Raw genomic sequence first — 72,089 nt, 5'->3', positions numbered from 1 at the left:
AGGACAGCAGGCATGCTGGATTACAGCCAAGCCTTTCTGTAATTTCACTCTAATCTTGAGCCCAGCATCTCTAATAGAAGTGAAGAGTCATATTGCCTACTTTTATCCTCAGCCCGTAAATACACAGCTACTAAAATTGCACTAACAGCAAACTGTATAGAACACAAGGAAATCAAGCATAACGTTGTGTGTCTGATTGAGGAACAACGTGATGATGTGGCTTAAAAAAATATGTTCAGGACTCATATAAAAGCAAAAAAAAAACCACAACCAACAACAAAACAAATGTTGCTATGGACACTATTCCAAAAAGCACTAAAGTAACTCATTACAGTTTATAGCAAGTACAGCCAAAGGTTTACAACTCAAAATCCCTTAGAGTTAACAAGATTATTTTAATGAACTGTAATGGACTCTCAGTAATTATTTATTTTACCATGGAAGTAGAAAGAAAAAGAGCTTCATCTCTGAGAGATATCTTTTCATAACTGCACACAGGCATGGAAATTTCTAAGTTTCTTATCAAAGTGACCATCTAGTGTCCTGTGCTCTGAAGCAGTATGAAGAAAAGGCAATGACTTCTTCCTACATCTTGCAAGCCAGATTTTTATCATTTGTGTTTCCACTCAAAGGTCTTACTGACCAGAAGAGTCCCTATAGACTTACTCATTCTACAGGGATGTGAGAAAACCCTGATCACAGGATACAAAGTGTCTTCTACACACCCAGCACACATTATGACTGAGAATTTTAATGTAAATTATGTACTTTGCAAAGTATAAATAATTTCATAACATGTAAAAATTGATGTAAGTGTAGGGATATAGCCATATAATAACTTCCCAAGGTAAGGCAAGAAGTGTGATTCACCCTTGCTCTGCTTCTTAGCCTAGACAGGACTTTACTGTAGCTTGTGAACAATATGATTTGGCATGAAGGAGCTTTCAAAAGTCCTTTTAAGGTTTGCCCTTGTGTGTAGGCAAATCTTATATACAAAAAACTTCTTCAAAATATCTCCTGAAGAGGCAAATAAAAAATATTAAAAATGACAAAAAAATTTTCCCTGTGTTTGTTACTCAAGCACAAGGATAATGCTCACACTCCAAATGTGACACCAAAACTGCACAAGACAATGCTGTTATCCAAAATGAAAATGCATTAAGGACTAATTTTCTTTTCCATTCTTATTCCCTTCTCAGAAACTTTCATGGTCCTTAAATGGTGCTGCCCAGCTGTGCCAAAAAACAGAGACTAACTTTCAAATACCTTGATAGTAATGGTTTGCACACTGCTCATCCTGGCAGGGCCGGAGACATGCTGTTCCACTGCTTTCCTGGATTCTTTCACAGTTACCAGAATAAGAGAGTAGGAAGTCACAATTACTCCGCAAGGGAGAACAAAACAGAAAACAAAGAGGACTAATGTGTAAGACATGGCCATGGCATTTACATTGGTGGAACGCCAGTCAATGCAGCAGGCTGTGCCATATGGCTCTGCTCCATATTCTCCCCAGTGAGCTAAGGGAGAACAAGCAAAAACTGCTGCATAAGTCCAAGCACAGGCTATCAAGATTTGTCCATGTTCTTTCTTGAACCTGTTCCCTAGAAGACACAAAATAATCAGTGAAGAACATTGCTGATGTGTCTGAATGGAGTTTCCCATATGCAGGCAACTGAGCACTGTAAGTAAGTAGGTTAGCTTTACTAGATGTTCAAAATATTATACCATATGGAAGGTTTGTAAGAAAAGGGAATGGTTTGCCACAATCTGCAAAAACATCAAGTAACTGAATTTGCTGATACATCTAGAATACTTAGCACAACATAAATCCTTATAAATAAATCTCAAAATATACCAATAAATGCTGAAAAACTTATTTTATTCAGGCTAGCTTTGGTTTCAGATCAGAACTCTTATTCCATGTTTCCAAATTATCAACCTGACTTAAAAGAGCTTATAAGTAACATCCTGCATACACCTAGGCCTACAGTTAATTTTCAGTGATCGTAGAAATAAGAATTGTTTGACTGGATGTAAAAAGTCTCTTCTATAAAAATACTCTCTAGGATCTACAACCCAAAAATAACAGTCTATATATGTGTGAAAAAATTGAGTAACATAAGACATAAATATTAGCTTACCATAATGTGGAAAACAAATTTTGAGGCAGCAAACAGTGCTCAGTAATGTCAGTGTTGAGAGACTACAGATCCCAAACAGCACCCCACAAAATGCATAGAACAAGCAAATCTGTTTCCCATACAGCCACCTAGCAAACAGCCAAGAAAGTTAATTATTGTATGCAATGCTTCTTTCTTAAATGCAATATTAAATGGTAGAAATAGAGTTGTAGCCTTAAAAATTCAATAAAACTGCATTATAAAGTTATATTTTGGTCAATGATCAACAACAAAGGATATTCTCATTTGAAAAACAGCCACTAAAGTAATCATGATCTGCTTTATTTTTATGATTCACATTTAAGCTATTTTTATAAAACAAATCCTATCTTAATAAGAATAATTCTGAAATTCTGGAAAGAAAAACAAAAATTCTTGTCATGAATGATCATGAATTAATACCAAAATATTACCAACACCATCCTATCCCAAACCCTGCTGAACAACTAGTAAAAGCCAGTTCTGATCTTCCTTCACCTTTCCTACTTCTCTCAAAGGCTTTCATACTGCCTGCATAGCACAAATACTATCTGAGGTCTAGTAATGAGCTCCTAAGCCTCCCTGATTTTAAAAGAAGATCACGACAAATAGATCTTGCATAATGATATAAAGCTGCATTCATGTGGATAAAGGGGAGAGAGTGTGGAAGGAAAGACAAAGCTCCACATTCAAAGTGCTGTTCCAAAAATTAATCTAGAACTTTATGTTTCTACACACCATCACTACCACTACTTTTGGACATAATGAGTAAATTCAGGGTTTTCTTTTTATAGTACTAAATTTCACTGTCCAGTTACAAAAAAAAAAAAAAAAGAAAATGAAGCATTTAACCATCACTTGAGTAATACTACCCACAAAGGATAAATGCAGTCGGAATTGGATACCTTTCAGCCCTGCAGAAATCAGAAAGATAGTAACCTCAAATAGATATGAACACTAATTAACACCAGCAGCCCATAAATCTCCTGTTACAGAGCACACTGCTTTCAATCCCTATATTTAATTCCCACTTTTATGACAAGCAAAGTGGTAGAGTAATTCAGTCTTCATTGCTGACACAGACCCCCAGAGCCTGCAGAGGATGTTAAATATCACATGCATAGTGAACAAACCTGTGTGAAAGGCTGGAGGTTACAGCTAGAGGGTACAATGTCAGAGTCATGCCAAGGTCACTGATGGCAAGATTAATAATTAAATATTCTGCTGGTTTCAGTAGACTCTTTTTCTTGTAGGAGACATATAGGAGAATACTGTTCCCACACACAGAGCATATTCCTACAGAGAAACACAGAATACGGAGGAAAAAGTTACTGTCAGCCATCCATGTTTTTTTTCCCTGCAGAAAATAATGTGCTGTCATCATAGGTAGCATTCATCAGATAAACTTGTCTCTCTCTTATATTTGCAGTTTTCCTTTAAACTACCAGTATCAAAACCTACAGTGGATAAACAAAAGTTAGTCAAGAGCTAGGTGACCATCAGTTTAGAAGGTCAGACAACAACCAAAACCCAGAATTTTAGGGCAGCCTTTCATAGACGCACAAGAACACTTTCAAACGTAAAAGCTTCAGAGGACAAGAGAATGCTGACTGAATGGGAGGGTCCCTTGAATAATGCCATGTGAAATCGAGCTGTTGAAGAAAGACCAAGTGCTTTTGTGAACCTTACTGCCTGTTCTAAAAAGCAGCACTTTGACTGAGGTAAACAAACTGCACAGAGCTCGCAAATCAACATTGGCTTTGGATTACGCCCATAAGAGAATATGCCTCATTTAATCATACTTGTGTAGGGAAAAAAAGGCATAATTTCCCAAATATTCTATAGATTACAGTTCTTCATAAGGAAATGGCAGATTAGGAATTAATGTTAGTGATACTAAATTTCTTTCCATCACTGATCTCCTTAAGCCCATTTAAGATATTTACAATTTAAAATCTTCTGGAGAGAGAAAAGATATTCTTTAATTCTACTCATGCAGAAGTGCAATAATTTTGTTCCAAAGATTTTTTTTCCAAGACTTCAAAAAATATAACTATAAAAAGACAGTAAAAGACAAAAAATTTGTTTTAAAATGATGATTTTCTTTTTTGTTCCATATTTTGTAATTTTTTAACCTTTCAATTATGTTTCAGTCTGATTATCACTTGGTGTCTCTAAAACAAACATTACCTAAGTAGAATCAGGTTAGCTGAGGACAAGCAGCACAGATCATCAGACTATCAGGATATGCTCTCTCACTGCTCCTAGTAAGATTAATTTTAACTAGAACATAAAAGATGTAGCCATATCAGACATATCAGTTATACTAAATATCATCAGTGGCTATATTACAGAAGAATCAATCAACTTTTCCTAGCAAAACCTCTATTTTATTTTGGGGGCTTATTTCCCATGGTGTCTGTTCTTGCCTGGATTACTAGCTCAAGTCCATATACAGTTTTATAGCATTCATCAACTGACATTATAGCCACTCTGGGATCTGATTGTCTATATGGTCAAAGCCATCCCTTTTCTCATGTTTCCATTGTGAAATTCCTGAAGGGAGAGATGGGAAGAGGTTTTATCTGAAACAGGCTTTTTTCCATTTTAAGAGTGTAATTTTTCTTTCAGAAAGAAACAAACTTTACTTTTACAGTCAAGTCTCCTTACCACTTCAGATATGGCCATACCTCTATATCATGAAATCACACTTACCAAATACCATATAACATACTCCGACAAAAATATCAGCTGTCTCTGTTATTTTAGACTGGAATGTTACATTACCAAAAGATGGCCCCATCTGAAAAACAAAACAGGACACAGCACAGCTTTACATGTTTGGCTTTTAAGGCAACATGGGAAACATCAAATTAAAAGAACCTGGAGAAATGAAGTAATCTTCGCAAACAGCTAGAGCACCCCATTCACAGAGCACTTAAACCAACTGTGTTTTAGCTGACTGCTGTGCATCCACATTAAATAATGATCTCATAGCTGCATTTCTTTCCTGGAGTGTAATAAGGCACAGTATCTAAATTCAGCTTGTTCATCTTCCTTACACTTTCCTATAAGCTGCTTATTCTCCCAATGGTCCATCATTTGTTTTTACATAAAACCCTCTTTGCTCAATTCCTATAATACAAGACACCCCCACTGAAACCAAAGGGGCTAAATGTTTGTTCAACAAGTGGTCACACAGGAAGAAGTTCAAGACTCATGCAAAACATTACAGATAATTATATTTTAACTTTTATACCAATATTTGTTGCATTCATTAAGAAAAGCAGTAACAACAAGACTTCACATCAAAAGATTCGGATCCAGCATTTTCTCAGTGACCAGTGCTGCCAGCACGTGACTGCCCTCAAGAGACAGTAACAAAAATAGTGACAGGACATCCATCTACTTTTTTCATGAGGCAACCTATTCACAAACAAAGGCTGAGCTCATACCAGACGTTAGAGCTGGGGTTTCAATCCTCTCTCTTATCAAAGGCAAATTTCATATTTGCTAAAAGGAAAGATATTCTACCATAGAGAACACAGTTCTTCAGCTCATCATGAGCTCTGGAAAGCTACTTTAGATCCTGATTTTGCAAAGCAGTCTGCTGCCTTGTCAGAGGTTGACTTTCTTGGGGTTTACCTGTGTTGTTCTTCGAATGAATTTTGGAGAATCAAATCCCATGCTGAGAAAAAGTGAGTTTTATTCCAAGTGCCCAGTGCTGTCTGGACATAGGCGGTGGAGCATATAAGCCACAACTTCCATATTTCAAGAAATTCATTCAGACATGACAAAACTGGATGGATATCCCCGGTATACGTAGTGTCCCTCATCAAGAAAGCATCCAACCCTACTCCTAACTTAGCTTTGATGAGAGTAGCCCCCACTTCCCTGAGTAGATACAAAAGCTCTCACTCAGAAATGCCAAGATGTTTTTTTGTGTCACTGATAACATGGCTCTTGCTTTTCTCATTTACTTTTCCCCTGTTCCAGTAATATCACACTTTTCACCTGCCACTGAAAATCTCTTAAATGATAATCACTTCAAGGTTGCTGTAGCCTATTTCACTCTAAGAAATTAATACAATCAATAATTCAGCTTTACGCACAAAGTATTTGTGATAATTGCTAGTTACTATTTTATTGCAAACCAGGCTACTGCCATCAACATATGACTACAGAGGAACTACAAGTAGAAAAATTTCCAAAAGCACTTTCAGTAATAGTTTATTCTAAAGAAGTATTATATTTAGGCTTATATGAAGCTTTTTCAAAAAACCCATTTCAAAATGGGTTCTGAACTCTCTTCAATCACCTCTATCCATCAAACACAAGACATAAAGCCAAACTATTCTGCTCCAGTTTAAAAAATGTCAGAAAGCCCATTTTTTTAAGACAGGTTTACTTCTCAGTATCTCTGACCCAAAAAAAAATGAGCCAACAGAAGACACACACTTCAACTTTGATCATTTCATAGTGCATGAGCGAGTCTCAAAAGAAGTAGCACAAAAGAGGCCGTTACCAACAAACATGGGATTGTTCTCTTCTTCGGCTATGGCCATGATTGTGAAGACTTTGGAAGTCATAATACCAACTGCTGTAGAATTGTATTAGACAACAATTGACCATTCATATGGATGAATAAATATTTCTGTATACAGATTTCTACTCTGTCTTTTTGCTCACTCCCATTGCCATTTCAGCATGCAAGTGGGCTGGCTCTGCACGCATGCATTAACACAGCGAGGTCCTGTCATTGCTCAGCTTTATGGCAAATTCTTTTGGAAATTAATTTAGTTTTCACTCTGGTTATAGAAAGCCATATTTTTTGAGCACAGGACTGCAATCATGCTCATCTCCAACATCATGTCATTCCACTTTCTATAAATAACAATTGCTGGAAGGACTAATTAGAAGTCAGAGCATTGTGCCTTCTGTGCAGAATCTTATCCACGAATGCACAAGGGCTTGTTCTGCAAGAAAAAGCAAGGATACATTTCAAAAGTTCTAATATCAATAAATTACCCTGAATTGCTCATTTTTTTTTAAATGCTGAATGTCAGATAATAAGCTTTTATTTGTCCTTCCAACCACATTAAAGGCATCCACATGAATCAAATACATTATGATGCGAAAAGTTGTACAAAGAGAATGACAACCTATATTCTCGCAATGAGGCGTATCAGGAGAAATCCCTAAACCCCAGCGTAGCAGTACTGCTACATATACACCATACTGCAGAAAGGGAGAACAGCTTGAAAGAAGAGGGCAATTTTAAGTAGATCTGTTGAATTTAATAAGTACAGAAGAAAATAGAGAAGAAAAAACACCTCAAAAAACACCCCCAAAACCCCAAAACGACCCTGCTGGGTACATTGCTAAGACCAGAGTAAGTAATTCTACATTTCCATCCTCAAAAATCAAAACAGAAATCTTCCACCAAGGTTCTCTGTACTAAGAATTTATCCCAGATTCAGAGATACAAGTGACCGCATAAGAGACCTCTCCTGAACGACTTCTCATAATAGACTAATGGAGGTCACAACATGATCGCCATCTGACCTAAGTTATTGTACTTCACAACATTGAAGCAATCATGTAAGCTTGACCTAAAACACAAGGTCCAGCACAACCCTTAGGAAGCCACTCAGAGGGCTAGCTGAGGAAGGAGGAGACGAAGCTTTAGTTCTGTCATTTGTCTTACCCAGATGTCAAAACACAACTCCCACATCAGCACAAAAGTACAAAACATAAGTCACTCTTAACCTTTCCTTGACAATTTAAACAGAATGAACTCCAGAGGTTTAGGACAGAGGCTGCTGCCTTCCACCTTCTACAACAGTTCAATCCAGTATCTAGAACTTAGTTGAGATTAGCTCCATCTCTTAGGAGTTTTGGGTCCACCAGACTTCGTTTTCAGTATGTCTGGTAGTGCTGCCTTATTATTAAACTCTACACTCTAAATTTTCTTGAGGAAAAGTTTGATCAAAATCTTGCAAATTCAGAAAAGTACAGAATCTAAGCCCTTATATCTGCTAAGAACATTGATGGATGTGAAGTACATTTCAAGAAGTATTCTTCTGGAAATGCAGTGCTATCTACAGACTGTTTAGGAACTGATCCCATTATGTTCCAGACCAAACTGGATGGGGCTTTGAGCAACCTCGTCTTGTGGAAGGTGTCCCTGCTTATGGCAGGGGTGGTGGAACTAGACGATCTTTAAAGTCCCTTCCAACCCAAAACATGCAATGGTTCTATGAATCTATGTTGGAACAGTCTGCCCTTGCTTTCCAAAATTAAAATGTTTTCAGCCTTTAAAGTTCTCTATACCCAAAGAAAAACATGATTTACAGATTCAATTAATCTAGACACACTATAAAGAAGCCTATTACTATATGGTTGAATAAATGAAGTAAATAACCAGGTCTGATTGCAACTTTATTACTTGCAAACAACGGGCAAAGTAAGCTGAATGTGCAAAAGCTCAGAACAACAAAACACTGTGAGCTGCTGCAGAATTTTATTTGGTCAGCACTGTTTCTCCAGGAGAGATCAAATCAAACTGAAGAAAGGGAAAAGGCAGTAGCTACATGTATAGGGCTGAGGTGATCAAGGCACTGAAGAAGGTGGCTGACAAAGTTGCCTGCTACGGATAGTAGAAATATTGTGCTTCTCTACCACCCTGAAAGAGCAATCCAAGCTGCACGTCAGGTCTTGCTATTACAGTCTGTTACTGTCCTGGGCTCAGCAGTATCAGTCATTTTTCTCCTTCTTGGTAGCTGGTGCAGTGCTGTGTTTTGACTTTCAGCCTGGGAGCAGAGCTGAGAACAATGGTGTTTTGGTTTGGCCAAGGACTTTGTGAACCTCATGCTCTGCCAGCGAGGAGGAGAAGCCGTAAGGAAGCAGAGACAGGACACCTGACCCAAACTGACCAAAGAAGTATTCCATATCACAGCACGTCATGCCCAGGATGTAACTGGGAATTACCCAGAAGGGCTAGGGACTGCAGGGCTGGAGGAGGTATGGGTCGGTGCTTGGTAGGGCTGGGGGTGGCGACTTATCGGTCGGCAGGTGGTGAGGTGTTGTATTCTCTTCCCTTGTTATTTCTTTTATCGTTATTATTATTGGTGGTAGCAGTAGTGATTTGTGTTATGCCTTAGTTACTAAACTGTTCTTATCTCAACCCATGGGAGTTGCATTCTTTTTGATTCTCCTCTCCGTCCCTCCAGGAGTAGGGGGAGGGCAAGAAGGGGGGGAGTGAGTGAACAAGCTGTCTGTCTGGGGTTAAACCATGACAGTTCTATATATTAAGGTATTTTCTTCTCATTATTTTTTTTCCTCACATTTACACTTAGAATATTGTACACTTATCTTCTTCACAAGACCTTATGGAACCACACCTTTGGCTCCACTATCAGTTCTTTCCCATTGCATGTGTATCTTTGCTTAACAGCACTACTCTTTCAAAACCTTGGGATATCTGTCCCGCTACAGCTGAACTATCAAGTTCTCATGATTTAACCCCAGCTCCCAGCTAAGTGCCAACCAGCCGAAACCAGGACACAAGCCTAACACCTCATTTGCTGTTGTCACTATGGCTTAGGCAGAAAGTCATGTCAAGGCAACAATAAACTATTATCTTTTCATTTACAAGATGGTAGATGGAAATTCATCCAGTGTAGCCATTTTCCTACCTCATTGCTGCTCTGTCTGGTCCGACACAATGTATGCCCTAGATTTACAAAGCATCCAAGATTTCATTTACATCTTTACTTTTATTTTTTACCCTAACCCTTTTATGTCATAAATCACATTAACATCCTAAATGGGGCTACTTTAGACCAGTATTTTCACCCACCCACACTGTGAATCAAGCCAAGCTTGCATTTCTTATGGGAGTGACAAGTTTATACTTCACACTGGAGTTTCTGAAGTACTCTTTCAGGGCTATACCCCCTGTTTTGTAACAGTCTTGGTCACTGAAACCTGACACCCAGTTATAGCTTATTAAATTTATGCTTAATTTCAACTTTATTAGTTTTCAACTCTGGATGAGGCATAGTGCAATCTCATTCTGTTTCAATGCAATTCAGTTTTGGCAGGTGAGGGCAGCAAAGACTTCTTCAGACTTCCAATGCTTATCCATTTTTCCCAGCATATGAATAAAACACTAAGTAAGTTTGGCAAATCTACTCCAGACTCAGATTCAAATAATTTGTGTTCAAAGCCTGTAAAAGGAACTATTTGTTAAATAATATATTGCTGAATAATCAACTAGAGTTAAACAGATTTCAGATCAACCCAGCTGGTAAGCACCGATGCCAGTGACGTTTTACTGCTTACCCTTTGAAACAATACACAGAGAAAAAGAGTGCAGAAGTGTTTACCTGGAAGTCCTACTCTTGCCACACTTCAGGCACTGCAGCAACAACGCGGAGAGGCAGGATGTTTGGAAGGACAAATTCAAACTCCTGTCATTAGACTATATTAGCCTGGACTGGCAAAGATTTTGTGTTGCTTTCCCTCTGGCTTACTGCAGTGAATTAAAAACAGAAAAAACACACTCTCGTCTTATTCTAGGAATAAAAAACCACAAATTACAAAGAACATTTTATACTAATAACTCTAGATAATGAATGGGAAAACCCGTGTTGAATCAGTCCCTGTGTTTTTCCTTCACTTCTTTGGTACATTTACCTCACTAAGCAGAATGTTTAGCTCAAATTTGTTTTGTTTGAAGATAATTACAACTTACAAAGTTAGGCCATAAAAATGTTTCTAGCTCATTAGTTGCAGATAAGTATATATAGTGTTATGAAAACACTTAATGAAAATCTTAGGCAGCAAAGTGTGTTTCTGCTTTCATATGAGCTTGTGATTGTACCTTAAAAGACGCTGCATTCATTCTATCTATGAGAGTGCATGCACTAAGCTTGGTAGCAGTGTCTGTCAGTAAGTGTATTCCCTTGTAATTGCAGCAATGTCAGACCGCTCTTCCGGATCTGAATCACTAACAAAAGCAAAGTCAAAATGTAGGACACGCTGTGCCTTCGTGTTGTCATCCTTTTTAAAATGACCAGGAATACACAACGCTTTTGAGGATGCCAGGGAGCAGGAACTGCCAAATCTACATATGCAAAATTCTAGTCTGGGTGTTAGTTACCTTCAGCCAAATCCTCTTTTCATTCTACAGTTTTTACGCTGTATCCATACAGTCTCTTTATGCACTATAAAATCCTTGTTACACTGGCACTGCTCCTTAACCAGGCACAAATTCAGAAAAAGGTCTGCTTGCTTCTTTTATACTGTTTGTAAAAACTAGAATCTCTCTGCAGACACTGGTGGATTTGGAAATGGGTAGTTTTATAGATGTTCCACTCTTTCATCAGATCTTTTTCCCCTATGTATAATAAAGATTATTAAAAGACACAGTGGGTTATAATGTTAGTACCTCATGCACTGATCTATTTGCCATCCCTTCCAGCAGTCACACTGCTGACAGATAAACACTGTGCAGAGCTCAGAGAACAGGCAAAACAGGTGCCAATGGCCCCACCAAACAAGGCCATTTTCTCTGAACAGCAAGCCTTTTGAGTTGTTTTAGTCTAAACAAGAAGTTAACTCACACTCACAGTTGGGCTCCTTTTCCCTTCTATACCCATCACATCTCACAAGTTACTCTATGCCACCACTACCAGTGAGACAAAACTCAACTCTGCAGTCAACAATCTCCTATTCTTTACCCAAATGAAATATAAAGGGCATGACAACATCCAGATCACTCCGTTTACTAACTATGGACACACTACACCTAGCTGCCTCTGCATACTGTTCTGGCAGGGCTGGGAAAGCTCCTGAAGCATGAGAGATAGAAAGCACCACAAGAACACCTAACCATCGTCAACAGGGATCTGGTGCAGTCCCTCTACAGTCGCAAAATACATCATTTGAAGGCACTTGCAGAAAGCACAAACTAATTATGAAGCAGGACCAGCTCAGTGGTCCTTAACCTCAAACTAGCAAATCAGTTCACAAATAATGGCTCTCTAGAAGTTTCATTGTCCTGGCTTTTTTCCCCGCAGAAAGTAATGGTAACATTCCTTTGTTACAGCTTTTTAGTGGCTGTGACATTTTAGGACATGCATCAAGTCACAGAAGAAAACCAGAAAGAACTGTTCTTTCATGACTTTCCTCCTAGGCAGCTCTAAGAGCTCCCAGATCATCTTCATGGCACCAGGCTTAGAGGCATTTGCTGCCTAGAGTAAATCCTTACTATATGGATTCTAATTGTGACTAAAGATAGCATTTCTTATGTTTCATATGGTATTTATGTTAGCTCTGAGGTCTTGCGGGATGCTTGAAAAACTGCTTCAAGGTTTTCCTCACTAATTGCAGTTTCTGGAGCTCTAAGAGGCTCTTGAGACTTCAGTGATTCTAGGTACAATACCATAGGGAAACTCTACAGGGTGCTAAAGGAAATCTGCCACAGACCTATATTGAACCACATAAATACATTTTCAGCAAAGTTAATGCCATCTAGATTATATCTCCTCCCAGGTATTTCCATACTTATTCCTTGAAGAATTACTTCCTCAGTTTTGGGGAAAGAGGAGGATGGTGAAGCAAAGGAGGGCATAACTTAACATTGGGTTTTATCTCCTCAACAGATGACTTTAGCCACCTCAGCTAATTCTCCTTTATATAGCAGTTTCTTTCCTCACTCTGTTTTACAAGCTGGTTTCTTTCCCAGAATGAGTACTTTTACATTCCCTAACCTAAAGAAGAAAAACTGCTCACAGAACACCCTTGTTGTGTCCTGAGGCTGGCTGAGGCTGAGTAGCTGGAACTCTCAGGGTCTGAGGCACTCAGGGAGGGAAGGAGAAGGAAAAAAGAAGGAGAAGAGGCACTCACTCAGATCCAGCCCTGGCGCTCAGATCCCCTAGCAAGCACCCAAACCCCACAAGTGTCAGCACCCAAAGCAAGTTTCCCTCCTGGCTGCCACCCTCCAGGCTGGGGAGCTGGGCAGCCCCCACCACATCACCTACTGCCTTTGTGCCTCTCACCCATGCCTTATTTCCACCCCCTGGTCCCCCTTTCACTCCCCATGCATCCCCTGACCTTGGTTAGGTGAAGCTTGGCTGTAGAACTGCCACGGAGTGAGGCAGCACACAAAGTCCTCCGAGTTGCTGTGAGAGAGGAAGAAAACAACATTCAGCTGGCTGAGCAAAAGCTGGCCAATTACAGCTGCCTGAGGTCCCAGCTTCTCCCAGACTGACGGGACCCTTTGCTTCTATATCTGCAAAATGCGACACACACGCAACATAGAGCTGCCGCTGTTTGTGTCTCACTGCGAAAAATCTCAGCCCTGGACTCCACAGCACTGGGGTAAAAACAACAAAACAAACCCAAACAAACCCCTTTATCTTCACCATAAAAACTGGTGCACTCTCAGTACTTTTTAAAAGCCCATCCCTGAAAATCTCCTGTATAGAGGGAGGTGAAGAGGCAGCCTACCTGTTTAAAATAACCAAACAGGTCTAAAGCATGCTTAATTCAGATTTTGACTCTCCCAGTTGCTACAAAGAGCTCTGGTACTCCCCACACCTCAAGCCCATTGCAGTAGACCTGGAGCTGCTCCACAGCTTCTGCAGGGACCCAGGTCTCCACAAACACTTGATCAGAAGTACGCCAGGCTATGCTAGAGTCAAACTCTTCTCACCTTCCCAGACTCCATGGGAAGCCACCACATAAAAAACAAGAAAGCTGTAGAAGTAGTGCACACACATCCACATCTGGCACCAAGCACAGCTGGATTTGTCACACAATCAGCACACAGGAAACCCAAGGTGTCTCTGCAAACAAAAATTGCCCTCAAAACAGCAATGCATAGCACTGCATGGCAGTGGAGAGTGCCGTTGGTTTTCTACTTTGCAGACCATGAATTCACCATAGACCCAACACTGTTGTATGTCTGTCCCCTTTGTAATTAATATTTGTTAGCTTTTTCTATGGAAGGATATGCACACTCAGAGCCATTAGTTATCCCTCTTGGGTGCTTCACTTTTGGCTTTTAAAATCCATGAGAGTGAAGACCCTTTTATTCACTGGGGTTGTAGCTTCCTTTCCAGATCAAGTAAGACAACACAAAATATGTAAGATATTTTACAGTCAAATCCAATTAATTTTTAGTCTATTTACGTTCATGAGGACATTACTGGAGCAGCTTTTTACCTGAATTATTGTACTTTCGCTAGCAGAGTATGTGTCACTGCCAAATGCAGCAAATGAAGAGACATTTGATATCTGAAGTGATGATTTTCAGATGTAAATTAAGTAGACTAAAGTAAATGTCAATTCACTACTCAAGATATAATGATTAAGAAAATAATACTGTGCTTATTCTCCTTGAGGCATCTCATTGATCCTAAAGTCAGGTATCTGAATTATCACTTCCAGACTTTTCTCCTGTGCCCCAACCACACTCATAAAATGAAAGATATCAATTTGGAATAAAAATTACAGTTAAATTAAACAACAGATTTGTCTATTTTATTATTTATGCTCAGAATATGTTATTTTTCGTGCTTTGTCATATTCTTGCACAATTTTTCCTATGAAAGGCCTTGGTTGCAGCAAACCACTTTTCCTCAAAGAAACTTATAAATACTGTGGCTGATTTTTTCAGAGAGCTGATGTGATCTTTTTACAAAATTGCATCCCCAAACAACATGAGGAAAAGCATCCTGAGCTAGTGAAAGATTAGAAGTACCTAACTACAGTTGCTTTTAATCTCAGCCTCTGTCTTGTACTTTGAGTAAAACAAATCCTGTTGTTAGGATTGTTTTACCACTTAAAGCATGGATTGGAACCATGATAAAAAATATACCAAAAATGAAGGCTTATGAGCATAAAAAAATCCCCTAAAGATACTGGGGAAAGAAAATTGCTGGAGGGAAGGGAGCAATGATGTCTGCTTATTAGTCCAAAACCAAAAGATTTTTATTCTGGTTTTATTCAGATATCTCTCTCCTGGATTTTGACAAAACTTGAACCCAAAAGAACCTGGGTATTTCTGTCCTTGCTACTTAAAGGAATATGACAAACAATTTCATAAACACAGAGACTCTAGTAATCAGTAGCATACAGTGTCAAACCATAGTAGTGTGCTGAACAGCTGGGTTTGTATTCTTCATGCATAAAAGCAGCATTTTGAAATTAAGACATTGACTTTCTCCCCCTCAGGCGGGAGCCAGTACCCACTGTGGTGCTTTCAATGTTGGATCTGTTTCTTATTCCAGTCTCTTTGGAAATGCTACATTGGTCAATGCACCCACATATAGCTACTATGTATGTAACACTGCGCTGAAATTGTATTATCATTCTTAAGTAGCCGTACCTGACTAAACACCCCTGACAAGAGCAATTACCTGTTTAACAAACTTAACTGTCTACAGCAGCGTGTAGGATTTTTACTAATGTAGTTGATGCAGGGCATTCATAATGAGCAGGACCAAATACCCTTGCAGGAGACAATTCTATTTACTAAACTACTCTAATTAAGAATGTGGAAAGCACAGTCTAGTTTTTATTTACCACCAGACAGCATGGGAACATAGCTCTTTCAGCAAGCAGGGGGTTCTGGCCTGCTGTCCCACCTGCTCCTTAGGATGCTAAAGCTGATATGTTGGTCCCACAGCTGTTTCTGAGATTGTTTCATGTGCTCAGTGAAGGAGTAGCCTCTTGAGCTCTTGTTCCCATACCCTTCTTCCAGAGCTACTGGGCACTGCAGGTCTTCCAAAGGCTAGCACCTCCCCATCAGGCAGTGTCCTCACTCACACTGAGGCGCAGGGGACTGACAGTTCAGGCAAAGCATCAGCTCACATAAAGGCTGTTGGTTCAAACCCACACTTAAATTTACAAGTTTTTATTGTGAAGTTTCCTTTCAAGTCCAGAAAAGGAAGGCAACAAAGCTGCTCCTTCACAAATGCCTCTCATTTCCACCAACACCTAGCAGCCAAAGTGAGGAAGACGATGGCCTCACAGTGAAGGTTTCCATTACATATGCACCTTTCCACTGTCATCCTAATGCATACATTCTCATTTGTTTTGTGTAACAGAAGATATCCTGTGCAAAGACCTTCACCGAAAGGGGTTTGAACGTCCCATTTTTTAATGGGAATTTCTCAATGCTAAGAAAATGAATGTATTTTATGGCAATCTTCATCCATGTCCAAGTTTCACACCCTAAAAAGGATATTGTAAAATGCTAAAAATGCCTACTGAGTCTACAGAAAAATCCTTGCCGGTAGTGGCTATGTTCATAACATACTGAACAAAACTGTAGTATTGCACTGGACAGAAGGAAACTGTTCTGAGGAGTATCTTCAGCACCCTCTCATGTTCTCTGAACTCTGGCTTGCAGAGGGAAATAAAAATCTTACTTGATAGGAAAAGATGTAGGACAAGCAACAATAAAATATTGCTGATCTCACTGTACTCTTTTATGGCTCTGTTATTGAAATATTTCTACATATTAATCTAAACATATATATTTTTAATTGGCATTTCAGTAATTTCACAATGCCATTTAATTAGGATGCTTCTGCTCTAATTTGCATCTATAAAAATAGTTATATTTGTTAGTGTTTTTACTGTAGCTGAGGACACAACTCATCCAGAAGGCTTAGAGCTCGTTTGACCTACAGATGAAGAGTGACTTTGAAAAGCAGCCAGAAACAGAACATGAACCTCGAAGACAGTGACATCTCCACTTTGTGGTCTGGATAATAGAAACTGATCTTTAAGGACATATGTTAAGATGGAGAATGGTATTGGCTGTGATTCCTGAGCCTTTGTCCCCTTAACTTGACTGATACATTCAATCAGTTCTGTCACAGTAGGAAAACTTTCTGGGGTAGTATTCCTTAAATCAGCCTCCCACCATTACTCATAAGCAGAGCTCTGAACTGCCACTGTCCTTTCCTTCGTCAGCAGCTCCCTATGGCATTGCAATAGGGAGGATTCTTTCCGTTTATTTTGTTTTAAAACTTGTCTTACAGCAGCAGAGCTTTTGGCACACTCAAGTATTTCCCTGACACCATGAGAGCTAGCAGTGCACATTACAAAAAGCTAAGAGTCTCAAATTGTCATCTGTCCCCAAGAGCTCAAGCTTTAGCTGCAACAGCAAATGTCGCTAATACAACTCAGGGTCAGCAACTACAGGAAGCGGAGCCCATGCCCCACGCAGATTCTTGTCTCCTGTCTGGCACACCCTGACAATAGCATCTGCAGGGAGAGGTGGGGAAAGCTGGCACATCACCCAGTGGCCTCTTCACAAGGACAGGAAGGAAGAAAGAAACATTTTGCCTGTGAACTTCAAGAAGTATTTGTATTCTTGGCCTGAAGTGTCTGTTACTTTCCCTGCAACCTCCTCAACATACAGAAATACCTCCTTCGTCCTAGGGCTTCAAGATACCTAGGGATCATGAGGCACATGTTTAAAGACTGTCACTAAGTTACTTCACTGTCCTGGAGAAAACAGTAAGGAACTATGCCACAATTATCAGGAGGAAAACACCACAGCTGTTCTAAAAGAGGAATACCCAAAAGAATAACACTTGCAAGCATCAGCTGAATTGATTTAGACACTGCTATAGTCTATAAGCAACATTTTTAAGCCATGTTAATTTTTCATTTGTTTTCCAGCTACCACTAAAGCAATTAGCAGGACTCATTAGCCAAGTGACATTTTACAAGTTAATGATTTACTGTGAACTGACAGAAATGCATAGTAAATCAATCTTGACTTAAATGGGATCAGGAAATCACTCAGCCCTGGAATATATTTAATCAGCATTCATGGGTTTAAAGAAAACCAGAAGAGTTGAAAAAATTATGTTCCAGCCTACATTTTACTCTACAGAATTAGTTTTGTCCATAAAATTATTCAAGGGTAATTCTGAAAAGAAAGCAAACAGTGTTCAAGGCCAGGTTGGACGAGGCGTTGGGTGATATGGTTTAGTGCAAGGTGCCCCTGCCCATGGCAGGGGGGTTGGAACTTGATGATCTTAAGGTCCTTTCCAACCCTAACTATTCTATGATTCTACGATTTCAAGTGACAGAAATAGCAACAATGTACACATGAAAGAAGGCTGAAGTTCCCTCCATGATTTCCACTACTGAAGACATCTTTGTATTTTAATATACTCAGAAATAGTCCCTTACCTCGCTGGAGTAAATGAAAAACATCCTAGAATCCCTACTGTACCCATTGCAATTCAGAGCACTGACTTTTGATACATGGGCTACATGACACTTTAGTGTAGACAGCTCTACATCACAGTAGATAGAAGATGAATTAGAAGATGAGATTTAAAGTTAAATCTTTTGAGTAAATTTGGACTCATGGCTTTATATGGGAAGAGAGTTGAAGAGAAATTCTGTCCATATTAATCTGAGCATAGTTGTGATTGTACCACATAATTCCATTCTCCTCCAAGCAATCTCACCAGCAGGGTGACTGCTTTCAGTAAGGCATCAGTACCTGTTTTTTACAACTGAAGAGTAACATAAATGTTAATTTTGTTGCTTAGTCAATGGAAGGAAAACTTACTTTAGATCAATACGAAGGCATTGGTATATTACTAAGGTTCCTCACATTACATAGCTATTGTGACCTCAGGTTTAAATAACGAAAACAATTTCTCTTTTTCCTTTTCACCATATTATTTAGACACTATCACCCTCCTCAAGGCATAGGTACTTTCTTCTCCCTTTTTAGCACTTTGACAATGTTTCACAACCTAAAACAACATTATATTTATCTTTTTGTCTATACACAATTTATGCTATACATAAATGGTTCTACATTACACATAGAAAGAGTATCTTTGATAACAGCTCAAAAAACAGCTATGCAGTGAGACCCACACAGGCTGTGGATATTGAGTATTGTTTCTACTGAACTGGAACTCTTGTCAACAGATATAAACACTAAATAATTCTATTTCTTATATTGGCACCTTGGGCATTTCTTCTGGAGCAGCACATGATATAAGTAACTACTAAAGAACAGTTACTTTGAAACCGTATTCTGCTACTGAATTTAGCAAACCCCTAACTGAACTGCACTTTGATTCCATGTTTCAAGAAAATATTAGGAAGCGATATACTAAGAACTTTCCCCAGATATCAAGAAATTGTACTTATAGTTCGGGGACCTTCCCTGCCCAGAAGGACGACATGTAATTCCAGAAGAGGTCCCAAGCTACTCAGTAAGCAAAGCCAGGACTAAAGTGTTAAAAGTGTATTAACCAAGCAAGAAACACATAATGCTCATAATTACAGAAAAGCTGATGTTTCAAGGCACAGTTCACTGGAGAATTTGTATCTCAGCAATAACTAGTCATTGTCAAAGCTGAAAGTGAATTGGTTGACCAAGAGACCCCCCAGTCTCAAAGCAGAAGGCCTAGACCTCCTGGTCCCTCCAACTAGCCAACTCCTACAGCTGTCTGTCACTCAGAGGCTGACTGAGAGACTCATAGATTCCATGGTCTCTCCTGTAGCTGACTTGGACCTCTTGGCACCTCCAGTATCCACCTCTGAAGAAAGAAAAGCGATGTCCACCTACTGATGAGACAGAAGAACACACATTTAGAAGCAGATAGCACTAGATGGCAGCAGTGTTCAACTCGTTTAATTTGAAGACAAAAGTAGTCCCCTATGCTCTGCAATGCGATTTCAATGCCTTTCCCACGGCACTTAAGACAGGAATTCAATACTGAAGAGAGCATAGATAAGTATCACAAAGCTGTTGAAAAAGCGCTCAGTGAACACAGCAGACAGCAGAATCAAGCAATCTTCCAACTTCTCACTACTGTAAGAAGTAAACAGCACATTTAAACAGGATTTAAATAAGCATTACAGGTGATTCTGTTGTGATTCAAACTTTAAAGCAAAGATTATTTTTCCTGTTTTGATGCATAGAAGAGTTTCATTTATAAGATAAGGTGACAAGTTCCGAAAACTCCACAGGTATAGCAGCATAACCAGTCCTTCTGAAAAATTTGAAGAATAAAGTACACAATTCAAGGGCAATACAGCATGTAGTATGATTTATACTGAGAAGGCAGATAGGATTGACGCTTGAGACTACAAATGGTACAAGATCTTGCTGTAACATCACAGTCATCTCCTATAATAGTAAGAGGGAATCAAAGAAATCCTAATTGTATGAGAATCACTGAAAGCACCTTTGCTTGCCCAAAAAAATCAGTGAAAGATTTCATGTCTCTTAGTAACCATCTACTACAATTACTCCATAATTTGCAACCGAGAGACCAAATTCAATGGAGCTTCAAAAAGCATGCAGATTTTTACATACTTTTTGCAAACAGGTATTGCCTGTTGTCTCCTGAGGCTGTCCCTTGGGCTGCTCTGCTGTTTCTTCCTTCTTGCCTGGTTTCCAATCAGAGAGGTCCCATCTTTCTTCCCAGTTCCTCTAAACTTGCCCCTTCCTTTTCAGTACTCCTGCCAAGCTTGCATGCTTTCACGAGGTTTGTCTGAATGACAGCAAACATCTTTTTAAATGCCGAATTTTGGTCCTCTTGGTTCAAAGCAGCAGCAGTTGAGTTCATTCCCTTGGTAATCATTCTGCCTACAGGCACCATATGGACATGATCTTGTTTTCCATTACAGTGAAGTACCTTAGTTTTCACTTGGAAAGCTCTATCCAACTGTGCTCACTCCTCTCTTCCTCCTTTCCCTCCCAGTGGCTGTTTCCTATTGCTCTTTCATGAGACTACTCCACACCAGTTCCTTCTGTGCACTTCCTGCATTCCCTCTTCCACTCTTTATGGCATGTAGCTTTCTCAGGACCTTTGTCATAGTGTCACTACACCCAACGCTGACAGCAACTTAAGCTGAATCTTTGTACCAGGCACCTATTCTTTTACCCCCACATGGCATTCTTCTCTAATAGCCTAAGTACTTTGGAGATGACCATTCATACAAGCAGCACACCACTAGATACTGAAGTCACACATACTAATAAACATATGCAAGTTCTGCAACCAAACTACATGGAGTATTAGGCATCCTACTTTAAAAATATGAAAACTAAACAAGGAAGATTATTTTGCTGATTTGTAGGAGAGAGAATTTAGGCTGGCTGAACTACTAAAAAAAGTGGAAGTAGCATGGAAATAAACGTATTTTGAATTACATTTATTACATAAAGTGGACTCAAATATTAGAAACTTAAATGATATGAAGTGCACAAGTCAGCTGCAGACCGATCGATCATCTCTTCATTCTCAAACTACACCTTTAGAAACTTTGCATGCTTTCTGCATTACATCTACAGCCTACTGAAGACACTATAAATCCTATTACTCCAGATTTGTGTTGCACAAGATTATACTCTCCCAGTGAAGCGTTTCACCAATTTTCAGCAAAGCAGCCTAGAACCATCTGAATTCCCATAGCACAGGATGGAGCAGTGCATGCCCTGAAGTATCAAAGTGATGACAGAATTTACCTCATTTCAGGAGCAAGTTTATTGGTGACTGAGCTCAAATAAAAAGCTTACTTTTGTTTTCTTAGTCTACTAATGTATAGAATTATTTCTGTGGTTTACGCAATACAAGATTAAATTATTCCCAAATCCTCCACCATGCACAGAATTTCACTGAAGAGAAAGCAAGTTTGATTTTGTTCAAGCATGTTGGTTTGGGGGTGGTTTTAGGTATGTGATACTCTGTCTATAGCAGAACCAGTTGGCTTATTTGTAAGGTTGACAGCCTACACTGCTGAGCTTCGCAGAACTCTTTGGGAACACTTGGTATCTGTACAAAATAACCTCATGTCTAGATGCACAGACATAGAAACACAAACTGCATGCTGAAGAGGCTGCTATTTTTAGCCATGCTGAATAAAACATTAATTCAACTCTTTTAGCCTCCAGCCACATCATTAGCTCACCATAATCCTATAAGCATTCTCAGAAACATGAAGAAGGGTTCATCTAGACACAGTGTTTCCTTGAAGCCAAGCTACATAATGTGTGTTATCACAGTTTTTTACATACATTAGCAATAATGGACATGGCAAGGTTTACTTAATATGAAAGTTAGGATCAGTGACAAAGCATATACCCATCAACAGGATAGCACAGCCCGGTAGTATCTGCAGTTAGTCAAGCCTTCAGCAAGCCTGCTCTTTACAGCAGCACAACTTCAAAAATCACAGGAGATAACCATTTCTCATCAGTTTCTTCTGATAGACTGAAAAGCAGTTAACTTTCTAACCCATATCTCACAGAACTCTTGTGGAAACACCCTCTGAGAATAATGTGACTTGTGCCACTCGAGTATTTGAGGAAGTCTTAAAAATACACTAATCGTTACTTAGAAGAGTGGCCTACAGCTGGACAGCTGAATAGCTTCAATAATGATTTTTCTTTCTCTAAAAGAGTGTCAAGACAGAAAGAGGGCTGATGACATACCATAAGGTCATAATGCCATAAATCATTTAGAAATATCAGCCGTCCAATCTGCCCAAAAAGCACAAAACTCAACCCCTGAAGCAACATAATCATTGTTAGATAATACTCAAGTATTCCATTATTTTATCAACCTGATCCAGAGTCACAGTGAATACAACTATAAAAGGTCGTATGCTGTGAAGTGGTTTAAAGACTCTTCAAGAAGTCTTAAGTCCTGGAGACAGTCACACAGTAGTGCTGAACATGAGTAAAATTGGAAAACTTCCTAAAAAAGTAGATGTACTGTTTCATAAGCCAGCGTTGTCCTATGAAAATATTTCCTTCAGCCACAAGATAAAGAAACTTGAGACTTGTGTCAGCCTGCTCTAGGTGCTCAATATTCCTTGTACTCAGCTAACCCATCTTAAACCATAACTCCTAACTTACCTGGCTTTGCTGTGCTCGGTTGCTTCACACAGCCTTCCCTACATTTAGCTGCTGTTACTCAAAAATCCCCAGCATGCAGCAAGTAACCAAGAGTTCCCAGACAGCTGAATTCTGCATTGTACCTGGGGATGGGATTCCAAAGGCAAATACAGCAGCCACTACATGTTTCAGTGTACACCCAACACAACATATGGCAACACAACAGGAACTTCACATGAGCAGAGACCACAATGAAGACAGTGCAGGATATACACACAGTACCAACACCTGTAGGTAGCTACAGGTGTATAGGAAATAAAAAAGGCCACATGTCCATACAGTGAATATGGTGTATGTTTTATTCTATTTACAGTACATTTGTTATAAATATAATACATTTCTTGAAAATCTTGAGTAGATTTTTTTTAACAGATCAATTGTTATAGTTACATAATAAAGTATGTGACAACTTAAATGACAATCTCATGGTTGTGAAATAGTGCATTCTGTGTTGAGATGAATGGGAAAATACTCAAACTGGTTGAAGAAATCGTTCGTTGTTTTCTTTAAACACCTTAGGTGGGATGTGTATGTAAACCCTGAAAGGTCACCAGTTTCCATAAACATGAAAACTCAAAACAAAATCTGGAACTAAGGAACTGTGAAACAGAAGTGGATTTGAGAGACCTTCTTGAGCTTCACAGTAAGGTTGGGATTTATCATGACTAAAGGCTTCAGACAGGAAAAAGCCAATGAGGGTTTCTTCCTGAACCATATCCTAAGACAGCCACAAATATTAAACACACCATGCTGGAAGTTGTAACAGCAGTTAAGCTGCGTTTTTGACAGGGCATATGACATACAAATATGTTCAGATCTCAAGTTAGAGTATTTTGTGTTATGAATACCTTAATTACCAGAGAAGAAATACATTATAAAAGGATAAACTTATTTTCAGTCCAACGTGCATTGCATTGAGAAACAAATTGACAAGTCATCCAAATATTTTGCTATTTCCTTTCCTATGCAATCTTTAGTAACAAGTTAGATGTCTGAGGTGCTACTTCCAAAAACTGCAGCAAAATGTCAACCAGCAATATAAGAAAAGAATCCCATCTATTTTGTCTTTTAGTGCGATTTTTTTTTCAGGAAGTGGTCAGATATTATTGATAATAATCAGTGCAGGCATGGAGTTCTGCTGACTGGTTTCAAACAAAGTAACTTGGTCCACTAGCTTGGCAAATACTCTGGGAGTTCCAAGATTATAGACACCTGTATGAACAAAGCAAGCTTTCAGCTGCAAGCTATAGACCTCCTGGCTTTTAAGTTGAAGCTTGTACTGTGTTTGCCCAAGCCATGTAAAAGATCCATGGATTTCTAGTGCTTCTGGGCTGAAAAAGAAGGTTACAAGATTATTTCTTTGCATTTGAAGCATGTATTGCCAGTTTACATGATTCCCTCTAAATTCAAGTTTTCCCAAGATTTCAGAAACCACTGTGGGAGTTAAATCAGCATGCATGTCACACACAAAGAGTCAGCATACATATGACACTGCTTTAGACATACCGCATTAATAACTTGGGGGGGTACTTGTTTTTAAACACATTTCAAGGCACAACTAACTACACTATCCTTCCAAAGACATGTTTTAACAGTACTATTACAAGACATGATCATCTCCTAAAAAACAGGAGTTCAATGAATAGATCCTTAATATTAACTGAGAACTAAACCATACTTAAACCTTCTATCCTGTATTTCTCAATGTGTGTATTAGGCCCTCGGCTTTTGATTTCTTACTTGCATGAATGGACTGCTGGCAAAAAGCCAATGTTTCCCATGACCAAAAGTACCTCAATTCCTCACAATCTGTATTCACAATCCCCCTAGAATACTCAGTCAAGAATCCTACAGTCTATTTTGTGGTAAGCATACCAAGTAGCATGATGGAATTATCACCTGAATTACATGAGTTAAATTGCCTCGTTTTAACAGAAGTGGAAGAAATAACAATGGTATCTCATGGTTCTCAATTCTCTCCTACAGAAATCCTTAGTAAAACTCTTAAAAGCAATTCACAAAGTATTTCCTCAGTGCTAATTTCTGCACATAATACTACAAATACTACTAAGCGAACAGCCAGGCATAAGAATCAGCTGATAAACCCACAGGAATTTTTAAAAATACCTAAGGTTATATGATATTTTTGTCAAATTGCAGGAGGAAGTACTTAAACTTCAAAAGTAGTTTTCTACAAGTTACTTTACATATAAAAATGAACACCTAACAACATAATTTTAGTAAAATAAGGTTGCTGAAGCCCATATTTCACTAGATCAAAAGCATTTCTGCTTTTCTAGAAAAAAAAACCTGCAGAGTAAAACTACTCAAAAGTCACAATTCAAGGTCCTGTCTTAGCAATAGTCAGAAGTAAAATTGAGCACTAACTGAAGACTCCCATTTGGCTGTATGAAGCCTTTATCCCCTCAAAGAAGCCACTGTTGAAAGAAAAATCCTATTCTAGATATTCAATGCCGTTAAGACATTACAAGACCCCCCAAACTATAAAGCCTTCTCAGAAAATACTGCTTCATTAACATTCACACATTACCTTGTTTTATGCCGCAAATCGATCATCACATCTACAACAGCCTGGGAACAATTGGAAAGTAGGAGAGTGACAGGAACCAGACAGAGGCTGCAAAAGGAAATAGTTCCATAATAAACAAGAAAGTCTTATCCTGGCCAGTTTTAATTATACTCTTAAATAGTTAAAATGAATTTCACATAATGTAACATGCAGCTATTATGCAACATGTCAGCATACAGAGCAATATAATCACACTGAGTAGAGTTACTTTTAATAAAAGCTATTGATTGAGGCAAACAGCATTGGCTCAACTGAGCCAAATGAAGTTCCCACTTCCCCTCATCCAGCAGAGAAAGGCTAGCAAAAGCATAAAGTTGTCTATTATGACAACAGACATTTCAGAATGGGATAACATGATCCAGTATGATGTTCAGCACATTTTGCCTAGATACTTGTCTTCTGCACTGCCTCCTATAGAGGAATTGCTGTCATCTGGCCTAAAGTTTTTGCCAGAGCAATGCCCAAATCAGACAGCACACGTACACATTTGTGTTAATTTAAGACTTTACCCTGAATAAAGCTATTACAGTTAGTTGCTTGCTCACAATTAGTATGATTGTTTTTATAAATAATGCTGCAGCAAGAAAGACCCCAAGATATTCACAGGCAGATAACCAAACTACCAGAGTTGAAACCGATCTATGTATACAGTGATTTGTGTCACTCAAATTCCTTGCCATTGCTTATCACCTTAAATATTGTAAGCTAGACTAACAAGAAAAGAACAATTATCAACTGTAACAAATAAGATATGAACCTGTTACTGGAAGGATGCATGCTTTGTAACTGTCAATTAAAAATATGCCACCTTACAAAGTGTTTAAATGTTAGGGTTTTTTAAAGAAAGAAATCCACTTCTTTTGACAACTTACTTATATCAACTGAAATTTTGGAAAAATTTTAACAGTAGAGTTCTCAAATAAAACACCTCAAACCTAAATAAATATCTTTGTTTCAAATACAAACCCTTCCGTATCTGGAAATGAACCCAGAGGGCTTTGGTCATATCATGCTAACTTCAAAAGACTCATAGATCTTACAGGTTCAAATTAATTCACTCTAGCAGTCTGCTTTTTGACAGGTTAATTCTGGTTTACTTCCACAAGACAAGCCCCAGTGATATAAACTGTTACCACCTTCTGTCCTGACGTAAATCAGAGCCATGTGCAGCTAATCTTGGCAACTCAGATGCTGTAGATATAATAGTTCTTTTCACTTAAAAGTACCTCTTCCTTTCTGTCTAGCTTCTCAAAGTAGTCACATTGTTTACACTGGCACGAAAAATGCACACAAATGCAGGAAAGTATTTAGTTTCCTTTCAGTAAGTTTGACACATTACTATTTAATATCAAAACTGTAAACTGTGGTATTACAGTATTTTGCCCTACATGAAACTCTTATTTTACCTTCAAAATTCTGCAGCAGTGAATTTAAGAATTGAGTAAGATTACACCCTTGCATATCAGACTTTTATCTTTCATATCATAACCCACACTGCATCTCAGGCACCATAACTCACATAGCATCACAGGATTTATGTCAAATTAACAATATTTTAGAAGTTCCTAATGAATGTTGCACTAACCTTTTTTGATGGAAAGAATGACTGAAAGACTCTGGATAATGAAGACTTGTCTTGATAAGATTAGAAAGCTGTTCTGGTGTTGGTCTTGCAGGTGCTGGTGTGTTTTCGGGTCGAAAAAACTTTAGGAGAACCATTTCCGGTAATTCCTGAAACACAAATTCAGAATTACATTTAAAATATTGACATAAGGTACTGTGCAATGCAACACAAGAAATTCAACCATAGAAGCTACAATTCACCATTATGAACTATAACTCCAGAGAAGCAAGTCTACAGCACCATGAAGCTCAGTTTTTTCCTATGTGTTCTGTATTTAAGCGTGCTAGGTGAAGAACCGATATATCTGCTACCTTCCTTTAAGACAGATTTCACAGCTGCTTGTGAAAACCCTATGTGTAAAAGTTTAAGAAAAGCATGCATTGTTGCAGAAGTTTATTAGTGTTCGGTTTTGTTTCTAAGAAAAAGGGACAGCCTTTACACAGCTCCACATACAGCAGCTGTACCTAAAAAAACCAAACAACCCAAACAAACAATCCATCACCTGCCCTGGGAAGTTCACAACAGAAAAGAAAACACCAAAGTTTCACAAAACAGATCCAAAGTAAAGCAAACAGAAGGGTACAGGAACATGCTAGCAGTGACAGAAGAATTTATAATGCAAAATATCTTAGTTTTATAGCAGGCTCTTGTAGAGATACAAGCTAACTGTTGCCAGCTGAAAACCCAAGTCAAGCACTGACACACTACTTGGGATTCATCCTAACCCTGTGGGCAGAATCAATCTCTGAAGCAGAAGAAATTAAATGATACAGGAAGATGCAACACCAAATGAAGCAATCAGGCTTCATTTGGCCCAGCACTACAGCACTACTGTCACTGTCCAACATCATCTGGATGGTTTTGTTGGACAAAACACAAGTTTCTTTCATGAGCCGGATTTATTCAGGAAGGGGCTGCCTTTTAGTATTCCTTTACAAATCTATTCTGTAAAAAGTCTACCTTTAGAAGAAAACAATTTGCAGCAATAAGCGTGACTGACTGCTAAAAGGATGTGAAAGAAGATTTTAAAAAGCCACGTAAAGTCAGCAAAATGTAACAAATACTTTAACAGTGATGGATTGTACCTTGTAAGTTGAAATACTAGAGGCAACAAAACCTGACTCAGTAATAGATATGCTGAGTGTTCTGCAGTATGTATGAACATCTCAATCACTGTTCACCTGTGCTGATAATACCAGGAAGACATCAAATGTTTTATAACTCTTGTGATTCTTCTTGAAAGGAAGAGTAGTTTTCTTAAAATGTAATTTAAGAAGAAAAAAAAAAAAAGATATTTCACAGTAACAGTGAAATGTATTTTAAGCACTGAATGAATCTGGCATTTCCACCCTACCTTATGACAGCATGAAATGCACAAGAGATGAGATTACAGGCTTTCATTTTAATTGATCTTTCCCTTCAAGTCACAGTCAACCAATTATTCAATGGCCTCTTCAACCACATATCAATATCCTACACACTGTAGTTTGCCCTAGAGTCAATTACCTGTTCCAAGTCCTCCCAATCAGAATTCCAGAGTATTTTTTTTAAACCCTACAAAAGACAAATATGAACGTTTATCTCTACAGACAAAAGCATCATAAAATGCAGCAGGAACATTTACTGGTGAAAGTGCAGAGTGACGTTAATATTTCAAACCTTTAGTTCTAATATTACAGCTCTGTTGAAGGACTGGAAAACAGCAAGATTAAACCATTTATCATCACAGAGCTAAACCCTACTTCCAGCCAGCCTAGGTGTGTCCCAGTCATAAAAGATGTCTTTTGTCTCCAACTTCAGATGCTTATAGTCTAGGTTTTTTGTAATTGTGCACCTAAAACAAAGCCTAAGACATGACATTTAGTACATGATTCTCCTACCTAGTAGTTCTGGAGAAAATGAAGCACTTGCAATGGTAACCAAGAAGATGCACATACAGATCAGGGAGTTACCTAGAAACACCTAATAAATACCAAGTGTTAGGATGCGTTAAATTTCCGCTCTACTCTGGAAATTGGGAAACTGGATCTAGCCTATATTAAAAAAAAAAAAAGATACCCATACCTACTCGGGCACCTGTACCCTCTCTTCAAGAACATGGATGAAGCAGTTAACAGCCTCAAGACTTGTGGTTATTTACACTTCAAAACAAAGTAAAGCAAAATCAAGAATCAAACAGGTGGTATTCTGCTGCTGAACTCCCAGAATAGCAGCCCAAATGGGCAAATACTGAAGTTCTGATACCTGAAGTCTCCTTGTTGACCCATTACAATTCCTTGCAAAGCTTCTAGCCATACCATGGGCTCCACTAGACAGCAAACATCATATACTGCATACAAGAAGTCAGCAACAATAGTTAAGATGTTCCCTTTAAAAAAAATTATTAAGGTGTAATTTGAATGTCTCATCCAAACATACTGGTAGAGATCCAAAAAAGCTTAACTCTAAGAACCTTCATCGTAAGAAGAGTTTGGAAGAACTGGGCGGGGAGGAGGAGAGGGAAGTGCTTTTTGCTCTCATTTTAAATTACACAGATGTATTTTTAAGCTTCTGATTTGTAACTAGAAACACACACCATGCAGTAGCACCAGAACCACAGCACTCCCAGTAACCTTCCAAGAACTATGAACTGTGCAACTGGTGCTAGGAAAGTTGATTGTATTTTCATAAAGCTTTTTATAAGCTTGCTGTTCCCAGTAGAATAATCTCAACGTACATGAATTAATACAGAGTGGAAAATGCCCAGTTCAGCTCTTTATGTTTATTTCCCCTTAAGAATTTTCTTTAAATCAGATCAGTGAAGGGTAAGCAAAGTCTTCAATCCATTCCAACAATCTGTATTTGATTCAAGCACTCCTTCCTTTTTTTTTCCTCTGTAAAAAAAACTGAACTAGCACAGGGTGTTACTTCCAGTAATTCATTGTTTGGAAAAATACAGTTACTTAAATCCTACCCTCTCCTACTTTTAAGATCTTCTTAATTCCAACTCTACTAAGAAGCAGTGCTACCTGAAATTGTCATCTCTGAAGTGAAACACTGCCAAAATGCCTGCATCCACGCAATATGCATTTTATGGGTTTTTACTTCGGGCTACCACAATCTAATCCACCGGACTGAACAACCAGCCCAGAAGCACATCATGTGCCATCCTGAAGCATACCTGGATTAATTCTACCTGGAAGGTACCCACTTTGTGCAATACACATCATACACTTCATAATGAAAACAGAGGGCTTTAATGGGGACAGCATGTTGAAAAAAGCAACCTGATCTAAAAAACAGTCATAGGCACTTTAATTTAAACTTCAGTCAAAACTAAGTTTACACTCTCTAATGTGTTTCAGAAGTATGGATGCACTATTCCCAAACATGCTGGCATGCCCAAGTTGAAAAGCCTCTACTAGACAGCATTTCAACTTCCATAAGAATGAAGTCTTTGCCAATCAGAGGTATGGCAAATGCCCCAGCTCCACACTACTACTTCCATGCCACTTTATTACACTGTGCTTTTCCTTTGGAATCTCTTGAATTCACCAGAGTAGAAAAATACAGGAGACAGCAGTAAGAATACTGATGAACAGCCCCAAATGTGAATGGATGTTTGAAGTATTTGAAGGTTTTGCCCTATTATTAAGTGGAGGTAGAGGGATCATAAACTATTTTGGATGCAATCTAAGTTGACCTGTTATCTCTTCCTCATCCCTGTTATCAGCATTGCATGTTCCACAATGAACTAAGCAGAAGTAACCTGTCCTTGCATCTCAGTCAGTAGTCTCACATCCTGGCTTAGACATACGATAAAGATGACTTTATACCAGTGCACCCAACTACCAGCAGTTGCTGGTAGATTGGAAGAACTTAAGCATTACTCTGCCAATGAATACTGACCTACTGCTCTTCTCCTCAGTGCCTGCTGCAGCTTTGTTTCCCTGAACAGTTCTGGAAGTTTCCATAAATCCAAACTAAATCCTTAAAAGCTGTCAAAAAATTAGTGAGATATTCCAGAACTGACAAAGCAGTAGAAATCAACCAGCACACAGAATTTAAACAAAATACAAAGCAAGCTACCTTGATTTCTTCAATGTAGTTATTTGATGAATTCAACTAAGATTTGAGTAATTTCTCAGTGGGCTAGAAGAAATAAAGATGCAGAAAGAAGAGTTGTTCATGTTTTTCCCAAGCATATGAGACCCCGTTCTTGGTTGATGATGGCTATATTGCCGGGCAGACAAATATTCCTTTGCTGGCTGCAACAGCATGAAGTAGAAGCAGCACAAGTCAAGAAGAAAGCCACTGAAGAGCAGCAACGAATAGAACACATCAAGCTATGCAGAGAGCAGACTCTTGCATCCTAGGTGACACCCTGTTCAGAATCTGCAAATAATTTTTTGTTTCCCCAGATCTGAGCAGCCCTTTATCATGTAGGAACTGGTAACCAACATGCACTGGGTAAAAGCACGCATCTCCATCTCCCTCTGCTGTCTAGACCACAGAAAACAACTAACTTCCGTACTGTCAGCACAAGACAATCAGGAACAGTCTAGTTACCAGTCCCATTTATGATTTAGAGAATAAATTCATATTTTCATAAGAAATAATTTGAATGTTATGTTACAAGCTTCAAAACAATACACTAAAAACATTGCTAGAAGTAGAGTTTGGGTTCAGGATTCCCACTCCCCCCGCTCCACTCCCAGCTTTTCACTACTTGTGAAAATTTAACTCAAGAGCAAGATAATTCAGAGACAATACACAGTCCTTAACTGTTCAGTATTTTTCTCTACCTAGCCTCATTTAATCCTATTTTGGGGATTCTTTTAATTCTTAAACATGAACAAAGTAAACTGCTGCAAAGTCTCAAATCAATTCATTTGTTATTCCTCACCTCCCATCTCCTCACAGTATAAAGTGCCAATTAAAAGAAAGTAGTACATGAGCATATACATTTCTCAACTCTTAACAGTCCCAAGACTGCAAGCTCTGAAAATCCAAGTTAAATCTGGGCTTTGCTTATTATGAGGATACAGAATCTACAGATTTATTAAAAACAACCCACTGTTACTCTTGCATCAGATTTCAAGTACATCACAACACAGAGGTATTTTGGCTTCTAACCAAGGTACAGAATACTTCAAATGAAGCATGCTCCTTATGCTCAAGTGAATACCATAAACAGTACAGCATCTATCTGATTACAGCTGTAACAATAATAACAGATTAGAAAGATTATAGACAGAATACTAATATAGCATGTATTCCTTAAAACAAATTGAGAGTACATCTGGGTCATCCTTGTTGCTGGTGGCAGGATTCAGTTTTTAGTTTGGGACTGAATTTGAGGGAGACAACTAGAGTTCCAGTGCAGTCAACAGGTAATGTAAATTTCTGCCTCTAGCACGTTCACTTGTTTGTTTACTTTAGGATGCAGTTACAATTAAATTCTACTTCCCACCCTTTTGCTAGAACTAGACCTCCAGGAGATCAGAAGCCCACAGTATTTTTCCTCCTGACTTTAGATGTCTACAGAATGATCTACTGTTGTATTATTTTTTTCTGTCTTAAAGTGTATGTACTAGAGTGGGCAGCTGTCACTAGACTAATACACCTAGCACTGCTCAGCATAGCTTGAGTTCAGACGTGAAAAGGCTTTTTTTGGGGGGTGTGCGGGTGTTAAGTGAAAACACAGTCTTCAAACATTAGTACTTAAATTTTCCTATTTTTCAGTATTAATGAACACCAACAAGTTCAGCTCAAACTACATTCCCCTTTCGACTTACTCTTATCTATTTCACAGCACAAAGAACTAAATGGAAAAAACACCTTAATGATGTGTAAATACTTAAAGGCTTATGAATCTAAGTCAAGAGCACAACTTCAGAGTAATCCACAAAATGCTATAGCATTTATAAAAAGACACATTTGTCCTATATTTCTAAACAAATACAACATATAGTAGCACTTTTTGCTGCAACCTTGAGTAAGACCTCACTAAAAACTATATATGATGTTTGCAACATTGGTAAAAACAACAGGACCAAAACCAAAGCAAGAACAGCAGTGTACTGTTCAGCAGAAGACTAAAATACAAGACTTGTACTTCATTTTGCACATTCTTCTTTAAACACTTGCACTGCATCTAAGAGAGGTGTTTTTATAGAAACTCGTCTATAGCTTCCATAGATGTTTCTGATTCATATAACAGGAGACATCCACCAGTTTCTTACAGACACTGTTTTCTTCGAACAATCAAACAGGCTAAAAAACTTCAATGTGAGAAAATATACTATTAGTTGATCAGTTCCAGTGAAGCTTTCAATGTCTTTAACTGCTCCAGTGTTTCTGCTTTTCTAATGTTTTACACTAAAGCTCATCATTTAAAAGTTGTGAAGAGTAGCAGAATTTATAAAAGTGATTTTGTACAACTCAAAACCAATTTCACCACTTTACTATTGACTTTGTTATGAAATAATTGTTAGCTTTGTCTTAATACTATTAATAAGCTCCTAATTCTACCATGAAAGGCCACAGAACAATTCAGTCCAACTGCATAGCAGCATACTTACTTGTATATTGCTTTTCTCATCTTTAAACTGTGCTTAGCTATTCCAATATAGATGACTAATCAAAGTTGAAGTCAGCCTGGATTATTCAGTAATAACACATCTGATGTTAGATTCTAAAAAAGCACCCAATGCTATTCCAGTTACAAGAAAATACATCAAGTCTATTTTCAGAAAGAAGCAATTGTAAAGGAAAACTTCACACTAGATTACCTGCTTCTGAGGAAACGAAAAAGCCTCCTTCCCAACTGTATTAAGGGCAACATGATGCTGGCCCTCCAAAATAAGCTGCTTGTTGTCTTCCACAACATATGCCTACAGAACACAATACAAAGACATTAGCAGACCAGAAACTATCATAAGCATCATAATACAGAATTACTGTCTTTCCCTCTGACTTAAGTGGAGGTACAACAGTACATGTACTGTTCAAAATTAAAAGGCTAGCATGACATATTGAATTTATGTGTATGCCTTTAATTTTGCAAGCACAGACAACTGCTGAAGTTTAGACTGCCAATTTCCACTATTTAATATTTGTGTTCTGATAAACAAGATCTTCCTCTTCAAAGATAGACAGACCACTGTTACAAGCCAGATCACTGTTACACTAATAAAAGAAAGCACAAATCTCTAAGATTTCAGATTTTTCTCTTTTAGGAAAAGAACTTAAAAGAACTGGGTGCATCCAGAGTAATGTAAAACCACTTAAGCATACTTATTACAGTAACAGCTGTTAAGACTGTCTTTGCATCATAACACTATTTTAGTTCATTTGCCTGTTTTCAGAAAAAAAAAATCATTCAAATTTTGTACAAGTACACTTAGAAGTTTAGGATGCCGTATTATTTCTGTAACAGTAATTTCGTGGCTAAATTACCACAAAGGCCATAACCGTACATACCTTCCACAGTACGACGATGTTCAAATCAACTTCGCTACACCTTTGTATCAATCTGACTGTCTCATCAAATGATTGTTTCCCAGCCCTTTGAGATGCATGAGTATGAGGCTGCACAGGTGTTCTTTTAAATTCAGTGGACAAGCTTTGAAAAAAAAAGTCTGCACATGGACTGGCCGAGCTTATTATCTGCAAGAAAAACAAGAAAGCATTTTCACAAAAGGATTCAAGCTGACACAAGTTACTCTTAACAGAACTCATCACTGTAGTATTATTTTGCTTTGTTTCCCTTTGCAAACTTGCAGGATGCCACACATCTTGGTTTCCATGCTTGCCTTGTTAGAGATCATACCTCGTAAGCTAAGGTAACACAGGGAAACAGAGTGACAGAATGTTGGCCTATAACAGTGAATAACAAACATTGAAGTAAGAGCTTTGATTATTACAAGACAGACTACTGTGATACATTAACTGTAGTGGTGAGAGCTGATGTGTCCCACCTAACTCACAAGATTCATGTGCAAATCATTCTTATGAATACTTCCGTCAGGTTTGCTAGAGTTACTTATCAAGTTAGGAGCATACATTTTGCTAGCTATAGCACAGATAACCGATCGCACAGGATATTCCCTGCATATAACTAGCACAGACAGAAGTACTGTGCTGTTTGTCAAGTTTGTCATTGTGCTGTGCTTTTGCAACACCGAAAGCTTGATCAGGAAGTAGTGGTTTCAAGACCAACAACAGTGATACTTGGAGGCACCAGGATGAGTAACAAACTTGAGCTTCCTAACCTCTCCTTTGCAAAAAGGTTAGCCCTTCCAGAATGTGCTACTGCAGAGCTGCTGCTGCATTAGCAAAATACTCATACTGTCTAGAAGGCAGGGTCCCCTCCCTGCACATGACAGGGATACCTTGTACAAGACAGAATGCAGTCATACCAGTTCACCTACCTGTTCGTTTCCAAAGACAATGTCTGCAAATGTGTAATTTTCTAAAGGATGAAAAGAGAAGGAATTGTTTCAGCATTATGAGAAGTCACAATTCCAGCATACAATATCCAAATAGTATTTTCTTCCAAAGGTCACCGCATTCAGGAGAGAACCTACCTTCCGAGTTTTTGCACCTTACTGCTTTAAAACATAACTTTGCTCTCTCTCTGCTAGCAAGTTTAGTATCTGAAAAAAAAATTAAAAAATTGCAAGATCTTTTTTGCAATATTTCCCCCCCACCCCCAACATTATAAGTCCCTCATTAGCCAAAATTCAGCCTTTAAACTTCACAAGTAAGAACCACACTGATAATACTCAAAAAGCATAACTGATCAAGCAGTGCAACTCTATGCTAGTCAGGAAGACACATCAGTTGAGCCCTTCCATCTATTACTAGAGCAGTAAGCAAGCCACAATACAATAAGGAGATACAGAGAAAGAAGGAAGAGAACACAAGATTCAGTTTACCTGACTGGCTCACCCCAAATATTACAAAAGAGGAATACTAAGACTAGGCTAATTTCTAAGTACTTAAATGTCAGCATACAAGTAAAGATTACATTTGTTATTATATCTAACAGCACTTTCTTTTTGCCTGGTATAGTTAGCCTTTTCAAAAATTAGCAGCTTCTATTAGTGAAGGCAGGATACTGCACTAGCAATTCTGGTGTATTCCTAATTTCTAATAATAAAAAGCACTTGTCAAATACTGTTTATCAGTTAAATTCAACACTGATATATAACTAAGAGAACACTGAAATTTGTTTGTTAAAACAAATCCGTGACATGGATTTCTCTGCATCACAGAAATTAATTTTACCTGTAAATTAAGGCCATTTTTAAAACTGATGAAGTCTGAAAGTTACCTTTCAATATGTTTCTTGAAACAGTAGCAAAAGAAAGGTTGTAGTATGTTTGAAAGTGACAGAGCTTTTAGAAATTAATTATTCTGAGAGCCAAATTAAACTACTTGTAAGATTCTTTTTAACTGTTCTTGTCAAGCAGAAGCTAGACTTGCCATGCTTTTGGTGATACGCACCTTTGTCTTCAGAGATATTAACAGATTTTTGAAGCTTCCAGTGCTTGCTGTTACTTGAAACTTGCACTATATGAAATTCTTTAACGCCAGTCTCACTCTAAGGAAGAGACAAAAAAAAAAAGTCAAGAATAATCACAGTCGTAACATCCTACATAACATCGTAAGTGTTCACCGCAAGGCAGCATTGTTAGAACTTAACTCATTATTCACACCTTCTGTAACACAGTACAAAGGAGAGACAAGAGAATTAAGACCCACTGTAATGTAAAACAACAGTCCCAGTTCACAGCAACTTCCAATTCCAGCAAACAAAGTCACACAAAAAATAAACAAAGATCCCCCCCCAAAATACCTGGAAATTAGTATTTTGGATAAAGATGACTATAATAAAAGCTAGGCTTTTAACTCCAATGCAGAACACTGTCTGCAAAGCCACTTAGTAAACATTCTTCCCTTCCTGGGATTTATGACCTAGCAATGTTTGTAAAGTAATTTTAGAAACTTTTTTGTTTTATATATGTACACAATGAAAAGTAGCTTTTGGGGGTGGTTTCATTTCTTGGAAAGAGTGAGGTGGTAGTGGAAAATTAAGTCTCATACAAGGTTAACTGTTACATCAGTAACTACTTTATAAAAATATTCCTTCCCTGTCAAAGAAGGGGTGGACAATATTCACTTTAGTAGACACCGTTCACCCAAGAAAAATAGAGTGTGTACACCTTTAAAACAAAATGACAAATTAGCTTAGTGTTTCCACTACCAGCTAAGTGGTTAGAAATTTTATAAACAGAGGATTCAATTACCTTGCTTTGTGGTTGAAAAAATGGGAGCAGCTTTACCAAGAAAATGAGTAAACTTAGATTAGCACGGTAACAAGAACTAAAATATTTTCACCTGCCTTGCTAAGCCAACAGACCACAACAGATATACCTGTATTTGGAGTACATCAGCAGACAATGTCTTTTAGAGTTTGGCAATAAATATAAACACAGAAGCTTTCTTTAAGTTAGATCTTAAATTTTGACTTCACATTATCACAAATTCTACCAGTTTTTTCACTGAAAGGCTGGAGTGGGGAACCTGGTTGTCATATTTAGAACTATCTTAGAAGTTCTGATCATCAAGAACATTCATGTTTTTGGAATAAATCTTCCTAAAAGAAAAAAAAAAAATCTAAGCTACAGTACTGGAAGAGATGGCTTATAGCAGACTTCCAGTGATTTGAGATACAACTTAACGTTAGTACCCTCTTTCCAGCAGTATCTGATCATATACACAAGGTTTACTTGGTGTTCACAAAATAGTTGCCAAAACACTTAAGTCTTGGTTCTACTGATGACACTTCCACATCTCTTGAGCTTTTTTTTTTATTATTGTTAAAAAATAATAACTTACAGTATTGATATTTTCTACATCCACAAACACCAACATATTGCCCCCTCTGCCTTCTTCGTCTTCAAGTGCATTACTTCTGGAGACAGTAGCTCGAATATGCAGAGACCGGCTAGTACAAATAACTGCAGTGTGCCTTAATACTCTATGGCTAGGAAGGAGGGAGAAGGAAAAAAAAGAAAGAAAAAAAAACAAACAACAAAACATTCTGAACAACCAAGACTGCTGTCCAGAATCTGTCATTAAGTTCAGCTTTTAACAATATCAAAGCTATTAGACAATTTATTGCTTTCAACCGCCAGAGAGATACTTTCCTTTCTAGCTTCCTATCAAAATAACAATCATGCTGCATGGGCCAGCGCTGTTCAAGCATTCAGTCTCTTAGCCAGCTTGAAATACCAGAAAAAAGTCAAAGATGTGCTTCCAAATAAACTAAACACAGAGTCTGCATTAACAGCAAGTGACACTTTGATAGAAGCAGTGTACACTATGTAATTTCATATAGAGATTAGATCGGATAGCAGAAAAAACTACTGCTTAAAATAGCAGGTAACAGGCCATTTCTACATCACCACAGAAATCGAAAGAAATTCATATTTATGGTTACAATGTTTATAATGTGTCTTACAATCATGACAAAAGTAGATAAAACTTACCACATTTTTGAGTGTCTTTTAATACTTTCATAGTAAAACAAAAAGTTAATTTCATGAACACCTTCTTCATCTGGTCCCCGTAACCACATTGGCAGCTGCACTGAAGCCCCAGGAAGAAGAACAGCATCAGGAAGTGGGACATTTATTACTTCAGACTGACATCCTGGGCCAACCCCAAAGTCTACAGAAGAAGCTGAAGATAGCAGTGCTGTACGCACAGAGGTAGGATCTGTCACAACAGTCTTGTAAGCACTACAGTTTTCAGAAGCTGAAGGACTTAGTGGTGTTAGGACAGCAGTATTTCCACCGAACGTAAAAAACTCTGGATGCTTGGACACAACCTTCAGTGCGGTAAGAGGGCACTTGCTTACATTCACAAATTCTACATATGCTTTTCTGATTTCTCCACAGAGAAGTCCTGTAGGAAAATTTATAAAGAACACCTGCATGGGAGAGAACAGGAGAAAAGAAAAACCTGAACACTGAGCCAATTTATAAATGCACATGAAAACAGCAATCAACTTATTTAAACTACATTGCTCTCTACAGCTTCTTGAGGAGGGCAAGTGGAGAGTGAGGTTCTGATCTCTTCTCCCTGGTGTCGAACGATAGGACAGATATGAATGGTTTGCAGCTGTGCCAGGGGAGATTTAGAGTGGACATTAGAAGGCATGTCTCTACTAAGAGGGTGGATAAACACCAGAACAGGCTTTCTAGAAAGATAGTCAATGCCCCAAGGCTGTCAGTGTTTAAGAGGCATTTTGACAATGCCCTTAACATGCTTTTAACTTTTTTACTTTATCTGCTGTGGAGTGGTCAGGCAGTTGGACTAGATGATTGACGTAAGTCCCTCCCAAATCAAACATTCTATTCTATGAAGAGTTGTCACTAAGCAGACCAATTTCATAAGCTTAGTAAGGAAAATCACTGTGTTTTAATTAACCAACTTGGAGAACTATTCTAGGTGAACGGCGAGCAACAGAAAAAAGTTCCTTTGCCTGTTACCCCTCACCTTGAAAACTGGCTAAAAAAGAAAAAAAAAAAAAAAAAGCTGTTGCCAACTAAAATTTAAAAGGGAACGTAACAACCTCCGAATGATATTAACTTGGAGGCTTCAAGTTACACTTCAAAAAAAAGAACAAAACCAAAAACAAACAAAAAAATCACACCACCCAAAAAAAAAAACCACAAAAAAACCAAACCAAACAAAAAACCACAAAAACAAAACAAAACAAAAAAAAAACAACAAAAAAACCAAAAAAAAAAAAAAAAAAAAACAAAACAAACAAAAACAAACAAAAAAACACCACAACCCCCCAACATACATATGTCTGGCACTGACAGATCAGAAATTAACTGAAAAGATTTAGACTAACAAAGCCTATGACTTCACTGTTAGAAATTAATTTACAAACTCTGGATTCATCTCTTTGCTCAAAACTGCCAATAGAAAGTAGCTACATACCTCCAACAAAGGCATTTCTTCTGTAATAATGGGATCTAAACGTCGATCAGGTCCATATTTAATAGATGTTTTTTCCTCTTTTGTGTTATTAAGTCGAGGCCCTTGGATTTCTAAATCTTGTCGTCCTCGCACAGATAATCCATTGGAGACAATCTTTCCTAAAACAATTCATAAAAATTTTGGTTTGTGTTTTTTTAGTAATTCTTTTTTTCTAAGTGAGACAAAACTCCCTACTCAACCTCAGAAATCATTCTGATGATGTGGACTGACTGCCCTTTAGGTCCCTACAAGTGCAGCAGGGTGAGTGGGGGGTTAGGGAAGGACATGGAGCATGAAGGTGAAATATTTACTTCCTTTCCCAATTTCTGTCAAACTGGAAAAGTCAAAAGATTATTTCCTTCAAAAGACAGGCCACTACTCTCCAAATTATTTTTTTTTTATTCAAAATGTTTACAGTTCATAGATAAACACGCTTCATTATTTCTTTTAGACACTGTAAACATGCTTTAATCCCCACCTCCTCCAACAACTAAATTTTCCCTGTGAGAGACAGTTTTAGATTAATGACTGAACAAAACAGATCAAGTAACGTGCAATTAAATAAGCCATTTGTATGTTAATATGAAGGAAAGAGAACCAAAATAAAGTCAAGATGCTACAAGAAGTTGTATCAGCCAAGTTTAAATTTGGAAATCTAGGCAAAGAACCGAAGTGCAACATTTAGACAAAAATTGGAAGCCAACAAAGCAACAAGACCCAGAAGAAAAGTGAATGGCAAAAAACAGTGAAAGTTGTTACAGATTCAACACAGCAATAGACAGAATACTTGTATTTTGGTTTTATTTTTTTTTAAATAGTTTCATAATTTCGAGATTTTAAAAGGAACAGTAAGTATGGGTTTGGTACTGATTATTTCCTTTCTTACGGGATTCATACAGATGCCAATTCATTCTTTTCCTGTTTCAGCTGTTTCCCTTGTTTCTACATTCTTACTTGAAAGAAAGCCTTGCATCACAATAGTTAAGTATTAAACACTAGAATTTAATTCTACTCTGCAGAAACCATGTCTCCCCCTTTCAGTGACACACAATTTAAGGGAATAATAAACTTACCTGTCTGCAGTCCAACAGAAGGATCTATCCCATCTAATGTCACAGCACCCTGAACAGTGCCGAGATCATAAACGACTCCCAGAATATGTAGCTCCCCTGTTTGATGGGGAAAGAGCTTTAGTCTTGCCTGTGGAGATATGTTAAATTTTTGTTGTTGTTGCTACTAGAAAAAAAAAGTATTATTACATTTTTATGTCCAATTGTTAAAGACACTCAGCTACATTTACTTTACAGTCATGTCAGATGTCAGTGTATACAATAACTACAAGTTATTTACTGGATTCAAAATTTCATATACACAGAATTTACCGAACCAATCCACAGCTGAGAGGTGCTCATTACATCAGGAAAAAATCCTGAATTATAACAAAAATTAACAGAGACAGAATCACAGAATGGGTGAGGTTGGAAAGGACCTCTGGAGGTCACCTTGTCCAACTTGCCTGCTCAAGCAGGGCAGGGCGACCTACAGCCAGCTGCTCAGAACCATGTCCAAATGGCTTTTAAAAACTCCACGGATTGGGACTCCACAATCTCTGGGCAGCTGTGTTTCAGTTTGTGCCCGCTGCCTTTGCCCTGTCACATCCTCCCTTCAGATATTTATACACACTGATGAGATTCAGAAATTCAAGTACTTCATATAAATAACATCTTCTGTAAGTTTAAGTTCAGATCACAACAAATCTGAACTCCACCCTGAAGTTCAACACTAAGAAGATAATTTTTGAAACAAAGTACAGTACTTACCACTTTTGTCTCCTCACTATTAATTAAAAATTCTGCTATTGCTTCAGTTCCTATCATGGCATCATCACACATTCCCTGAAAAGAAGAAACAGCTTTTTAGATACTATTATGCCCAGGCAGAAAAAGTGCCATAAATATTACTTCCCACACCTTTCCTACAGTGTTCAAGGTTAAAAGCATACAAATTTCAAACTGCAGGCAGTTAGGACCAGCAGATGCTATATGCCCAGTTTCTCAGGCTTTCCAAGTTAAAGAAGCAGCCAGAGAGCTCAGTAAACATTTACTTGAGAGAAATCTAAGATTTATCACTGTATATTGGAACCATTCCCAATCAGTTTCATTGATACGCACAGAAGTATTTATCACATCATTAAAGTAGCACTTCAGACCAGACCAGAAGGGAAAGCATGTGGTAATCCTTGAGACATAGTTATATGTTTATAACTCTGGCAAACACAGCACCTTCAGAGATCACTATGTTTCAAATGCTTTTGGCTAGGAAACCAAACTCTTAAGGAATTTACTGTAATATTCAGTATCAGAACACATTAAAACCTTAAAAATACGAATGTGAGAAGTCCTTCAGAGGGAAGTTTTGGCAGTATCAGTTGAAGTGTTAGATTAAACAGTACTAACTAGTTCATCTAAAGTATTCAAAACATTCATCTTAATGTGATAAGTTTTCTTTTTCCTTCTAATTAAGATACCACAATGTTTCTATACCATACCAGTACAGTTTTTCAGATCACACATTTCACTATATACAAGTAGCTATAGGTATTTCATAATATTCCTACTGACATTGCAAGTCATTTCTGCTGGTCAAGGCTAGAGTGATGTACTACACATACAGTGAGATGTTGGAAGAATTTTTCTTTGCATTAAGCTTTACAATACTCAGTACAGTATGTTTGTCAACTTGGCTGCTTTATGCCCTATGGATCCAGGAAAATCTAAACAATGCATAAGAAAATTCAGTGGTCATTTCCTCCTCCCCCTACCCCTCCCTTTTTTCAGATTTACACTCTAAACTAGCTGTTTTCATACTACAGCATTTGAGGCTTAACATATACTTCACAACTGGAACTGTGTGGTTTTGGTTGAAGGATGAAGCTTTCCTTACCAGCTCTTTTGTTTCTCTTTCATGCTTTGTATTGAAGTCTTTAGGTTGAAACTTCCACAGCAACGAAAGGTCAGTCAAAAGAAGTGGAACTTTCAGAGGGTTTCGGAAGGACACTTCTACAGTTATTGGTTCTGTTAAAAAGTGCAAAAAAATAATGACAACAGGCTATCCCCACCACAATCTGAAGGTTCACCTAACTCAAAGGATTATTGTGCAAACAACCTGCAGAAGAACATAGGTTTAAATCTACAATAACACAGGAATTATTGTACAAATCTAACTCATCTTATTTCTGACGTTTATAAACTATAACTTTACCTTCTATCACAGCAAGTGGAAATTTGGAGTTATCCGAGTAGCGATTTAAACAGAACTGTGTTGGTTGAAAGTTTGAAGGTATCACTCCTTTATTTACCACAGAAACAACTTGCTCCTCAAGTTCCTTCCACTGTTGTGATGATTCGGAATCATACTCTTGATCCAGGCTTACATGCGTAGCTGCCTGCTTTTCACCTAGTATGAGTAAGGCAGTCTTAGAAGATAAGAACAGTGGCATACAACAGTTGCAACAGAGGGCAGGACTGGAAGTTTGGCAAGTATTGTTAAAATACTTTAAATTCTCAGTTACATAAATTATAACATAAAAATGACAGTAAGCCAGTGAATTGCAAGACGTTTCAAATTACACACACGGAGTACAAGCCTATTTGAAAATTGTGGAATTCCGAGGTTATAAAATGCTACATGGTATTCCCATTTTACACATTATTTTTACTTTATGACATACTACAGCCCCACAGTACAGCCCTGGTTTATCTAAGAATTTCCACTCAGCTTACTTTATATTTAAGAATCAGTGTTTCAAACACCAAGAGAAAGTTAACTGTGAAGCTAATTTCAAGCATTGGTGCTGGAGACTAGCATTAATAATCTCTTTCATGAAGTTCATCACAGACTCGCATTGAAGCTTTCCAGCTGTGAAAAACAGTGGAAGTCAGCCCATCGCATATGCAGATTTCATATTTACAGGGAAGTCTGAAAGCATCTAGAAAGCAGATACTAAGCTTAAGCTTTTCTTTTGAAATTTTATTTAAGAAGTTACCTGGTCACATTAGTTTTACGTAATGATAGATTTATTTTTTTTTTTAAATTACACCAGCTCTTGCAAATATTTTATTTCCATAAAAAAAGAGACTTCAACCTGTTTACATAATTTTTTCTGACCTTCTGCTGGTCTTCGATCATGCCCAAAGAAAACACGGGTTTCTGAGCTGTTAATATATGGTAAAGGAAGCTGTGGTAAGGGACCATCAGGTGATAGCTGGGTTACATTCTGAAGCAAAGAAGAAAAACAAGAGTGTCATGCCATTATGCAAATACATGATGTCCACGCTATGCATTACCAACACCTGAATGATGGGGAAGCCAAGTTATAAGCAGTCAGTGCTTGAATAAGTAATATTTTTAAGATGGAATGAATAATTTAAATTGATTTTTTTGATAGTTTCTTTGCTTTGACATTCTGAAGTAGTATATTTTCTTCAATAAGTGTTTAAAGTTTGTGAAATCTTATGAAAAAACAGAGAATGATTTTAATCACTCTAATCACTATTGTGGCTGCATGGCTGTTACAAGCTTTATTTGATGCAAAGCTTTACTCTCTAACTCAGAATTTAATCAACTACATTCACCACACCATCATCGTTACACAAGACTCACCACAGCTGAGCTGTGGACTTGACCACAAGTCTCAAGTAAGGTCTACTACAGCATAGCAAACAGCACAGAAATTCTGCTTGCAAACTTTACGACAGTAACTAACTACACAGCTATGAGTTGTGTGGTGGCATCAGTACCTAACACCCCACAATATACATGGTATACTACAATCCAGAATCACTCATGAATTTACAGCCAACTTAATGAGTCAGTTGATCTACAGAAATCCATATTAAAGAACAATATTCACTACAACATGGATGGGGAGTACTTTATAGAACCAGGAAAGGTGACAGATCTACCAAGTCTTTATTAAACATTTATCATCAAAAGCCTCAAAAATCATTATAAGTTGATCAAGAGAGATCCACTAACTCTAGAAGAAACTGAAATATTATAGGCTGCAATTCAGCCATGACACTCAAAAGGAAGAGTTCATTTTACTGTAATAAAAATACAAAGAGTCACACCAATACCTGTCAGTGGAACTACACTTAATACACACACTAAATGCAGCATATTTGGTTTTTTCAAGCCTAATCTAAAAAAATTAACACATCAACTAGATAAAAACACAATAATGGAACAAAGCAGGTTCAACAAAAAGAATTCAATGACTTAATAGAAAATTACTGGTAATAAAAATCACTGATTACTCAAGGAATAAATACAAATGGAAGTCACTTACCTTATATACATAAAGATATTCCCTTAAAAAGGCTCCTTGCTGAGCTGGAGGTTGTTTACTATCATTGATCAAAATATGCCTGAAGGCAGACACAGCATTGTCAAGCTGATGAAGCGTAAAGGACTGGCGACCAATAGTGAAGTTAATATGGTCTTCTGCAAGAGACCAGCCTTTCCCTTTGTAAACCTGCATGGCTTGACAGTAGCAACGCAAGGCGTGTTTTTTCTGCAAAAAACCCCAAATAAGTTGATTTCTCAAATAATGCCATTGTAATTGTAATAACAGTAAGACTGAACAGTAAGTCAGAAAACTCACTGAAGTCTCTACCACCACCCCAACAATGCTGACCGTCATGTTTGCAGAACTACACCTCACAGCATCTGGTCAATATTACCTAAACACAGAAGCGTTGGTTCCTACAGTATAAAACCTAGCCTGCAAGTTAAGTTCATGTTTTCAGACTGGTCTAACAGGCAGTTAAAAGAGCAAATGATGAGACACTACTTTTAAACCTGTGTTCTGTGTTGCTTTAGGACTGACTGCTGAAGTCTACAGAGCTCTTCTGCAAAGGCCTCAGTAGATAAGAGATTTAACACATTTCATTTCACTGAACTTTCTAACACTTCCAGTCAATTGCTGTTTCGTAGACATGCCTGACACAAATTCCATGCCAAGCAAACTAACAAAAAACACAGCCCTACAGTACATACAAGACCAAATCACCAATTGCATCAGCCATTGGAGACAGCTGCTCTGCTTCCAGTCAGCTCCACACTTCCTTTCCTACATATGTATCAGGACTTGGGCATTCAATCCCAAGTCTAGGTGTTGAACATTTGCATAGTATTTCACTGGCAAGTCTCAGGTTCTAAAAAAAGGGAACAGCATTCCCTCATTTATAGAAGTAAGGGGGGGGATGATAAAAATCTAAGATGTGTTCGAATTGGTATGGTGATCACAGCAGAGTACAAGCAGTAAATCCTTAACATCAGATATTACTGACACTTTAAAATAAGGTATTACAGCAAGCAGCTGAACTTCAGTAACTGTAGTAACTGGTAGTAACTGTTCACACACCTGCACAGCCACTAAAAAGCATGTGGTTGAGGCACCAGGAAAAACAGGTTATCTAAATTTTGCTATTATTTTAATAAATTAGGAGTTTAAGAAATCCCTAAGCAAGCACACTCAAGAGTAAAGATGCTCCTTTACCCACATAAAAAACCTTGTATTTCAGTGCATAAAATAGAGACTGAAAAACGAAAACACAACACTTGAAGCCTAAGTCAGTAATCTTCAGCATTACTTCTAATTCAAAAGTAAAAGACTAAGCTGATCAATGCAGAAGTCATTTTCAGAAGATCACAGAGCTGTATATACTGCTGACTAACACAAAAGTGTTAGGAGCCAAGCATTTTTTCCAGACTAATGACACATTTAACATGGTTCCCAGACTAAGTATCAAATCCCAGGTATATTTCCCATGTGGAAAGATAATACTTACCTGGCCTGCTTTACTAAACCTATGGCCAGCCAATATCATATAAAATGCAAACTTTCTAACCATGGGACTTCTCATGTTTATAAAGCAATGGGCTGCCTGCTCCAACAAAAGTGCACTGCGAAGATCTGAATCCTATTTAAAAGCAAAAAGGAGAATTAGCCTCAAAGTTGAATACAAAGATATCAGTTGCCTTGTTTAATGCTAACAAAAGCAGTAAGCTGTAAGAACTGCGAAATTGAAGATTCTTTTACATACAAACAAGCATACTACATATAGATATGATGCAGAGCCAACAGTTTTTAGTTTGCTTAAATAACATACTGATCACAAAAGTCGTAGCAAGCTAAGTTGAAAGGGCAAGAATAAAGCTACAAAGACACTTGAGAGAGAAACTAAGCAAATTTACTCCATGCTTCATCTGTCCTAAGCATCACACCAGTGCAGCTGGCCACAAAGCCAGAACTAATTACCAGTTAGGCTTTCCTCCAAGCTACAGAGTATGCTATTACAGGTATGTATTTGTTTCTCTCCTTTTCAAACAAGACACTTTCTGGGCTATTAGAAGTTAACTTAATGCTTAATTTCCATCAATATTACAGAAGTGTTTTAGCTTACATTTACAGATTCTAAGGATTCATAACACCTAAGCTACAGTAAACACATCAGTTACTTAAACTATTGGGTGCTACTGGTCATATCCAGACTAGTATCCATTATGGCTCTGGCAAGCCATGCTAATTTTCTTAACCCCTGAATCCTTAATCTGAAAGTATTTCATACAAGAGTCAACACATGTCAACAAAAAACTGTTATAAAGCCAAAGATAACAAATGTACATTTGGCATGTTTAAAGTAGTCAAGCAAGTCACTTGACTAGAAAGAAAAAGACTAACAGTACTAGTTTCTTCACTTGTAGCATAAGCAGTTTCTCTCACTTCATGCTTTCTACCTGCTAATTTGCTACCTTGGCTAGAAAGTATCATAGGACAAGAATTAGAATGTAACCTAGAAGTGATTGAGTAAGTAAGGGGAGGACAAGAGTGGAAAAGGCTACTGTTTTACCTCACTGGTTAAACGAATCAGAAGAGCAGCTGCCTCTGAGTATTTGCTTTGACTTTTTAAGATTTCAGCACTAAGCAGCACACAGCGCTCAGCCAGAACCATGTTCCTAAAGGAAAAATATAGTTGTATTAATAAATATTTATCAAAGCAAGCCATGGAAAACTTTTCACCACAAATCTGACTAATTTTCTCCACATCACATCAGACTGATGTTCTGTTATTTATCCTTCCTAAAGTAAAATACATGAAATTTCATCCTCTGCAAAACAACCCCATACAGATTGACTCCTCGTGTGCTATCCTACTGTAAAAGTTGCTTTTCAAAAGTCAAAGCTAGAGAGCATTTTTGTGGACAGTACTGTATTTATAAAATGTCAACTGACATAATCTGATAAATGACAGCCAGAAACAAGATCTGCTGGGTAGACCCTGGTGGGCATTAGGTGTCCACCAAGCTGCTTTATCACAGCTCCTCCACAGCACAACAGGGGAGAAAACTAGATTAAAAATAAGTACAGGGAGATCACTCACCAATTACAAACTTAATGCAAACCAAACTTAATTTGGGGACCATTAATTTATTGCAAATTAATAGCAGAATAGGATAATGATAAATAAAAATATAACTAAAACTTCTTCCCCTAACTCCTTCTTTCCAGGCTCAACTTCACTCCTAACTGTTCTGTCTCTTACTTCCCCTAAGAAGGGGAGGGCGCAAGAAAAAGGAGCTCTGGTCAGTTTATAATATTTCTTCTCTGCCATTCCTTTCTCCTCATGCTATTCCCCTGGTACAGCATGAGGCCCCTTCCACAGGGTACAGTCCTTCAGGAACTGACTGCTCCAGTGTGGGTTCCCCATGCACCACAGCTCCTGCCAGGCACCTGCTCTGGCAAAGGCTCTCCACAGGCTGCCGCTACCTTCTGGGCATATCCACCTGCTCTGACATTGGGTTCTCCAACAGCTGCAGCGTGGATCCCTGCTCCACTGCGGTCCTCCATGGGCTGCTTCACCATGGTCTTCTCCACAGGCTGCAAGAATGCACCTCCACCCCCTCCTTCCTCACTGACCTTGGTGTGTGCAGGCCAGTTTCTCACTCCTCTCTCACAGATGCTTTTACCCTTAAGTATGTTACCACAGAAGCCCCACCAGCATTGCTGACAAGAAGAGCTTTGGGCAGCAGCAGGTATGCTTTAGAGCTGGGTGAAAACTGGCTCTGCCCAAACCAGGGGCAGCTCTTGCTGCATTTACCCCATTGCCAAAATCTTATCATGTAAATTCCACCTACAAGATTAGTAAGCACTTTGCTACAAACAGCATAGATCCCCTTCCATTTTACCCTAGATCAACTAACATATCTTACTCTTTAAAAAGTTACCATCATTCTGTGTTCTTGTAGTCATCTGGCACTACCACTGTACAGGGGAAGAAAGTTAAGCCACCAGGTCTTTCAACTTTGATTGGATCAATACGAAAGTAAACAACATACTTGCAGATATCTCGATAGGTCTGAATTGCTGTTTCCATATAATGAGCAGGATATGGTCTAGGAGCTCCAGGCTGAAGAAAAGCTGATACTGCTGCCATTTCCTACAACAGAAAGTCAGTACTGTCATTGTAGTTTTTTCAACAAATTGCAAGCCTCAAAATGCTGAAGAACATATTTCAACAGCGACTAGTTCAAGATCTTCACCTAATCAGTTACCAACATATAAAAGTGTACAATACACTAACTGATAAAAGATTCAATACAAAAGCTTATTTACAGCTCTGTTTGTAATTAATTAGCAGTAAGAGAGTTATACACCCTCATGGAATAACCTGAACACTATGCAGAAGCATTGATTCAGTACAGCTTTACAAGTCAAAGATAATTCCCTATTGCAGGAATAATCTGATATAGTAGGCCTACTAGCTATTTTAAGATTACTGTTTTCCAAGTTTTGCTTAAATTAATTTACATTCAGAGCTTCCAATGGAACCTCAGTAAACATGCACTCTGAAGTTTTACTTTTTTCCTTATAGGGTGACGATAGGATAGCAAAGCTTTTCTGCAGTAAGGCTAAGACTTGCAGGTTGTAAGAATTCATAATTAAGTCCTCTACAAACCATTCATTAAGAACTTGGTAACTTTTCAGGTAATCTAAATGCTGAGCAACTGTCTGTACTAAATAAATGTGTATTTTTACAAAGGTTTTACATCAAGATGGCACAGTGTATAAGAATGCTTCCATAGCTCTATAAAGCAGTTTTAAATTTCATCAAGTCAACCAGACTACACCCCACAAAACACAGCTTCGATAAAGTATTAAACCAAGCTTCTTCTTTTTCCCAGTGCTTCCATTTATCTTGCTGAAAATTAGTCACTCATACCTTCAATCTCAAGATAAACTAATGAATGAGTATGTGTTTACAGTGATGTTCAGCAGTGACATACTCAAAATATATACCTCAAAGAGTCTGAAAAAAAAAAAAAAGTACAATACCATATTTATAGTGACATAGTCTTGACTTCCTGGCAAATAAGTATTTCGCCAAAATCTTAAATGCTACAAAACTGTATCACACCTGGTTTTGAGTTACCAGACTAGAAGTTTAAAGACTCATTTTGCTGCAGGTTGCATTCCAGGTATTCTCCTTTTCATATTTCACATTTTAAGAATTACCTCTTCAATTTTTATTCACACCTTCCTTCCCTTCACAAAACAGCAGCAAACAGATTTGAGAACACTTTAGGATTTGCTAAAGATACTCAGCAAATTTGGCAAGACCCTTATAAATATGGAAGTGGAGGGAAGAGATTGCATTTTGTTACCTTCAGACAAATACTAGAAATTATTAAGAAGAGTTAACAGAATGGTTATGTTATGTGTAGTACCAACCAGTGCTCCAGCTGCATACAGCATTGCCTGATCATTTAAGAAGTCTTTCTTTGCTGTATGGTAACAGCTATATGCAAGTTCATAGTGCTGCACCAAAAAGCACAAGTCTGCCATTTTCCGGATTTGAAGCTCTGGTGCTTCGGGTGGATACCTATAAATACAAATATTTAAATTCAAAGTAATAATTTTAATAACCATAGCAACACATGCTCTATAAAGTTGTTTTAATTTCTATTCACAAAGTAGAAATAGAAACTGCACTGCTTCAGCCTCACCCAAAAAAACCTGCATCCTTTCTGCCTTATGTAACTTAGTTTCACACCTTTACTGATTAATGAGATTCACTGTTCCACTAACATTCAAAGCAGGCATTCTTCTAAGCCAAGAAATACTGAAAAAAGTATGCAGCTATCACTGAAACTGCTCAGTAAGTTTAAGTGTTAAAGCAAAAGAGCTGCAGGTGACGGAAAAATAAGACTTGGACTGTTCACCTAGCTGTAGCTGTTTCTGCCCATTCCTCTTCAAAGAAAAAAAAAATCCACTAAAAATACTATGCCTTACACAAAAAACACTGGGCAAGTACCTCTCCTCTGCAGGCATCAGTTTAACTTTCACTTAATCAAACATATATGCATCACTTCAATGAATATCAAATACAATTCCACAAACACTTGTCAGTCAAACTTAGTAGGAGGTAAACCATGCTTACAAGTTCAGTACAGAAAGCAGAAATTAACAACATATTTATTATGAATCCAAAGACACACAACATGCAAATTTGAAGCTGTACATAAGTGTCAGGAACATTAACAATGTCCAGGAGCTATTTAGACTTTTGTTGTTATGACAGCTGAAGAGTGCTTTACATGATTATACATCCTCATTCACAGAGGGGAAATTACAAAGCATACAAAATGAATATTCTGGTGAAATTTAAAACCTGGTTTTAGTGTAAACTACAAGTACAAAAAGTACAAAATTCCCCTTAATTGAGCTCTGAAATGCACCTACAAAAGCAATATACTTAACAGTTAACTACACTAAATAACATAGTTACCTAAACAAACAAAAAAAACCCCACAAACCAAAATACACGCACCTTTATATAGGTGTCTTTAATCTGGCTTAAATAAGAAAAAGCTTGTACTACTTTAAAAAAAAAAAAGAATCCCTTACAACAGACCATAGCTTCTTTTTATTACTGTTACTCCTTAAAAAGTACATTCTTAACTTAGAAAGTTTCACTATAAATACAAAAGGATGATCACTCTGTAAACAGTTCCTTTTAAGCCCTTTAAGTTCCACTAATTCTTTCTTGTACATATTTAGGCATAGTACTTCATGATTTCTCCAGTTAATGTCTTTTTACAAAATTGCTGATTTAGCTCTTTGCAAGACACCCTCAAAACAACACAGGCCCTCTCTCCCCCCCAAAAATAGGTACATTTTCAGTTTAGATCTAAAGGTAAGGACTGACATTACTTACAGTAACCCAGAAGTATTCTTCAGTTCATTTATACTTTTCTCTGGAACCTTGCTGCCGCTAAACCATTTTTTAGTAGCAGAAAACAGTGATCGACTCAAGCCCTTCCTGGATATTAACTGCAAAGGGATAGTAAATTAGAGCACCACACTGCAAGAAATATACTAATATAAGTTAAACTAATACAAAACCCTAAGCCCTAATGGTAATGCTGTTTGCTACACTTTATATTCACTTCTCAGTTTCTTCATAAAATTTTCCAAGTGTAAAACATGGTCAGCAAACACTAACTCCCAAACGTGAATTCTGGGAGGTGTTGCTTACAACATATGATGCATCAAAACTCCTCATACTTAAAGCTATAATCTGAATGGAGAATTAAATGGAAATAAAGGGTTTAGGCAACAAACTCGTATTTGGGTCCAAGTCTAATGCTAAATATACTAATTTCACTGTACTAATGGAAGCAAATCCACCATTCCACTGTTTAAGGCCATAGAGAAGAACACTTAAGACCTTACTGTGATAGAAATAACATTCATGCATGTCCTTGACTTAACATGGGCATGATACTATCATACTTCCAAAAAATCATAGTTCAATAGCAGAATATTCAGTTGCAAAAACTGCTGAGATCACAACAGAACTGCATGATTTTGGGAGTCCATGCACTTCTCCCCTTTCAAGAAGTAACAACTGAAGTACACAATTTTAGCTTTGCATTCTGATGTTGAAACACAGAAAGTACATTTTGTTTCCTGGAGTGGAACCATCCAGAAGCATAAAATATTAACATTTTTAGAAGCAAAGACAAATATCCCTGATAATAGTTCAGACAGGCTTTCGCAAAGAAGCCACCTTGCACTGAAGCTTTGTTGATAAAAAAAAAACCACCCAAAAAGCAGTTTGTAAGACAAATTAAGCAAAAAAGAAATTTGTGTTATTTCTCTTAAGTTTACCTACAGTTTTCAATAAGAGCATTAGATGCAGAAGGGAGTACTAATTTCAGAACAGATTTTTGGATAACTGGATTTATACCCCAACTGTTTTCTTCTTATTATGGCACAAAGTGTTTTTACGAGTAAACTGACCTGATCATTAAGTTGCCGAATTGTCTTCTCTATATGTGGCAAAAGTCCCCTAAATGTGAATTCCTGTATGAATTGCCTAATTCGATCGTGATCTGTGAGTGTTAAACAAGCACCATGAGGCGTTCCAGAATTTGATTTCTTTGAGTCTTGCAATGATGTGACAGCCTTTGTGTAATCAGTGCTATCTAAACTGCCGCTGGGATGATCCAGTTGAAGTGGGTGAGTCTTAAAGTTATTTGGCAGGCCATCTGTTGAAAGATTGAAACAAAACCTCCAGTAAATATAAAGTTATTTAAACAATTTTGTTTTAAATGTAATTTTTATTACCCCCCCCTCAAAGCAGTTCTTATTCAGAATGCTTAAAAAGCAAAGCTATTCACGAGTTATTCTGCAATACAGATCAATGCTGAGCAGACAACATCAAAGCACTACCCCAGTATTGCATCACTCCTGCAATTCTTCAGAAAGCTCAGTGAACCTCAGAAACAACATAACCAAATATGTATATTGGTTCTCAACTACAGTGCAAAGAATCCCCAAATACACTGACTAGTATCAACAACATTGAAGGAGAAACTATGTAAACATTAAACTCAAACATTCATAAAAGTTAAAAATGCAGCAATTGCAATGGCTCCATTGGATCTATTCACTCTTTTCTGTTTATGTTTAAAGATTTAAAGGCAAAAAAAGAGAAAAAAAAAACCAACCAAGCAAACAAAAAGAACACACCTCATTTTCCATGGCCTTCCAAGCAATCACAATGTAAAACAACCTTCTCCAAAGTCCAGTTAGTTCAGTGAGAATGGCTGTTGACCACTACTGTATCTAGCTATCCAAACTACAGTGAAACTGTGTCTCAGTTTAAGGCTTAAGTAATTCTCTATTATTTCCTTTGCTCACCTAGCTGTAGCTGTAACTGTTGTAGCTGTTTCTATATAAGAAAATCAGCTTGCTTTATCTGGGCCTAGGTAGCACTGAGCAAAGCTGAGTCATGAAAGAAATCTTTGAAGGATTTTACTCATTAAATGTAAAGCTCAGTGTGTAAAGTTCAAACAGCAGCTTGCAGACTACATCCAAGCTGTAAGGCCCTATAAAAAAAAAAGCCTTTTTAGGCAACTGCAGAGTCTCCTACATATGATAGGTCTCACCATGCCTTTCAAATCAGGTATGAAGGATCTGGGCTGAGTCAGGGCAGACAGTTCGTGATACCTCACTTCTTCCCTATTCAATAGCGCTTCTCATCATTCACACTAACCACAACTTCTATTATGATGAAAATTAAACATTTTAACCTGTGTTATTTTATTGTCAGAGTTTGCAGACAATAAGCTTCATTGTGCAAAAGATAAGCCCAATACATCAAGAGCCACCTCATTAAAAATATATCAACCAATTACCACCAATCCAGTAGATCAGCACCACAGCATTTTTCTTTGAACACCAGGTTACACTATCTTTGAGCATTTAGAAAATTCACTTCAAAGTTCCCACAAAAATCACTTGATTACTGTCCAAGCCATAAGACCACTGTGTAAATGCTATCATACCAATGTTTTGACAGAAGCTGTAAGTATACCTTCAATTTCATTGTCTAAGCCATCTGATATTAAGTGATCACTACTCTTGTTTGCAATGACAGTATAAGGCCAGTCTTCATAGCAATCCTGCCAGGGGAAAAAGAAAAAAGTTACAATTTTAAGAATACTAGAGCACACGCAAGAGTTGGTCAAAAGTAGTTGTTAACTTTCAGAACAGTTAACTGAATTATTACAAAAGCAGGTTTGGTTTTAAGTGGTTTGTAAGGCTTTAAAAAGCTGTACTACTGTAAAGATCCAAGTTACATTCACCAGATGAAGCAAGTACCTTCTGGCTTGGCTCAAATAGCTTTATTATCAACTAAAGCAAGCAGCTCTTACATAGCCATGCTTACAGCAGTGAAAATATGCTCCTTAAAGCAACACCTTAAAAACCTTGTACAAAAAAAAAGAAAATCACCTATGTTGGACAGTTGACATGGAACAGAAAAAAGAAAACAGTTTATGGTGGAACATTACTTAGTGGTCCTCTCAGCTTACAGAAGATGATGCTTTGACTTCCCAGTGCCAGCTAGATTTGGTGAAGGACTGTAATTCCACAAACCAACCTTTTAATCAGAGGCAGTTAAAACTGCAGATCAGTCAAAAGCAAACTCAAGGAGGAATATTTTTGGCCCTGAAGCCGAAGACATTTATGCCAAACTGAACTCAAGAGTTTGAGCTGACACACTCACATTTGCCATCTTAGCAGATGACAGAACAGACTGGACTGCAACAAGTTACCAGAAAACACACATACACCTCCATAAAAAAACCACACTCTCAAACTTCACTCTTTAGTGAAGTACAGAAGATCTGGGGAAGAAGGGAGATTTGAGAATTAAGAAAATTAATCAAAAAGAAGGTAAAAAGTTACCATGAATAGTACACTTCTGAGGTTACTCGCTTTTGTCAGTGCATAAAATACAAGTCTCTTATTTCAGGGCTTCTGTCAGTCTATTTTAGACAGACTAGCAGTTCAGCACTCCTTACTGTCAACTTAAGTAGCATGGAAGACAGTTCTTAGAAAGAACTCATCTTATGCCCTCAGAAAAATTAACAGTTAGAATTATCTTGACTGCCTATTAGCCCATTCTGTAGAAACACACACATAATACTATTGCAAAGTTTAGCACAATTAAGGCTTTCATATGCACCTTACAAATTGGTTTTAGAATACTGTAATACCTGGTTCTGGATAGTGTTTTTCTGAAGGTACTGACTCCAAGGATCTGGTATCTGTTCATCTGTTCCTCTATTAGACACCCGAGAATTTATTTTCAGCAAATAGCAACCCTGAGTTCCATACCTCTGCTTCATCTCTTCATAAATGGAGTCAGCCCTGAGGAAAAAAAAAGAATAATCAAAAACCACACAGTATTTATCCTGTCTTGATATCGAACGATTCTATTCTAAGTGTGTACTGCAACAAGCTATTTCAGACTATCATCCATGGGGATTAAAAGGAAAACTCTCCTGTTTTTAAAACACTCCTTTATGAAAGAGTAAAACTGAAAATCTTTGAGAATCAGTTTTGCTTCATCACTTCATAAATGGATACAGCTCTGAAAAAAATAAAACATTTACCCTACCTTGATATCAAAACAATTCTATTCTAACTGCATACTGCAACAAGCTATTTTAGACTATTATCCACAGGGATTAAAGGAAAACTATCCTATTTTTAAAGCAGTCCTTTATGCAAGAGTGAAATTGAGAATCTTGGAGAATGAGTGAGCTAGCAAAGAAAGCATCTCCCTCAAGAACCTAGGACTAACTCTTTTTGTTTTATATGAACACAAACAATAGATCAAAAAATAATGACATCTGCCTTGATAATAGCCAGCATACTAGTTACTGGATCCTACCGTATGTCTAATCTCAACAGAATTTATAACACAAACATTTCAGTGAAAACTTTCATCTATAACTACTGTAAAGGTAGAAGACCCACCTTTGCTCTTCTCCTGTGCTTACATCATGCAATAACACATAGTATTTGAGCGTATTTGGTATAAACCACTTGGGATATAAGTATTCACTACTATGTTGAATTCGATGTTGTTCTTGAGACAGCTTCAGAAATTGCTCCACTGGCTCTGGTTCACTAGAGGAAACTACAAGCATACCTAAATTCATCGTTAAGGACATTTACCAAAAGAATCCAGGAAAAACCTCTGATCATATAATAAAATAGGAAATGCATAAAATGAGACAGATGAGTACAATATTTAAGCCTGTGAACCACAGTTTCACAGAAGTCTGTGGAACTAGAATTTGGTCTTCGTCACTATAAAACAAACATATTAAGCACTCCTTTAACATCAGAACATGAGATGAAACAGGAGTCTCCACTGAATCCAAGCTTAAGCTGATACATAATAGCTAATAGTCCATTTAACATTTTAGATACAGACCAACTGTCCACATATGCAACAGTAACTGAAATTAAGCTCCAGTTTTCAACTTTCAAAGAGAGTTGGAACTTTAAGGTATCACTTGAGCAACAGTAACAGCTGGTATTTATAAACACAGTAACATCATCTGAGTAAAAAAAACCAAGCCTTCAGATTTTTACCTCCTTGCAACTACACAATAATTAATGAGGAACATTCTGCTCTGGCAGATATACTCACCAAATCAAAGACATTAATTCAGAGAACCCAGAAAGCAAGTTTTACTTTAAATGTCATGAAAATTTAGACATCAAAGACCAGAATCAATATGTAGTCAAGTTAATTCTGCACAAATGGTTCTCTGTAATGGCTACTAATATACCTGTTCCACCATACTGAAATGATAAAGTACAGTAAAGGGTTAAGAACAGAGCAGGCATTATGAAACCTGCAGTGTTATAATTTCTGTAAAGCTAAGCATCATGAAACAGTACATATTTTTGTTTTCCCTGTAGACAAGTAAATAAGGCACAAGTTTTCATGGGGGGAGGAGGGGTAGGGAGGGGAAGTTAAAGCATTTAGGCATCTTTCCAGGCTCCTTTTCATCCAAAATAGCTCAAAGGTCACCGATTTTCCAAAACACCCTCCCCAACCTCCCCTCTCCATCTGCTAGAAAAAGCTAGAAAAAGCAGCAGGTGTGCCCCAAACAGATAAGCCTCTTTTGTACATAAGGTAAAGTCAACAGATACCTTAAGATCTACAGCAGAAAGTACTTTAGGATGAGGAAGTTTAGTTTACAGGTATTAGGTCAGAGTTAAGTTTGGGACAAAACACAAACAAACAAACACCAGAAAACAAAAAACTTAAAAACAAACAAAAACCCAAACCCACAAACCAAAAACATTTTGGTTGAAAAAAATTACCAAAAAGGAAAACCCTGAAACCCCTTATTAAATTAGCCTGTACAGACAAAAGATCAAGGCCGGAGCAGGAGAGGTTACACAGGAACGTGTTCTTCAAATCTTATTGTCAAAAAGAGTTATTGCAAAATTTCAAAGCCTCCATTTCTACAGCCAGCTGTTACAGCCTTCACTAGAGATCTCTAACACCCAAAGGATACATGCAACATAGTGGTTTAAGAATTCATGATCTGATGCAGGCATGGACTGAAGAAAACACTCTCTGTAATTCTCAAACCAAGGAGTAGTAGCTGGAATACACAATAAGATAGGACAAATTAGAATATTTGGCAACACTTCTAAGTACTCTTTCATGAAAAGGAAATATGAAAGACTACACCTAAAAGCGAAGCTTGTAAACTGACAAGGTTTGCATGGCAGGGCAAAGAAGGGGAAACAGTTTAAGGAGAAAGCACCTAAAATATACACAAGTGGGAGAAACAGTAATACTCGAATCAAATCCTGTAAAACTGAATTGTACCTTAAATACCAACTTCCTCAATATAAGCTCACATGTATTCAGTCCTTGCTAGAGTAACTAACTTTACCACCTCTTTAAACACACACACACACTTGGGAAAGATAATACCTAAAATTTCTTTGAAGTTTCATTGAATTTACTTCACTAGGGATGTAACAATTGACTGAAAAGCAAACTTTATTTTAGAGTATGTAGAGGAATTAAGGATTATTAAAACCCTACTTTGCGAGTCTGTCTAAAGCTTTCTACAAGTGGTGTGACTTGACAGTAGTCCCTTTCCTCTGACCTGATAAAATAAACTGCAGCTGGCAAAGCAGTGATCAAAAAAGCAGAAAGTTCCCATCTAAGCTGTACCATGCAATGCCTTATAATGTCAACCTGCCATGTTCAAATGCCCTTTTCCAATATGGACAAATCAAGAGGAACCAAGTATGCCTGGGACATTAAAAGAAATATGAACTTAAAAATCTTGCCTATTTCCTTGCACTCCAACTTTCATTCAGGTAATGAAGTATTAATTTTTTCTTTCAAGCCTCTTTTATGCCATCTGAATAACGCAATTCCTTCCCTCAAGTGGAAAAAAAAAAAAGACCCTAGAGCAAAATCAACCTGATTTGACACTGAAGTTAACTAGAATCCAGTGTAAACTCACCTGCAAACTAGAAAACAACTTTTAAACAGAAAAAAAAAAATGCATTGAGAAATCATGAAGATATTTTCTTTATATGGCCCCAAGAGAACACATTTCTTGATTTAATTCATGTCAGAATTTCTAATGCCTTGTAAGCTCCCACTCCAATGCCCCCCAACATACTATCTCCATTTCTTAACTGACTTCAGTAAATTGAGTTTCACTTTCACATTGCATTTTACAGTGCATTAAGCTAACACATTTTGTTTAATCCTACATATTCAGGCCTTCTTACATCAGCTTCATCCACACAGAAGTCAGATATAGTCACACTTCATAACTGAACTCAGCCTGGCAGTTAGGAAAACTCACATTAAAAAAGAAAAAAAAAAAGATCAATACATGGCAAACTTCTAGCTTTTGATTATAGTCTCTCTTGCAACTTCTCTCAGTGTTCATCTAGAGTATAAAAAGCCCTTGGCTTTACCAGTCCTACACGTAAATATGACAACTATTTAAATCAAGGAAAACAGTTTATTATTAAAAACAAACCATGAGAAAGTGACTCTCATACATATTTTTCACAAGTATAACCAAGCCTTGTAGTAACTCAGATTCAAACCAACCAATGATAAACTGCTTAAGGCCGAAATTACAACCACATCTTAGTTTCAAGCTGTTTTCAGTTTTCTGTTTCTGTTTTACAGATGAACTACAGCAAAAAAAGTTTTTAAAAAACTAACACAGCTATAAACAGGGAACCACTACTTTGTTTTGTGGGATGGAGTTACCCCCTCTTGTATCTCTTTCAGCCTATTAAGAACCTTGAAAGTGGATACAGAGGCAACTGAATCCTCTCTACACAGCCACAACACACGTAATAGTATTCACTCAAGAGCATTTATAGGGTTGCAATCATTTATCACAGATACTTAAAATAATAAACATGTACCATATTCAAAATAATATTTTAAAAATTCACATTTCATAACACATTATTGTAGTGAACAGCAACACTGCGTCATTTAGGCACACAGACCTTATGTTTTGCTTTTTTCCACTAGTATATTTCCATTATACTAAACAAGCATAACTGAAGTGTAATAGGAAACTTGTTAATATGTTCAGAAACTGTTAAGAAAAAAATTTGGTAATATTTATATATAAGAGCTTTAGAATGCAAAGTCTAGTTCATGAAGTTTTGTACTTTTCAGCTACCTGACTGACCAAAATGAATTTCACAGATAAGGGTACTCTAGCACATTCAAAAAGGAGGGCATTTAGCAGCATCTGGACAGATATTATTGAAAGGACAGTTATTACTAACCAAAGGCATAAACTTCAATATCTAAAACTGAAAATCATAAAAATCTGGCTTATAGACCGTAACACCGAGCTTCACTCTAAAAAGACAGATCAAAAAACAATGCATTTTGGTAACAATAAGTCTTATAAACCAAGGGGAAATGTATTAGAAAGATTTTTTTTTTTTGTTGGGAAGAGTCATTCTCCAGAAAGAACATCAATATAACAGAGGCACAGATGCTTTAAGTGCAGGTAGCACTTAAATTCTAATTTGAAAAGCACTACTGTACCCCGAGAGGGAAGTTCTATAGAGAAGCAGGAAGTATTTGCATTTGAAATACATAACAGTGACGGAATACAGTTCCGTAAGATCAAACAAGACAGTGCTTTTACAGCATCAGATCAGTTCCCACCACCATTCTGGACTTACTGATTGTATGGAAAGACCAAACGATTTAGATTAACAGGAGTAGAAATGTGACTAAAAGAAAAATTAAATGACCATCACCAACAATTTTTCATTTGGGGGGGAAAAAATGGAGGAACACACATCTACGCCAAGAATAGTGCTAAACAGTTGTAGCAGATGGTAAGGAAAGGTAGATGGGGCACATGGAAAAGGAATAAAGGGCAATTTGGCAAGTTGGCACCAACCACAAAAAATACCTGAATAAAACGTGGATGTGTTCAGTTCCATCAGTGTCTCTTTCCAATTATTGTACCAAGGAACACTAGCTTTAACTGAGCGATCTGATAGAAAAAACATGATATTATTATACTAAAAACACACTGTTGGCTTTTACGCTCTGGTAGCATGAAGCAGAAAATCTATACCATGCACTCCTATCAGGGACTGAAGGTATTTGATTCCAGATAACCTTAATCATGAACATTTCAGGATCCTCAACATTTGACAGTGTACTTTAACAGAATTCAATATTAATTTCTAGTTCAGCCAGAACTCTGGACTTGAATAAAAATGGAAATCTATAAAGTAGTAAATAATTAAGTTTATACTTAGATACTATTTTATTTCTCTAGTTGGATGGTACTACAAATAAAACACTTGTTTCTAAGGTTTCTCAGCCTGTAGTACCACAGTTAAAATAACTGAAGATGTTAGCTGCCAAAAGTGGTTGTCCCAACATCCTCCCTTATCTACATCATATTGCTGCATGCCAGCATTAGCATCATGCAGCCCTAAACAAACATAGCCAGGGAAGTGATCCAGCTGAAAACCTATTTGAGAGAAAAAACTTAAGTCTTTAGTGGAATCACTTTTCCTCACTCTCTATATCCACCAGCAGATGGGAAAAGCAGGTACGGCTGTACATCAGCACCCCTTCAGCAACCAGCCAGGTCTCTCAGTACAAGGATATGGAATTATGAGACTATTAAACAAGTGTAATAAGGAAGGATTACTAACAATTAAACCAATTCACTACAGTAGTTTTCAACCTTTTCTAAAAGAGAGCAGGATCATGTTCCCAGTGCTAGAAACACTCAGATGTGAGCTTCTTAGAGACTATGTCCTCCTTCAAAATCTTCAAATTAGACTATACTTGATCATCATTAAAGATTAAGGAAATATGTTTTAATACTGCTACCCTAGAAAATTAATTCACCAAAAGAGCAAATTAAAAAAATAGATTAGAGTATTGCATACTTCTATGCCAAAAGATTATGTTTTGCTGCCAGGAATGAATGCTTCCATTGGTTTTCAATAAAATGCTCTAACAAAGTTGAGAAAAATAAGTTTCTTAGTAAACACTCATGGTTTTCTAAGTAGGAAAAAAAAAAATCTAGCCAAAAAGCTAGGGACTTCCTCATGCCCTCCTACGATGTAATGGGATCCAAGTTTCATCATCAGTAACACTGTACCAGTGTTTTGTGCTAAAGTCCTAAAACAGGTACCACAAAATTAGAAAACTGTTACGTGATTTTGTCATTCTCCATGATCTTACACATCTCTCCTTTTGTCAAATAAGCATATAGCCAGCCCATATGGAAATGAAAACCTAATAATTGAGAGACAGAAGGTAGTCAAGCATGACAATTTGCACATCTGAGGTATCAGCAGGTAACAAGGAAAACAAAAGGAGTTACTTGCTTCTACACCTACAAAGCACAGCTTGATATAGCCACTCTTTTTCTTCCCTTCTTCCAATACCTCAGTTTTAAATTGAGATAATTACAAATACTATGGAAAAGTCTCTTCACCAAAACTATTCTGCTTTCTTAGGGTCTTCCAATCTCTAGAATTGAAGCAGACTTCCCCTCAAAAAAATTTCACACACACAAAAAAAAAAAGGGCAATTCACCAATGTCACAAATAAACAAGGGCATGGAAACTGGAAAAAGGTGCAGTTTCAAATAGCCCTTAAAAATTAGAATTTCCAGACTCAAGTCTTATCCTTTACTATCAATATCTCACATCAAGTTGAGGATGTGCCTTATAAATTAGGTATCAAATATGCACAAATATGCAATTTTTCAACAACATAAAATACAAACCAACATCATCAGTTACTACTTCTCTTGAAGTTTCACCAGTCTTTTGCTACAGCAGAGCCAAATTCCTTACTGCATGCTGAACTTTCAATACAATAAATTACTCATATTTAAACAGGGCAATGCATACATGCTTTGAATTAAGTATGTACTCAAAGGCTTTAATGGATTAGGGTCTTAGTTGGGAGGAGTTTAATCTTCTCAGCTCTCAAGATCAGGTCTCATTTAGTATTATGCACAACGCGCCATCCTTTGGAGATATAAAACCAACATATTTAGCATATTGTAGCCATTTCGACAGTGAAATATGAAGCACTGAGTTTCATGGCAAAAAAAAAACAACAAACAAACCACAAAAAACAACAAGACAAGGAATCACACACCTTTCCTCAAAAACCTTTTTTACCCTTACACTTGCTATAACAACTTCATGAACTCTACGTATTAAGCACTAAGTAAAAATAAAAACAGGAGAAGTCAGCAGGACTGGCTTCAACATAAATCTGTACTTTGGTACCAACATTATAAATAAGCTCTGATATTTATTCAGCCAAGTGTAACAAGTCAGTATTATCAGTTTTGTAACAAGAAAACTTCTCATCTGATGTGCTATTAACACAACCAAAGCATGAGTATTTTCTACATTAAAGTAATATGACTTAACACAAGTTCAGAAAATTACATTATGACACATTAAGAATTATTAAGTTTAACCACTCTTCTGGCATGATACAAAACCAAAACTATCTGATAACTCTGAAGTTTTGGTAAAAACAATAACTCAAAACTGATCAAGTCTCAGAGCAATTTTAATACACGCCATGAAGTTGAAATCAAGGTTAGAAACCTAACAGTAAATTCCAGATTAAGTTATGAAAAATACAATATTATTACATACCACTTATGTTCAGATCATAATCTCCAGCTGTGATCACATTAGCTACCAGTCCTTCAGCAGGCTGACTGACAGACACAACATCATTCAAAAGCTTTCGAATGGCACCAGGCTGAGGTGGGTGAGTAATAATGTTGTTGACAGCAATCTTCAAATTTTTAATTATGTGAAGCTGATTATTAGGATCTCTCATGTGAACTGAAAAAAAAAAAAACCCAAATAAAAAAAAAATATTGTTGAGGAATATAACAGAGTTAAAACAGTTACCATACATTAGGATTTCTCCAACAGGTTTTCTTCTTTAAAGATTACTTTCTTTACTAAACCCTTCTATCATCAATTTCAGATCACAGTCCATAATACCTGAATATTAAAAACAGAGAGGGGGAAAAGGCAAGAACAAAAAAATTACTCCTGTTCAACATCAGGCTCAGCTAGGCAGACTGATGAAAACACAGCATAGTATCTTAGCTTGTAAGAATATTCACTCAGAATAACAATGTACTCAGAAATGCATGCCCTATACTGCTGCACCCCCTTCACTGCAGAACGTACTCATGCAGAAAGCCTATAGTAACCACATATGGATTTCACATAACATCTCATCTTCCCAGGAGTCACCAGTTTCCGAGAAAAACCTCAGTACCCAATAGCATCCAAGAAACTTGACAGGGATAGCATAGGATGAGTTCATCCAAAATGAACATAACCAGTTTTAATACTACTGTGTGATTATCTTATGTTTGTTTCAATTTTATTTTTTTTGTTGTTACAAGAAATGGTTTTAGAACACCACTCTTCTCCAGACAGAAGCACACAACTGTTTTATCTTAAAACAATGTAGTTGAAGTTACATTTCTTGAGTGACAAACTTTTGGTTAAAATTTATCAAAGTCAAGTTTGGTAACACCAGTATTTGTTGACTCCTAAATACTTGTTTAAAAATCAGAAAAAGCCTTACGAGTATTAAATACCTATTTAGAATTAGGCATGAGAGTTTTGCCTATGAATACTGGACTGTTGCAAGCAGCCTCAAAAACAATCCCAACAATGCAGTGAAAGCGTCCATCGACCCTAAAGTTTATAACAGAATTACAAGCAGCTGGCAAGCATCTAAGTTGCTACTGTGAAGATGCTGCTTTTTTAGAAGTGGACTGTTACCCATCAAGATAATACTCAAAAAAGGAAACATTCCTTATTAAATTGAGCCTTGAAAAGGATGATACCAACCTTATGTCATTAGCATACAGTAAATTACACTGTTTTGGCTTTGTGCTATTTATAAAAAAAAAAATGGTTTTCTTCCATTAAGACCAACTTTCTGAAGAAAGCCATCACACAGAAAAATATCACCAAAAAGAGTCCCAAGCCCATGCAAAGGGGTCAATATCAAGCCTAAAGGATAAAGCAGTAGAAATCTGGGAAGCCGATTAATGAACAACGGCATTTAACTGAAAGGTAAAGCTCAAATTTCACATAACTGAGAGCTGTAAGAAGGGGGCCTTTATATTCTACGTTTAGAAAATACCACTGGCAAAGTTCACTTTTTTCTTTAATAAGATGAGATTGTTTTTGTTCCCCAAGTCTCCACTTTCAGTGTTTCTGTTATTTTTCATAAATATAGTCTCAGCCTCCCGAAGAGCAAAATATTACTGATCAGAAGAAAACTAAGTTTTTGGGTTTTTTTTACACTTTTGTGTACTGGCCCACCTTTCTACTTAAGGCCAAGCTCTGCAATCTTTTCACTAAAAGAAGAGATTGCAGCCCAAAGTTATCTTACAACAAAGTTACATTTTACCATAAGCAATAATTGGAGCTTCACATGACTTGTAAATGCAGAGCTTCCTTTGTAGAATCTTTGTGAAACTTCCTGCCTCAACACACTTCAAAAAAAAAAAAAAAAAGAAAAAGAAAAAAAAAAAGCATGCATGACATTTTCAGCAGATGTTACGATTTTGGATCTGCTCTGACTTTTCATGTCATAGAATCAACTAGCTTGGAAAAGACCTTTAAGACCATCAAGTCCAACCTTCACTCCAGGTCTACCAAGTCCATCACTAAACTGGAACACTGAGGGCCTCATCTATATATTATTTGAACACTTTCAGGGACAGTGATTCCACCGCTTCACTGGGAAGCCTGTTCCAATGCCTGATGACCTTTTTGGTGAAGAAAGGTTTCCCAACATCCAATCTAAACCTCCCATGGCACACCTTGAGGCTGTTACCTTTTGTCCTACCAACCTGGTAGTTGGGGGTAGGGGAAGAGACCAGCCACCTCCTTTCTCTGTCCTCCTTTCAGGTAGTTGTAGAGAGCAAAAAGTAACCTTTTCCCTATTTCAAACCACAAGCATCACCAAGCCATCCAGACTGCAAATGCAGGTGGGACACACAGAGTATAGCTACCTAAGACACCTGGCGATATCAGGTGTACAGCTCTTGACTCTTTTGCATTTTATTTTCACATATCCCTGTTTAGCATATAAAGGGCAGCACGAAGGAAAATTCTTCTTCTCCTTACCTTGCAACTAAACACAAAATTTACACTGTGCAGGTCTTGGACTGAGTAGCCTGGAGAGCACTCCACACCTTTTACACAAGCCTTTTCAGAAGTAACAACTATGCAAGTCGGCCAGATAATACTAGATGTGTTTACAGTCCACCTTAGCTGTTACAGCAGGTGCCTGTCACAGTTCAAGTCTGGACTCGTGTACTTCTGCCCTCACTCACACATTCACTCCTGACCTTTAGCCAGCAATGAAGCCCATGGAAAAACATAGTGAAGCAGTTTAGAGAACTGATCCTGCCCAAAGTGACCTGAAAACACGTTTTTTTCAGCTGTAAGTTTCAGATTCAAATGGTTCATCAATGCAGTCAAGGGCAATTGTGCTGGCTAAACTTAATTTGTCCAGTTCAACCTTTCTATCAGAAAGCTGAAGGGGAGGAACTGTTTTTCCACCCCATCATATAGGTACATTATCAACCCTACTATCACATGATCACTGAAGAGCTCAAATGTAGAGGAAGAGGGACAGACAAAAAAAAAACCTAAGAAGCCAATTTGCCTTTACCAGTGCAGCTCTAACAGTAAAACTCATCCTAGATGTCTCTCCTAAAAATATAATAGCCATAAGAATGAAGAGCAAACATTTCTGTACAGGACGTAGATGATATTTCTGGCACATGTGCAATGTTAAGGACATAAAGGATACCTGAAACCCCACACAAAGCTTTCACCTGGAACCCACAAAGCTCTTACCTGGAACCCTAATACAAAATTTCAACTGTTATACGTCTCCAAGTGTTTAGAAAGAATTCTGACAAAAGCAGAAGTAGTAACATACCTTAGAAGATCTTTCTCATCAGAAGCTGAAAATAATCAGTATTAGTTCATATAGTATTTTTAAAGATTCTTAAGCCCTGAATGTTTTTTAAAGAAAACCTACCTTTACAATATATACATTTGTTAAATTAGGCATCAACTGTTACTAGCAAACACAATACTTAAGAAGGACTTCCACTTTGAAAATAAACGTTAAGCTATAAAATCCACAATATACTTTCAGTTTCCTTTATTAAAGAAGGATAGAATTTTGGGGAGGGCTTTGTTTTCCTCTAAAGTCAAGACTAAGAAGGACAGCAAAGTTGTTCTCTCAATTTAACTTCTTCTCCTTCAAAAACAAAAAGAAACTGTCTTATGAAAGTGAAGAAGCTAAAAATTACGGTATGGAGCACTTAGACACTGCATTCAGGATTTTCTACAATCACAATCTGCTATATTGTAAGAGCACTTTTGGCTACACCAACATTAATAAGCTGCCGATAGGCAAAAGTTGGTGAGTAGGTTAATACCAATTAGTGCAGGCCTGCCCCACCTCCCATCTACCTTATATGTATTTATGGAGTTTGAGTTGAAATCTCAAAATTCAATATAATCTGGTCTCCTTGGACTGAGCAACCACAAGAAGCATGTGGTTTAACACTACATGAAGAATCAAGCAGCAGCCTGGGCCTTCACATCTCTGTTAATGTGTGAAGGACAATCAACACATGCACAGTAGAAAACTTTAGTTTCTGTGTATTGGAACTGTTTCACATATAAACAGGATATTAATTTCATAACTGCACTGCTTCTCTAAGTGAGACCACCAATGAACACACAGCCTTCAACAGGCTCATAAGCTATGTAAATCCTAAACTTCAGAAAAAAAAAAAAATCTGTACTGTAACAGGACTAAAAATGCAAACCAGTGACCAAGCTCTTCAAATTATAGGAGAATTCAGGAAGTAACACACGGACTTTATGAAGTTTTGCACAATTACAAGGGACAGTTTATTTCTAGAGAGACGAAATACTAAATCAACCCAATTTTACGTTATGAATTCAGTCAAATACCCACTAAGTGAAGGCAGAAGTATTACTAAGAAGGACAGCATTTCTAAGAAGGGCAGCATTTCATGTTCTCTTAAGAAAGAGTTGTGCTTTCAAGAGAAACCATTAAAACAATCATAAGCACTGAAACACGCAGTTGTGGAGACATGCATGTACACACATTCTGCTGTACCATGCTGATCATTAATCATGCCTCTCCTCCTCTTAACTGGATATGAAAAACGCCATAGAAAAATTTTACTTCTAAGTCTGGCCAAACCTGTTAAGGTGGAGCCATTTGAGAATTTATCCTACGTTTCCACATCTTGTGCAGAGGATACAGTTAGCAGCGTCACTATGCAATAGTATGTGCAGACTCCAACAAGTAGCTCCCCTGCCATAGAGCTCCACAAATTCTGGAGGCAGAGAAACTGCTTATTATTACACAAGCTCATGAGAAATTTCATTACACTGAACTGCTCTTCTGCCCAAAGCAAATGCCTAGTACTGCTTTTCCTACACTCACATATGCTGGCTTTTGTCACAAGAAGTTACAAGAACTTACATATAACACAAAGTAACATTTTTTCTATGAAGCTGGAAGAGGGACTCACACTTCAAGTGCAGAACTGCAGTCAGGCTTGCAGCCTGTTGAATCAAAATAAAGAAGCATAGTGAAAAACCCCACTGAACCAGCTTCAGCTTCTTGGTACTCTGACCCTCAGGTCAGGTTTTGAACAGGATGGTTCAGTCTGTCAAAGTCAGGCAGCCTACACAGAACAGCAAGGATGCTCCTTCTCAAAGATTCATCACAGTAGGCACAGCTGCAAAATTAGGAAATTAAAACTGTATCCTGGGGACTTAGATGCAGCTCATGATGATGTTCACTTATACTACTCCATGACAGAGCCTGCAAAAGACCAATTACAGAAACATGAAAAACTACTACAAAATGATGAAAATCAAAGTGTGAAGCTCTCCTCCATTCTGGGAGTTTTTATTAGTAACATAAAATCAAGTCCTGTCAGTATCTCAAGAAATAAGCTGAAATTCCTACGTTATGTCCATGGAGGAAGTCTAATCTTTAGCCACAACTAACTCCTCTATTAAAAGAGGATGATGACTACTTTGGTTTATAATCATACTACTGAGGTCTGCATTTACACAAGGAACATTAGGGATGATTCAGGTTCACAAGTTCTTTAACTGCCACAACAGTTGGAACAAAAATAGTCATAACAAGGCAACAACAGAATAAAGCATTCTTCAAAATAAATGCTGCATCTTGAATAGTCTGTCTGGTTTTTATTTGCTAGATAAATTTTGAAACCCTTTCAGCAAAGAACCTAAAGAGGTACTTAAGAAACTTCAGAACTCCAAGGATGTGAGCTTATGTGCTTAGTACTTTTATCTCTGCTGCATTCTTACATAGTTCATGAGTGTTGCTAAAGAGAAACATTTATAAACAAGTTATGGTTAGTAAGTTACTAAGACCTGCCATAGAATTAAGGCAGATTTTTAAAGCATATTAGTTTTTAAGTTGATGCCATTTTTTTAAACATCAATTCAAAGACCTCACTCAAGTGACAGTACAAGCTCCATTTGCTTGCACTTTTTCCTCAACACATAACATGAAGAGACTCAAGTCTGAGCTAGGTGTCTATCAGAAACCAAGTCTGACAAGTATCACCGCACCGCCGTTCTGACAAGTAATTCCATCCCAATGCTGCCCTGCATACTTTGATGATCAATGACTTGAAAAGCATGTCTTGAACAAAAAATATATATCCAGATAATTAGGTAAAGCAACACAGTAAAAGAACCCTATGGTCCTCTCAAATAGTTAATTTCCAGTTTTGCTGCTACTCTACATAGTCATTTCACCTGTGCCATATAACGAGCTCAGCTCTTACCTTCTCTTTGCACAGATCTTACTCATAGAAACATCAACAAAAGAAGTACATACAGTGAAAGTACAAGTGAGAGAAAGCACAGACATGTAACTAAAATTACAATTAACGTTTCTGGAAGACAGACCACACTTTCGATGGCTGGGCACTTCACTAACACTCCTACTACAAGTGTCAAACCCAAGATCTACAGCAAGTCAGGTACAAGTATTAGCCAGATAATAATAAAGTCATTTCAAACCAAGAAAACATCTGTTTGGAAAAGCCAGATGTACAGACCCCTTTCTCCTCAGCCATGCGCTCCTTGATGTCTCCAGAAGAAGCCTAACTTCCAAGGTTCCACGGAGAAGTACATCTCGAGTAAAATTAAACGGACTTAATAGCTATCGGAGATCTTCAGCAAACGCGTCTCCGCAAAGCCGGCCACAGCTCCGGGTAACACCCGACCGAGTGGCCAGGGGAAGGGGTCTCGCTTCCCGCCTCCGCTAGGCTCAGGCTCCCCGTGCCGCGGGGCAGGAGACGTGCCCGACCCAACGGGACTGACGGGACCCCTCGCCCCCCGGGTGGCCGCCGGGCGGAAAGGAGCGGCACGGCTCCGCCTTACCCTCCCCGTGTAAACAAGCCCCGCTCCGCTCCCGGCACCGACCTTCCGAGGTGAGGCGGCAGAAGGGCTTCACCAGCTCGGCGAAGCTCAGGTTGTTCTTACGGGTGAGCCTCTCCGCCTCCTCGCTGCACAGTGCGGCCACCAAGGGCACGAACGAGTCCTGGATGAACTCCTGCACCGACTGCACGCACTGGGCCATCTCCGCCGCCGCCACCCGGGGCGCCGAGCCGGCCCCGCCACCTTTCTCCGTTCTTCTCCGCCCGGCCCCGCCGGCTTCCCCTCCTTGCCCCTGTCCGCCCACCGGTGCCTCTCCGCGGCACCGGCCGCCTGCTCCGATCACCAATAGCTCAACAGCCGGCCAGCGGCGCCATGTTGCGCCTTAACCGAGCCCCTCGGGTAGCGCCCGCTCCCGGCGGTCCCCGCGCTCACTCATGTGATTGGCCGAGGGGGCGGGGCCTCGCCGGGTCGCGCACGGGCGGAAGCGGCCGAGAACGGGGGAGACGACGGTGGCCGGGCGGGGGTGCGGTTGTGGGCTCTTCTCCGCCCCCGGAGGCTGTTGGTGCGTTCCGAGGGGTTGGGTGCGGGGAGCCGCCTCCACTGTCCGCCACGGGCTTGAGGTGGCCGGCTGCTGCTGCGCCGGGGGATCCGCTGACGCCGGGGGATCCGCTGACGCCGGGAGGGTGGGTTTGCGG

General features: G+C 38.0%; 2 protein-coding genes across 5 annotated transcripts in view; both read right to left on the bottom strand.

The window, feature by feature from the left end:
• The window catches only part of LOC133212955 (opsin-5-like), a 6,010-nt gene extending 1,048 nt beyond the window's left edge, over positions 1-4,962 (bottom strand). The window contains exons 1-4 of the mRNA XM_061354823.1: positions 4,875-4,962; positions 3,293-3,455; positions 2,142-2,269; positions 1,267-1,601 (exon numbers count right to left, since the gene is read on the bottom strand). Coding sequence (XP_061210807.1) covers positions 1,267-1,601; positions 2,142-2,269; positions 3,293-3,455; positions 4,875-4,962 — 714 coding nt within the window. The remainder of the gene's footprint in view (positions 1-1,266; positions 1,602-2,141; positions 2,270-3,292; positions 3,456-4,874) is intronic.
• Positions 4,963-23,406: 18,444 nt separating this feature from the next.
• TRAPPC8 (trafficking protein particle complex subunit 8) lies at positions 23,407-71,841 on the bottom strand. Of its 4 annotated transcripts, XM_061354898.1 has the most exons (31): positions 71,440-71,841; positions 64,516-64,710; positions 61,773-61,856; positions 58,851-58,940; positions 57,289-57,463; positions 56,523-56,676; positions 55,337-55,424; positions 53,758-54,005; positions 52,670-52,785; positions 51,184-51,334; positions 49,791-49,891; positions 48,305-48,410; positions 47,243-47,374; positions 45,739-45,963; positions 44,556-44,664; positions 43,650-43,844; positions 43,332-43,462; positions 42,209-42,283; positions 41,462-41,588; positions 40,350-40,507; positions 38,885-39,327; positions 38,232-38,379; positions 36,837-36,933; positions 35,915-35,983; positions 35,759-35,799; positions 34,809-34,994; positions 34,118-34,219; positions 28,851-28,898; positions 27,306-27,451; positions 25,682-25,768; positions 23,407-24,461 (listed from the first exon to the last, which is right to left on the bottom strand). In XM_061354898.1, exons 1-31 carry the CDS (start codon positions 71,594-71,596, stop codon positions 24,227-24,229), a joined length of 4,419 nt encoding a protein of 1,472 aa, XP_061210882.1. In that variant the 5' UTR covers positions 71,597-71,841; the 3' UTR covers positions 23,407-24,226. The 4 variants fall into 4 exon arrangements, with proteins under 4 accessions (XP_061210882.1, XP_061210884.1, XP_061210883.1 ...); XM_061354900.1 differs by lacking the exon at positions 61,773-61,856; XM_061354899.1 differs by lacking the exon at positions 28,851-28,898 and having other exon boundaries at positions 71,440-71,839.
• Positions 71,842-72,089: the final 248 nt, after the last annotated feature.

Source organism: Neopsephotus bourkii, unplaced genomic scaffold (genome assembly GCF_033783945.1).
Source record: "Neopsephotus bourkii isolate Nb327-2 ecotype Australia unplaced genomic scaffold, CSIRO-AGI_Nbou_v1 NB_753, whole genome shotgun sequence".
NCBI lineage: Eukaryota > Metazoa > Chordata > Aves > Psittaciformes > Psittacidae > Neopsephotus > Neopsephotus bourkii.
This window is presented reverse-complemented; position numbering and strand designations above follow the sequence as displayed.

Excerpts from the sequence above, each read along its gene's own strand:
- TRAPPC8 (XM_061354898.1), bottom strand. The coding sequence starts at position 71,596 with ATGGCCCAGTGCGTGCAGTCGGTGCAGGAGTTCATCCAGGACTCGTTC. Across the intron at positions 61,857-64,515 it reads TTATGATCTGAACATAAGTG|ATCGCTCAGTTAAAGCTAGT; the intron begins GTATGTAATAAT and ends TTTTTCTATCAG. Across the intron at positions 28,899-34,117 it reads TTTCGTTTCCTCAGAAGCAG|GGTTTAAAAAAAATACTCTG; the intron begins GTAATCTAGTGT and ends TGTCTTTTGTAG.